The sequence below is a fragment of the Squalius cephalus genome, assembly GCF_949319135.1.
Source record: "Squalius cephalus genome assembly, chromosome: 6".
NCBI classification, from domain to species: Eukaryota; Metazoa; Chordata; class Actinopteri; order Cypriniformes; family Leuciscidae; genus Squalius; species Squalius cephalus.
Window position 1 is genome coordinate 12364272 of NC_137127.1, and position 72089 is coordinate 12436360.

Consider the following 72089-nt stretch of genomic DNA (forward strand, 5'->3'; position numbering starts at 1 on the left):
TGCATTCAGGTGTCCATGTACTTTTGGCCATATAGTATTTAACATCAAATTGTTTTTTATACCATCACATCAACACTTACCCTTCACTTTTTCACTTGCTCATGAATTTGATGAAAATGTATTGGATGGAATTCTTTCATTAATTACTCTCCCTGTTGTTCCAAACCCGTAAGACTTTCGTTCATCTTCAGAACACAAATTAAGATCTTTTTGATGAAATCTGAGAGCTTTCTGTCCTTCAATTGGCAGCTACGTAAATACCACTTTGACTCTACAAAAAGTTCTTAAAGAGTTGAAATCGTACAGTAAAACTAATCCATGAGCGATTTAGTCAGAGAAACAATCACTTTATATGATGAACAGATTGAATTCAGGCTTTTATTCACATATAAACAATGATCTAATCACATCAGTTGTGGTAAACAGAAGCTCAAGAATGTTCTCTTGACGTGCGACAACCAATGAGGTTCATTCTCGTGTGTTACCAAGAGGTTTGTTTTCGCGCGTCAAGCGGGTTCGGTTGAGCTTTTGTTTGTTTGTTGGTCAATGTTTATATGTGAATATAGAGCCCGATCTCACGGGAAAACGTACAAATTCTACGAGGTGGCTTATTCGTACGAATTCATACGACCTGACTCATACGAATTAGTACGATTTTTGCAAAATAGTACATATTTTACGAATTGGCCAATTCGTATGAATTCATACGAATGACCTACCCCTGACCCGCCCCTAAACCTACCCATCACGTGGGTTTAGACAAATCGTACAAATTCGTACGAGTGAGGTCGTACGAATTAGCCAACTTTTTATCATTCGTTCGAATTGGTCATGAGATAGCGTTGGAATATAAGCCTAAATTAAATCTGTTGTTCATATAAAGCAATCATGTCTCTTCAGAAAATTTGGGCTAAACCGCTCATATGGATTAGTTTTACGATCCCTTTATGAACTTTTTGTAGCGTCAAAGTGGTATTTACGTAGCTGTCTATTGAGGGACCGAAACTAAAGGATCAAAAAGATCCTTTCATCAAAAAGATCTTCATTTGTGTTTCAAGATGAACGAAAGTCTTACGGGTTTGGAACAACATGAGGGTGAGTAATTAATGACAGAATTTTCATTTTTGGGTGAACTTTCATGGTTTTGTGCTCTACACATATGGGTCTGTTGATGTGTCCTCATATATTTGGCCTTGGCCATATAGTGTATGTATCACTGAATCTGTATGTATGAATGTACTCATAATGCTGTTTATACAGTATACAGTGGTAAACACCAACTTCCAGATAAACACATATTTATGCACAAAAGAAGAATGGAAATTTACATGATTTTCAAAATGTGAAAAGAGTGACCACAGGTCAGGAAGTACAGATTTTGAGAACCTTAGATGAATAACACAATACACAAACAGACATAGAGTGTAAAAAGCCATGTAATCCTCAGATTAAGCAGATTTTAAACAAATCAAGTAGCAAAGGCCAGGTAAACATTTACAAAGGTATTACAATATCAAAATGTGTCCCTCAATCTTTTCTTGAAGAGCTGATAATGCCTTAAAATAATTTTTACTTCCTGCTTTACTTGACATTTGGCAATGTATACCGTTTACATTTTATACTTTAACAGTCAAATTCTCTCAAAAGTGTGTAAACTCCTTTATTTGGCAGCTTAGTAAAAGTCTTTGGTATTTCTCCTTCATCCACCCATTTTTCCCCCCTGCATTTTCTGTCACAAAGTCACTGAACGTCCCAGATCTCACAGAGGAGGGGGGTGAACTTGTGGTCACTCATGCGCCATGACTCTAGCATTTCGGCGTGGTGGTGGTTGAGGGTGCGAAGCTCAGTTAGACGACCGAGAAGCCTTGCAAAGTGCTGGGGCTCCTGAGGGTGCTGTAGCTTACAGACCTTCCTCAGCACCTCCAACATGGGATCCTGCAGACGCTCCACTGCCTGCTGGTCTTTTACATATGGCCTGTCTGTGGTTAGATAGAACAGTTTCAGTCAAATGGAACACTTTTTTTGTGGCCTTCTAAAGCTTAAAACAATGACAAAAATGTGGTAGCTTCTCTATTGTGAACTTATTAATCATTAACCATTTAACTTATTATTAGAACAGAACAAATTGCATAATTGCTTATTACATAAGAACCAAAAGTGGGTTTTAGATAGTTTAAAGGTACAGTACGCAATTTCTTTGAAACATTGTTGATATTTGAAACACACCCCTCCCGTCATTGCTCCGCCCCCCAAAATGCACGAACATGCAATGCAAGAGTGGATGTCTCTTTATTATAGCTGAAGAGAAGCAAAATAATGCTTTGCGAAAAATAAAGCGAAGATGACGAACGAAAGAACAAAAAATGAACATCCAAAAAGTACACGAGTATATACAAAAAATAATTTGTTGTTATACTATAGCTCACATTACAAAAATAGCATCTTGGTTCAAAATCAACATATCAGAATGATTTCTAAAGGATAATGTGACTGAAGACTGCTGAAAATTCAGCTTTGCCATCACAGGAATCTATTACATTTTTAAAATATATTAAAATAGAAAACTGTTATTTGAAATTGTATTCATATTTCATAATATTACTGTTTTAACTGTATTTTTGATCAAATAAACACAACCTTGGTGAGCATAAGAGACTTTTTTTTTTTATCTTACTGTACCCAAACTTTTGCACGATTGTGTTCTTTTATTTTGCTCAAATAAGAAATAAACCAAACTAAACTAATTAATTAGCATTCTGCAACTTTTTATTTAGAACATTAAGTGACCGATCTGCTCACCTGGTGAGAGGATTGTGATGGCAGTATAAAGCATGTTCCTCTTGCATCATCTGCAGCTCCCCAATGCTTTTATAGAAGTTAAACATGGGTGTCATAAACTCTTCAGATATTCCTGAGGAAATAAAGCGATTCATGAAGATACACCAAGCTTTGCAATTATTTTCTAAATCACTCTATTGAAAGTCCAGTAATGACAACATGAAAACAGCAGTCATTTATTACCTCAGCCACCTGTAACCACTCCAAAACATATTTCTTAGAAGCTATAGTTACATTTAAAAATAACCTGCTGAGCCCAATGCACATTTACATATTACTAAAGTTAAATGAAGCATGCATTCTTTCACGTGGCACTAACCTCCATACATTTTACATTTGTTTGAGCTTCAATAAATAAATCTGAGTCATACTTTTAAGCATTCCGTTGTAAAACTGTCTTTGTTGAATGTATAAAATGTATTTGTTTTAGAAATTACCTGTTTCATTCTGGGGCCTCAGGGTGGCAGTGTTGCCTATATTTAAAAGCAACAGTGAATCACACAATTTCAGAATCCAGAATCCACCCATTCATCATTAAAAAACATTCATGGCTACATTTCATATGCACTATTTAATTACATGTTGTTGTTTTCCCTTTAAAACATGTAATATTCTTTAAACTGTGTAAGGTAATAAGACCTAATTGTTTCCAGATATTACATCTTGAATTTTCAGCATCATAAATTTCACTCATGTTTGGTTTGAATACTTTAAATCAGTGATTCCCAACCCCCGGTCCCCGGACCGGTGCCGGTCCGTGGACCCGTTAGTACCGGGCCTTGAAATATTCCCAGAATAATGTTTCTTTTTTTCTTTTTTTATAATAATACTAATTGTCTTTTTTATATGCTTTTTTAAGTGCTATGACGTCATGTTATTTAATCCAAAACCTAAACAATAAATAGATTAAAATGTGTTTATTTGAGCGCCTTGCGATTGCTTAGCAACGCGTCATATCTGAACGGACTGCAAAAAAGCGCGCTGCGCCTGAAGTGACAGGGAAGTGGAGAGATGAGCGGCCGCGATATTTTTTTCAATGGCTAATTTCATTGCGGACAGTTCTGGTAAAAGGAAAGGCGATGACCAACTCGAAAATAGCGGGAGAGAAAAAGTCACGCTTCATAAATACGATACCTCATACATTAGGTATGGATTTATGACAACAGGCGATTCCGTGGCACCAAATCCGTTGTGTGTTATTTGTGGTGAAAAACTGTAAGCTGGTTTTCGTTCATATTTGTAAAGCAGACCTTTTTAAATTTCGTTTTATTGTATCCTGGAATTTTTGTGCATTGTTTTGGATGCATATGTTTTTTATGGATGCTCAGGAAGAACAGCTGGTCTTGTGCACAGCTACAAATATAGTAATATCAATAAGCAGTTCATGCTCACATTAAAATAGTTTTGTTCTCATTGGTCTGATTTGGTATTTTTTGTTAAAGGTTAAAGTTTAATCTCTAATTTTATACTTTTAAAAATGATTGGCTGAAATCACTAAGTTATGTGTTTGCTATTGTATTCTGAAACTGTCTGATTGTTGAAACTGGCACTTATTTTCATACAATTAGCCTTTGTTGTCACCTGTTGGTGTGTGAAAACACTAAGTTGCTGTTGAAGTGATTGTCTTTAGTGGTTCTGGAGAGATTTGACAGGTGAAATGGACTGGTATTTTCATACAATTTGCCATTACTGCCACCTGCTAGTGAGTGAGTGCTGTGTGAGTTGCTTTTGAAGTAGACCTAATTGTATGGCAGTAAAGGGAAATATTTTGTGAACCGGTCTGAAAGTTTAAAAAGATTGGTATATTCATACAAGTAGCCTTTGTTGCCATCTAGTTCATTATGCAAATAAATGATAGGCTGTTACTGTTTTACACAGTGATATGTTCCAAACGATGCATCTTAAACCCTGTAAGACCCACGGTTGCAAATTTACAACATCACTTTTAACAATTCAGAAAAAATGCCTGCAAATGTTTTTTTCTCTCAAAACCACATTTACATTGTTAATGGGTCCTGTTGTTTGTCCTCACAATGCTATTGGATAGAAGAAGTGTTTATAGGTCCGGTCATCTGGCTATGAACTCACTCTACCTGCAAACTTCCCGCTGAGCTCATCTCCTTTTTTTGCATGACTGGATTTGTCAGGATTAAAGTAAGTAAAATTGCTTAAATATTTTTTGGGGTGTTTATTATAATGTCTAGAACATGTACATATTTAGTTATTTTGGAAAACTTTCATCAAATTTGATTTAGAGCTTGTTATGTCTATGTTGTAATTCGACAACGTTGGGTCAGAGTGGTAGTCAAAATAGCCTGTGCACCTTACACATTACATAAGGACACTGCACTTTTCAAATGATCACAAATTGAAAAAAAAATGTAGTAGAAATGTAGTGATTCATTGTAACTAAGCTCTAAATGTGTTTTTCTGTTAATTGTTTTACTTAGTTTATCTTAGACCATTATTAAACACATGAATAAATTGTATGGGATATTTGAAACTTCAGCATCTATAGCAGTATTTGAAACTCCCTGTATCTTTGTAGTTTTTTGTTTGTTTTTTAACTTCTAAATGATCCTGAGCCATTTTTTCTCAGTGTTGCCCAAGCAGCAGTTAGTAGCATTAGGAGATAGAAAAACAGATTCTGAATGTTCTGGAATTCTTGGGATGCCTGTTGCATTGTCCAGGGACAGGTGCGAATGGTCTTGAATGTGAACCTGTAAGTGCTCTGGGGGGATGCATGTGTTCCTTTAGTATGATAAGTAGAGAGCATAATAGGCTGCAATAGACAGTATTGTTTGAATGTATTGAAATGTTGATTATCACTTCATTGAAATTATAATACTTATGGGCATGCTAATGGAAATACTTAGATTTCTACCACATGGTCTACCACCCTGTCTATTCTTTCAGTTTATCTACTACAATGTAAGACCCATATGTATTATTCACATATTTAATGTTCACATATCTAATGTTAATTGTTCACATTATTTTTTACATTTTTCCATTTCAGAATGCCACCAGCGCAGAAAGGTCTTTTATGATGGATACACAAACACACTGTGTAGCAAGTGCAATGTTCGCCTGTGCTTAACAGATGAAAATAACTGTTTTAGGGACTATCACTGCAAGTGAACACAGACTGCCTTCAAACCACAGTTTTTTTTTTTTTTTTTTTTTTTTTTTTACGAAAAGTTTTGTAAATATTTTTTTCCAATATTTTTTATTAATAAATGCTTATTCATAAAACTATGATTGTTGTATGATTATTACTCATGATATATACTGTTATGGGGCTAAGTAAGCAATCAACCCTGCAAATGAATGCTTAAATGTTCTGTATATCTGTTCAGACAAAGTGAGTACAAACACAGAAGTTCTGCTCCCAACAATGCCCAACGTTGCAAATTTACAACATTTTCCTAAAAACTTACTAAAACGTAAAAAATCTGAAAACTCTTTCATTTCTACATCAGAGGCCTCCTAAAACAATATCTGGGAGGTCAAAAAAAAATTTGCTAATTTTTTTCTATATTTGGGTCTTACAGGGTTAAAATTGACAACTGGTCCCTGGAATTTTTTTTATGAATATGCTGGTCCCTGGCACAAAAAAGGTTGGGAACCCCTGCTTTAAATGATATACTATTTGCCTGTGCGATAAGGCAAAGACAAAAGGCTGAGTAATTAATGACAGAATTTTCATTTTTGGGTGAACTAACCCTTTAAAAGAAATATTCATATCTTGTGATGGTAAGTTAAAATATATATAACTTTATTGCAGACACAGGTCCATATAACACAACATACAGCATAAAAAGGGAGATACAAAAATACATAAAAATTCCATAATAGCCTATAGAATATACAGGCTATTACACCAGTGTCGTCTAAGCCTCGAAGAGTATCTATAACAGCTTTTCAGAGGATTGACAAGGGCTTCAATTATATGGTTCACTGAATTGTCCAATCGACACATAAAACCAAACATCAGTTGCCTTAAGAGTGCCTCACAGGTTGGCACTCTATTGGCCACAAACAAATGACTGGCACTATGCCACCTAGGGACACGGAGCAGCAACCTCATTGCATCATTGTATGCTACCTTTAGCCGCTGCATACTCGTTTTCTTATAGTTAGACCACAATTGAGCAGTATATAGCGGTGTGATATAGGTTCTAAACAGAGAACACTTCACAGAGTCAGAACACATATAAAACTTCCTTATGAGCATATTGGCTTGAGCATAAATTTTACAGCGCTGACGGTATAGGTCTTTGTCATCTGTCCAGTCATTAGATATAACATGACCTAAGTATTTAACTACCTCACACACAGCAAGAGGGCTGTCTGACAAATAAAAAGTCGGAAAAGTTGATTTATTGTCCTCATTGCTTCTAACTACCATTATGTGGCTTTTCTTAGTGTTATATTTAATATCATAATCTAAGCCATATTGCGAGCAGACTTTCAGCATCTGCTGCAGCCCAGCGCTGTATGGACAGAGCAGGACAAGATCGTCTGCATACATTAGATGATTAACAACAGTGTTACCCACAAGACAGCCAGTTTTTAACCTATTTAACTGGTCTGACAGATCATCCATATAGACATTAAATAAAATAGGAGACATAATTCCTCCTTGTCTCACTCCATTACTGACATGAAACGGAGCAGATACAACATTATCCCATTTAACCTGAAACGTTTGATGGGCATACCAAAACACTAAAATTCTCACTAAAAATATAGGAGCACCTCTATCAAGCAATTTTACAAACAGTCGTTCATGATTGATTCTATCAAATGCCTTTGACGCATCAATAAAACATAAAAACATGGACGACTTCAGGCTGTTATACCTGGACACAATCTCTTTAAGAGCATAGATACACAGGTCGGTTCCATGCTTTCTTTTAAACCCAAACTGATTGTCAGTAGTAAGAACATACATTTCTAACTTTGTTAGCAGTATTCTCTCCAGTACTTTAGACAAGATACTGGCTAATGCAATTGGTCGATAATTGTCAATACTGTTAAGCTTACCAGCCTTGTCTTTAAGCACAGGTAGTAACAAAACAGACATAATAGCGTTAGGCAGGACACCATGAACCAAACAACCATTAAAACACATGGAAAGCAAAGGACAGAGCTTATGGCTGGCATATTTTAGATGTTCTGCATTAATACAGTCCATACCGCAGGCTTTGTTGTTCTCCAACATGTTAATGGCATCATAGATATCTGCTACCCTAACCATCATATCTGCTGAGAAATCAGTATGTTCATGATTGATTCTAACTGAGTTACTTTTGACACAATTAAATAGGTCACAGTAATGCTCACGCCAGAGCGCAGCTATTTTTTCTGGGCTACTAATACCTTCAATAACAGCCGGTAAGGAAATTGTACTGTTATTCATAATTTTGACCTCTTGCCAAAAATCAGTAGGGTTGTTTTTCTGTAACTTTCTGGCTAGTGAGTCTGCTCTCATTGTATTTTCATTTTTCTTAATAAAACGTAGTGCATACTTAACTCTAGCATTTGTCATTTTTTTTCTATCTAACAATTCCCCATGTCTAGGTCTTCCTGCCTCTGACCAAAGTCTAAAGGCCTCTCTTGCCTCAGCATACTGCTCAGCCACAAACTCATTCCACCCAGGTCTAATGTTAAACACCTTACATTTTCTTTTACAGAAAGGTTCACTGGAAACATTAAGACATTTCACAATACCATCATACATGGCACAGAGTTTTTCAACATGTAGCACATCCTTACAATTAATGTCTGAGCACATTAGGGCATCATAAGGCAGAGGAATATTATTTAGAAAACTTTCAGTTCGCAATGAGTATTCAGCCACCTCCTCTTTACTCAGCTTTGACCAGTCAAAGATTAAAAGATTATATCTCTAATTTTAAGCTGTTTGGTTACATTTATTATTTAAATGACATTTAAAAAAACTAAAACAATTTGTCAGTGAGGCATAAGAAAAATAAAATTAATTTAAAATCCATTCTTAAAATAATATTTCATATCTTTTGTAAGAAATGTATACAATTTGACAAAAACGAGAAATAATATCATCAGGGGTCGTGACCTTGTTGCTTTGTGTTGTCTGTTAGGTAGGTCCGAGCTGATCTGAATCTGGCCTCGGATCCCCACAGCTGTGCGTTTCCACATTCAGTGGGATTCTCTCTCTCTCTCTTTTTATTTTATTTTATTTTTTATTAAATTTTAGTATAGATTTTCAGTGGGATTCTCGGTAACAGCAGAGATGGAACTGATGACTTAATCTGTTGATCAGCTCAATCCGAACTATGGAAGGTAAAAAAGTCTAGGCCTATAATTTTTTTTTTAAATGACCTATCGTTTCCTAACAACATCTTCTTCAGCTGTGATCGCGTACAGCCCGTTTAAACACTTCAAAGACGTTTGAAACTGCATTGATTTGGACTTAAAGACGATGGTAACCAATGGAATACATTGTTAGACGAAAAATCCAGAAATGTTTCCTCAAAAAACATAATTTCTCTCCCACTGAGTAAAGAAAGTCATGGATATATTGGATGGCATTGGGGTGAGTAAATTATTAGGACATTTTCATTTTGGGGTGAGCTAATCCTTTAAAGTATTATACAGCATTAAAGATTTCAGTTTGTACCTTTGGTGCAAAATACATAATGGCGCACTGATATATTTTTGAATAATTACTTGGAGTTGTTTGAGAATTATTTTTGACGTTTTCAACAGTGCCAAGAAGTGACATTGAAGACTTTTGATAACGATAATGTATTTTTCTACAGCAGCTGGCGTGACGTTATGGAGACCAAGCAGTGGTGTGTCCTGTTTACTTGGGCTGGTCACATGTCTGGGCTGTGTAGCGTCCCTCAACATCCCCCCAATGACTTCAGGCCCACGCTTGGCCTTTTCCGCCACACGTAGCAGCAGCGTGTTGGGTGGCACTCAGCGGGTCGTGACCTTTGACCGCCTTCTCGTCAACATCGGTGATGACTTCAACCCAGATACAGGCGGTTTCAGATGCCGCCTGCCTGGTGCGTACTACTTCTCGTTCACCGTGGGAAAGTTTCCCAAGAAGATGCTGTCTGTCATGCTGGTGAAGAACGGGATGGAGGTGCAGGCCATGGCGTACGACGGATACCAGAACCAGGGTCGCAAGGTGCAGAGCCAGAGCGTGATGGTCAGTCTGAAGCCCTTGGATACGGTCTACCTTCTGCTTCAGGAGAATCCCGACTACGCCATCTACAGCAACGTTGGACCATACATCACATTTAGCGGTTATCTCGTCTACCCAGACTCCACATCATCTGTTGGAGATCTCAGTAACCACCTATCTCCTCCAGGCCTCCATATTCCAGGTTGTCCTCCCCCTATAGATGCCCATTATGACTGAAGAACAACCATTGAGGAACCACGTTCTGCATTTTCAGTGGCAAGAACATCATCAGTGCTGGGTGAAAGCAGAGGCCATCGGGAAAGAGAAGCTCTCACGTTTGACGTGGAATATGTTAACATAGGCGGCCACTTTAACAAAACTTCTGGACGTTTCACCTGCCACTTCCCCGGTGCGTACTTCTTCGCGTTTACTGTGGGGAAACACCCTCGTCGGGCGTTGTCGGTGAAGCTGATGTTGGGCAGAGGGGAGGTGCGGGCCATGGTGTTCGACGAGGACTTGTCGCGGAGGAGAGAGATGCAGAGTCAGAGTCTGCTGTTGTCACTGAAAAGAGGAGACAGTGTCTGGCTGTACAGTCAGCAGGATGACGGATACGCCGTTTACAGCAACCAAGGACGCTACACAACATTCTCTGAATTCCTGGTCTATCCTTTTGCCGATTCCATGAACATAGGCAGAACTTTCCCCTGAGAACCAGTACTGAATAATTCATAGCTCCGCCTTTAACCTTTTGTTTTTGTACTAAATTTGCCAATACATTCGGTCCTCTAACATAGTGCTATTGTTATGTGCTTTTACACATCACAAATTATTATGTAAATATTGTATAATTTTTTCAGGTTAAACTTAAAGAAATGGCAACAACTTTCATTAATGACATTAACAAACATTACATTGCATATGGTTAGCAGATCACTAGTGAATGTACATATATTCATGTTTGAATGTAAATTAACTATTGATCTAAGCTTATCATATTTAGTACCTTATTATTGAAAGCTGTTATAAAGGCTTCCCATTTTTGTATAATTGTTTAGAAAGACATGCTACTATGACTCTCTCATATTGTTAGAGGCAAAATGCTCTACATAGACATAGTTGGTGCTGATTTTTATTGTACCATTGTATTTACTATTTTGGATATAAACTAATCTAAATAAACTTTAACTTACCATGTGTGTGTGTGTTTGACCAACATTGTGAGGATCAATATAATAAGTGTAGGAAACCTAATAACTTATAAATGTATTTATATGTCAAATTGCCATTTAAACATTAACAAGTAAACACTTCCATCGGCCTTTCTACAATTAATTAATACATTAATTTAAATGCACCATTCATATGTCACATCAATGATGGCATAAAACTGTGATCTATTCAATAACATTAAAACGTCTGGAGTAACAATGAGAGACGATTACAAAAGATAATAGATCATTTTTATTTAAATACACTCAACAGTAAATATGTACAAAGAAATCATTTAAAATATTTTTTAGGATTGTTAATTTAACAAGTAACATATTCTCCTTAAAAGGTCATTCTCTAGTAATGTTCATATATCCAAAGCTTTAGTAGGCAGAAATAATGTAATATTTAGCAAAAACTACCCGGTATAGGTGATTGCTTGTGATTAATCTGATTATTAGTTGGCATATCATGTAATTAACTCAATAAAAATCATTAATTGACATATTTTTTACAATTTAAATTCTCCTTAAATAAATAATTCAGAAAATGTTATTAGTGCTACATTAGTATCTATAGGACAATAAATCTTTAGATAAATACAAATCCTTATACAGAAGTCACACCTCTTCTCAAAACAGAGGGGTTCTGAAAACATAAGGCTGTATCTAGCTCATATGTCTCATACTGGGGGTTTGAGTCCTGGATCTGTGCAACCTATTGAAATGTGGACATCGTTAATAATACAAATAAAAAAACATTTAAAATGGCAATGTAGTGTGTATCCATTGGCTCACCTGATGTGACTGCTTTCTACAAGCTTTAATTTCTGTATCAGCATATGCCACAAAATGGATTAATGTGTAGACTCTGAAACAAAAGAACATAATACACCATGACTAAAAATAGGAATAAAACGGAATGATTTATCTTCAGACTTTAGACTGGTTTTATATATAATGTATTGCATGATCTCCACTTTGTGATTTAGTGAAACACTAAAACAAAAAGGTCTGGCAATTTTATATAAAAGAATCAGTGATAGTTATTTTATTCTTTTGTGCATGTTTAGTTACCTTTGGTATAACATTGCAATAAATTGCACTATCAGCAATGATGCGAAGCTCAGTAGGAACATCAGTGCAATTGGATCAAGGGAAAACTCTTCTGTTGGGGATCGAGTCCCATTAGGAAACATTTTTGGGATCTTTATGGAGATTGAGTCACCAATTGTCTCAAGGAAGAAAGTTGCCACTAGCCAAAGTGCATTGCAGAAGAAAAAGGCAAATGTAACCTATATGAAAGAGAACAGCAAAACAGCATGGAGACAAAACTTTACTGTTCCAGAGCATATAGACAAAACCACATACAAAGTCGTTTTTGCATATTGACAAGCTTACGAGGCTTACCTTATTTCGAAGTTCTCTCAGATCATTAGCTATTTTTTCCTGTTGTTCTTTATTCTCTTTAAGAGGTTCTAGATATTTCTTTTGCAGTTCTCTCCAGAAATCGATTTCATCCTGCATGTGGTGAAACAGTACATGTATATTATGTGTATGCACTATGCACTTGACACATCTGCAGCAACCAAGAGCAGGGCCAATTAGCTCAGCCAAAAAAATTAATTTAAATAAAAAACCTGCAAAAAACAAGTTTCTCCATTGACAGCCATTCAAATGTAGCCATGTATTATGTCAGAATAATAATAAACATAATTATTTTGCAAAAAAAAAAAAAAAATACATATATATAAAAAAATTATAAACAAATATAAACAAATATAAACAAATATAATATAATATGTAATATAATATAATATAATATAATATAATATAATTTATTTCTTCCAATTTGTCTTACCATTGGAAGCGCAGATTCATGCAAGGGAAAGTCATAAGATTTCATCTGCAGATGTTCAATCCAAGCTTTTGGAATTAAATACATAACCGTTTTTATCGTAATCTAATTCAATAAGTCAACAGTTAGAATATTAGGATATTAAGTATGGAAGTCATACTTACTTTGATGAGCACTGAGTGGGAACTCCTCTGCCCTACATTGTAGGAATACAGTATTATTAGTGATAGTATTAAAAACATCCACTGTAATATGAAAGTAATTAATTAGTTAATTTAGTTTTTTCAAATCTATATAAAAAATCTACACAGGTGGATAGAAATGGGATGAAACAATGTGAATTTGTGCTATAGTGTAGTTTTTTTTTTTTTTTACCTTTGTGTTTCCAAAGGAACATCCAAAGGCTTTTCAGTTTCTGTTATGGTTTCTGCAGGTAGTATCTCCTTGCTCGAATCTTCTTCAGATTCCAAACATGGACATTTGCAACATGTGGCATTCATGAACTTCTTCTTGAAGGTATCGACTGCTGTAGTCTTAGCCTGGCCGCCGGTTTCACGAGTGCCCCACGTGACATTGTTCATGTTGACTATAGAGTAAATGGCCAAGAGTAAATACCCGCTGGGAATGCAGAGGAAGTATAACAACCCATAGATGACCAGTGAGAACTCCTGAGGGTGTAAAGCTGCCGTAATGATGTACAACAACACCATGCCGATGAGGAACAGACCACTCGGGGTCAGAAAGGTTTGTTGCCTCACTAAATCCCCTACGAGAGTAGAAATTAGGAAATAAAGTATGTCCAGTCTAAAAAAAATTATGTTCTAAATAGTTTTTTAGGCATGAAAAAAGACATAGTCGTTACCTATGATGCAGAGAATTGTTCCCGCCATGAGAAATGCGTAGAGCACACTCATAATTGCTGCAATTTTAATCTGCATGTCAGATGTCAGTTTGAAGCACAAGATGAGATAGACAGTAGGGGGCACTACGGCCAAAGCAAGAGCAATATTTTCACCGATTTCCCAAATGAACACAAAGCTTCCTGCAAGATAAAGAAAGCACTTTAATAGCCCTTTTTTTCTGCCATAAAACAGCACACTGAATCTAATGCAAATAAAATTACTGTCAGTTTTTCTATGCAAGCAAAACCTTACCTGATATCATGAGACAGATAGTGGCAGGGCCCAAGATGGAAGCTGCCATGCTGATAATCTGGTACAAGATGTAAAGTTTTGAGATAGAGCTGTTCCTCTCAGAGGTCAGTCCTCCTGAGCCCAAGAGGTCGATGGTGTTGGCCATGGTAGAAGGTACCCAGCGTCTGCGCTGGTTGTAGAACTCTTTAAAATCCTGAGGTGCATTGGTGTAGGCATCAGATGCTGCATTATACTCAACCCTCCACCCCTGCTGCAGAAGCAGAGTGCATAACCAGCGGTCCTCACCTGACGTTACACCGAAAAGAGGGTGAATTTGTTCAGTCTAGGCTGAATTGATATTATTTGTCATGTGGTTAGCTTCATGTAGACATTACCTTGATCATACTGGATGTAGTGGCTGGCTTCACTTGCTTTAGTTGTATACCTCTTCATGACGTTGTCGTCCATGAGTGCGGCTCCTCTGAAAAGACTGAAACATCCAGGGCTGCACAGTACACAGCCGAACACGTGCTCTGCAGTCTTTTGCAGCCAGTGGCCTACCGCATATTCAAACTTCTGATACCACACCATGGGCCCTTTAAGCATAATATCTTATTAGTCAGTTTATCACCTTTATAATCTATACTATACATAAGTAGTCGCACGTGCAGTTTTCTTTAGAATAGATGAGTGGATCTCAGATTTTACAATGGTCATCAAGCGGCGAAATAGTTAATCATCGTACCATATTTAATGTAGATGTTTCCATAGTTTTCAAAGATGAGTGCATGTTTGCGACTAGTTTCTACCAAATGACAGATGAATTTGGTGGAAAATACTGTACCATCTACTGTATGATTTATAGGTATCATAACTGGCTTTATCCCTACAGACAATACATACAGCTCAGACATATTTGGTTGTTATCTTGATTTTTTTCTTTTTTTTTAAATTGTAATTTATTTATTTTGATTCTCTTTGAATTCTTTTTCTAAATTAATTTATTATTAGTAGTTTTATCTGGTTAATTATTCTTCACACTTACTCTGCCTCATACTTTGAAAACCATTCTAGAAAAGTTTTTTAAAAGTTTGGGTTCCAGGAAGATTTTAAAAATGTTTTTGAAAGAAGTCTCTTATGCTCACCAAGGTTGCATTTATTTGATCAAAAATACAGTAAAAACAGTCATATTAGAGTTTTATGGCTTTTAGTCAATGCCTATTAGCTTCATATAGTCCATAGTAGTGTATTCCTTAAAGTTGATATGAAATAATATTACAATTAATATATTTTGCAATTGTAATTCCTGTGATGGCAAAGCTGAATTTTCAGCATCAATACTCTAGTCTTCAGTGTCACATGATCCTTCAAAAATCATTCTAATACACAGATTTTCAGCTCAAGAAACATTTCCTATTATTATCAGTGCTGAAAACAGTGGTGCTGCTTAACAATTAAATATAACCATGAAACATTTTTTCAGGATTCTTTGATAAATAGTTAAAGGTAACAGCTTTTATTTCAAATATAAATCTTTTGTAACATTATAAATGTCTTTGATTGTGCCCTTGCTGAAAACAATTTTATATAGGCCTAATAATAAAATCTTACTGAACCAAAACTATTCTATTCTAGATGTTTAGAAAATTTTACAGTAATGAATCAAAAACAATAAAATGACCTGATAAAAATGGTTTATACTTAATATATATGTGTATGTATATATATATATATTCAACCTGTGCCTGTTGGATGAATCCTGCCACAGGCAGCCCCAACCTCTGGGTAGAGTTTCAGTCTGTCAATTAACAGCATGACTGCGGACGGCTGGAAATCAGTATCCCCATCCAGGGCCAAGATATATGTGTTCTCCTTCTCTCTCTAATAAGCATTAAAAACATTCAGAGTCTAGCTCAGGGTTCACCAATCTCGGTCCTGGAGGGCCGCTGTCCTGCAGTGTTTAGCTCCAACCAGCTCCAACACACCTGTTTGAAAGTTTCTAGTATGCCTAGTGAGACCTTGATTAGCTGGTTCAGGTGTGTTTAATTGGGGTTGGAGCTAAACTCTGCAGGACAGCGGCCCTCCAGGACCGAGATTGGTGAACCCTGGGGCCCGTTCTTCGTACGTCGCTAACTCACTTAGCTGGATTTGATTGTTGGCGATTTGGCATGATCTTGGATTGTTTGGTTCTTCGACGCTCATCCTGGACTTGCTGTCATAGCAACAGGTGCGCAAGCTTAAACCTGCTCGCGAGCAGGCTTATTTCATGTAAACAGGATTAGACTGCGGCTTCATAAGCGGAGCTGATACGGGAAGTCCAGCGCAGCGCGATAGTGCACTTTCTGAGATATATATTTTTTCTCGTGACTCGTGAGATTGTCGTTTTCGACTTGTCGGAGTCTGGCTTTAAATACAGCACAAACTGTTTGCATTGCCTTAAGATTATTTGCGAGTGGCTCTTTCCTTTACACTATTGAGATGCGGAGAACTTGATGGAAAGTGCTGTCTGTCGTGTCATTCGGAGTTTACCTGGTGCTTTTAGGTTTAAAAAACAGTTTTAGTTTTTTTTGTGGCATTTCCAAGACACTTAAGACCCAATGTTGTAAAGCATTTTTTTTAAAGCAGTTTTTTTTTTTAGGCTATCATAATTTTTTATGAAGATCATGCAATCATGACCATGCCGATTACAGTAGGCCTATATGTCACTCAGGCTTCACTAACGTGATTGGTACCATAGACTACCATAGACTGCCATCAAGGCCTCAATGAAGGGGATTATGTGAACAAAAAGGGGGTTCACAATGTAAGTGTGCAGCCCAGTTACTATTGTGATTCTTAATATTCCAGATTAGTAATATTATATCAAATAAAAAAAAGGCAGTTGACTAAAATCTTCCATATCACAAATGTGAAAGCAAAATGGCCAGGATCTGTGCATGACTGTTCAGAGATTCACATTTATGCACATTATTTGAAAGTGGTAAGGAAAGTTCTACAATTAAATATCTAGCTCACTGTATTACATACACTTATGCTGATCCTAACAGAACTGCATTTTTTCATAGGTGATTATGACATGTTCCTGCCTGCAGACAGGTGTTTTATGACCCCATTCCCTGACCCAAACCAGTTACAATGCAGCTCTAGCCAGGACAAGGGCACACAATGAAATTAACTTTGGCTAACTAAAGGGAAGATTTCAGTGTCTGAAAAGTCTGAGGGTTGCACACCTGAAAGGGCCAGTTGCATGTGCCATATTACACAACTTTGCCAAAAAAACAAAAAAACACTTTTCATTAAATGTTTAATAAAAGACAAATATGCTTAGTTCCTTGAGTTTTATTTCAATTGTCCTTTGTAAAGAAAAGCCAGTGGTCAAGTGCCTGCAACAAGAGATATTAGTATGCCTCATGCAACAACAAAAAAAGGAAAAGTTGGCTATACACTGCCCAGCTGTAGGCCTATGTCTCCTCTGCCTGTGCAGACTCTTCTGTAGGCCTTTCTGTAGATGTGGAATCCTGCAACTTATATTGCAGCCATAAAGCATACAAGGATAAATTAAGTAAAGTTATTTATGCGCTTGCAGGTAGGCTAGTTTCTCCATATGACATTATATTATCTGAGAGGGTTTATTCACTGTCCAGTGCAAGGGAAACAAATGGACATTACAAAGTCGTATACTTTCTTTCCTTTGGAAAGTTAGAAAATGTCCACTTACTGCACATATTTCAGCCACCACTTTCTTGGGAACAGATAAGTGTGTATTATGTAAAAGTGCACAAAAGAGGAAAACACAATGTAATTTCAAGATTTAACAGTTGAAATTACTATATGGCCTTAATTTAATGCAGCAAAAATTATTTTACAGTGTAGGCTACTAAGATCTTTTCTTCTTTTGTTTCTCAGCCTTTTTCTTGGTTGCTTTTATAAACAGACAACCATTTATTTAACAGTGCCTTTTATAAAAGAGACTATAATATAACAAAAAATTACCATTATGTAGAATATTTTTGTACTTCACTTTTATTTGTTCCCATGTTCTAGTGTGGTGACTCTGACATTACAATGAACAAAGTAATTATGCAATTATTAAAATACAAAAATATAGGCTAATGTGATAAAAACATCTAACATGGCCTCTTCTAACGGATTTAAATTGTCTGCTACTTTTTGCCAGCCCTCTCTCCTGGCTTTTGCAGACTTTGAGGTGTTCCCTGGCGTTTTGATTAAACATTAAAATTCCGAATAAACTTCGACTATTAGTTCTTGCTCTGCTGAGGAGAAAAACTGAGCGCGCTCTTTGGCCATGGTGAGCAGCCAATAGCAGCGTTGCTGATCAATGTTTCTACTATCGATACATATCCCCTTTAAACCAGCACATGAACCAGCGGAATTATCTCAGATAACTCAATCCAGCGATACTAATCATATCCGGCAAGTGTGTTCGAAGAACCTAATTAGCCAGATAATGATTAGCACAATGATATCATCTTGGATGTGTAATTTGATCTCGGATGTTTTAAGCAACGTACGAAGAACGGGCCCCTGGTCTAGCTGATATTGTATTATTCTGTAGAAATACTAGTGGTGAATTTTAAAGTTAAGCATCTAACCTTCAGTTTCTCCTTAAGGTCATCCAGTCCTTCTCCTTCCTCAAACTTTTTGAAGTACTGTCTGTTAAGTCTCCAACCAAAAATGTAATACAAGCACATTATCTGCAAACACAGACGATTAGTGAAGTTCTGAGCGCAAATTCGCAAAACATCTGCACCTGTGTTTAGCTGCATGACCCTTACCTGAGACCATCTTTTTTTGTGACGAATAAGTTGCTTATCTTTGAAGTGAACAATTATCACATTGCCATTAGGAAGGGTGTATTCCAGACGACCTCCATAGGGGGTGTTTATGATCTTCTGCCATGGTAGTGGTGGCGTCTGCTTGAATAGACATGGATCCTCCTCACTAAAAATGCTAATGCATGTGAAGTATTACTGGATTAGTTTTTCCCATAAATTCTCAGTAACCATAAACAGATCAAAATAAAGAGGATTCTTACGTGTAAACTTCTTTAATTACATCCACAAGAATTTCAGCGTATTCATTTGCATGGCGCTGCCTTCCATTATCAACATCCATGAAAGCGTCATCAAAATAAATATGGAATTCAAACTGGACATCGCTGTGTTTGTCGGTCTTGGGCCTGTATTTATCGAGCCTGGTAGTAAAAGAAATAGTATTCAATTACAAGTACAATTCAATTGAGACTGAATGAGTAAGTGTATGTTTACCTGAACATAGAGATGATTATCTTCATCATTTCATCGTAGGTCTCATGCCACATCGTTGCACACAGAAACACTCTGATGGTTTCTTCTTTGCTGAGGAACACATATTAAGAAATCCAAAGGAAAATTGTAATTGCTCAGAGGTCGCTCTCAGATACATTTTCTTTTTCATTTTCATTTCATTTAATTACTAACATTTGTAAAATTAGAAGCAAGTGAATCAATTGTTAGTTGACATGCAGTAAAAGTATAAAGCTACAAAATTACAGTGCATGGTATAGCCATGATAATTTGGATTAGGAAAAATGTGATAAAGACGTGTTTGAGTTCATATTAAAATTCTTTTTTATTAGAGTTTACTCAAGCAATTCGAGTTTTATTGCAAACTTTGATATTTTGGCGAGTGTATAGTCTCAGATGCTGAAACTCTTTTAAAATTATAGAGGGGATACATGTAAAATTAAAGTCTTTTTGTTAGACGAAACATTTAAGCCGGAGACTTTAGCAAAACTCCATTTGCTCTCCTTTTAATCTCACTGATGTCTTCACATTAAATTTTAATGGGAGCACATTTACTGTGTAAAATGCTTTGATTAAGATAACTTTGTCTAATTTGTCTCAATATATTAAAAATAAAGCACTAAAAAGTAAAAAAAACAAATTAAGGACACAAGTGACTATGCATCACATTACAGTATGAAAATGGGTATTTAATTACTTTGCATTTAACGGTGTTATTAAAATATTATAAATAAATTAAAATATTTATAGATGGACATGAAGTAAGAGTCAGATAATATAAATGTAAAAAACAATGAGAATGCACCATTAAATATTCAACATCGATACAGATCAATTAAAAATCTCTAATATTGGCTGATATGAACAATATGCAACCATACTTAGAGTTAGAAAGTTGAAACACTTACCACCGTTTCTCCTTGATTTTCTTTCTGATTTCAAAACGGGTGTTCAGCAACATGGACTGTTCCAGAAACGCTCCTTCATACATGCGTCGCACGAACAGATCTTGGGTTCTTTCTATTCGATGGATCTTCAGGAACCAGATGTAAAATGTACTGAGCATGAGTCCCAACCACCAGCTCAGAGCAGAGCAGATCAAACACGCCAGTCCTCCTGGACTCATTTTTTCCACAATGTACCTGGCTTGTAGACTTTTTGTAGCATCAGCCAACATCAACCGCAACAATGTATCACTGGATTTCAACCGAACGTTCTCAAAACAAGTAGAAGTTTGATTAGACTCTGGGAGTTTAAATGCAAGTGGAATCAAAAACACTGCCAAAACTGCAATCGAGGCCATGTACATGGGCAAAGCGAAGCTGCGGTGCAGGGAGTGCATCTTGCAAGCCACAACTACAAACCAGTGGCACAGCGCAGAGGATACAATCTGGAGCGCCACCAATGAAATAATGACTGTTTCGAAGATGGATTTGAACGATTCCCAGTTCTGACCAGACAGAGGAACATAAGCTACAACCACAGCTGAAGTAATCAGGATTCTCATCAAACTGGAGATGATGCACACCACATTACGGGACTGAGCGATGTCTTTGGAAATGTCCTCTAGACATGAGATGGAGAAGAGCGTGCTGTAGTTTTCCCACCAGTTCACAGAAACACAGATGGTCCCCACAATGGCAAGGCCAATTGATATTCTCATCTGAGGGGACTGTTCAATTGCCAGATAACTGATTGCAAAAAGCACATAACCCAGGACGATTAAGAAAATGGAGCTTACGGGGAGCATTATAAGCCGCTTACTCTCTTTGGCGAGGCACTCAGCGACTACCTGGAACACTGCTGACAGGATGCTCACACTGTTTAGGATCATCACATTGGTGACAATGTCAAAGTGTGGCATGGCTACTATTGTTAGAATTGCAGCTCCAAATGCTACCAGGAACTCAACACACAGAACCTAGAGCAAAGATCAAATCAAAGTCAGAAAGGTTACTGCCATAACAATCAGTTTCTCTGCTACTATACATCTGTTTAACAAAAACTCTGTTTGCTTACCCAAAAAACAGTTTTTTTAGAGGGCATGGCTGCACTCTTGAAAATGAACTTCCATGTGCTTTTTAGCAAAAGGAGAACACTCGGCCCAACTAGAACAAAGCCAATGCCAAGTAGGGCGGCCGGCTTCTTTTCTGAACATATAATCTCAGTTTTATTGTTCCCAAATGTTATCAAAAGCAAAAATGATGTCTGAAAAGAAAAAAAAAATAGTTTCAGTCAAACCAAGCCTTTTGTGTAATATTCAATAGACAAGTTAATTGTTATCCTGTCATCCAAAAATGATTAGCCAATGATTATTAAAGCAGCTCACTTTACTGAGCAGCGCAAGGGCAAAGACAAGTAAGCCAACAATGGCACACGAGAACCATTTCAAACACTGCACTCGTTTCTTTGGTTTCTGCTCATCTTGAATGATCGGCACTTCTCTGCACGCATCCCAAGGTCGCCTGTTTGGGAAGAAAAAAAGAGAATAGCTTAATGGAAAATTTAAAGTTCACTTGAACAAGAAATTTAAAAGATGTAGCCTACAATTTTTTTGGGTATTTATCATGCTAGAGAGATTGAAGGAATATATGCCAGGAATAGGTACAAAATTGTTCTTTATAAAAAAATCAATTTGAGAGAAAGTGGAATATTAAAAATGTTAAATTCAAAAATAAGCATTTAGTTGCATAATTAAATGTTTGTGGAGATCTTAATTTTAATTATTTAATGTAAGTTTGATAAATGAAAAACAAAAAATGATTACCTGAATTCATGTCTCTGCTGATTTTCCATAGTGAGATGTTTGCAAGGCAGCAAAAACCTTTGATTTACCATATGTAAAACAGACCAGAGCCTTATAACCAGGTGGGAGGGAGTTTCTATGCTGTGACTTCTATATTTATCTTTACACATAAATCATCTACCTGTCCATGTTCAGTTTAATTTCCCACTCCCTTTGATGATGAAAAGAGTTTCTCAAAAATTTCTCAAATATTTTAAAGGGATAGTTCACCCAAAAATGAAAAATCTGTCATCATTTACTCTCCCTCAAGTTGTTCCAAACCTGTATGATTTCCTTTCTTCTGCTTAACACAAAAGAAGATATTTTAAAGAAGGTTGGTAATTAAACAGTTGCTGGTCCCTATTGACATCCATAGTATTTTTTTTTCCTACTATGGAAGTCAATGGGGTCCATCCGTCGTTTGGTTACCGACTTTCTTCAAAATATCTTCTTTTGTGTTCAGCAGAAGAAAGAAAGTCATACAGGTTTGGAACAACTTGAGGGAGAGTAAATGATGACAGAATTTTCATTTTTGGGTGAACTATTCCTTTAAGCGACTTACCGGATATTCAACTACCGTATTTTCGGTATTTTAAGATACCTTATCGGGTTGACGTCATAATCCAACGTCAGTCTGACGTCAATATCCAACGTAGGAAAGACGTTGCATTTTGGTTGAAAATGAAAATCGGGTTGACGTCATAACCCAACGTCAGTCTGACGTCAATATCTAACGTAGGAAAGACGTTGCATTTTGGTTGAAAATGAAAATCGGGTTGATGTCATAACCCAACGTCAGTCTGACGTCAATATCCAACGTAGGAAAGACGTTGCATTTTGGTTGAAAATGAAAATCGGGTTGACGTCATAACTCAACGTCAGTCTGACGTCAATATCCAACGTTGGAAAGACGTTGCATTTTGATTGAAAATGAAAATCGGGTTGACGTCATAACCCAACGTCAGTCTGACGTCAATATCCAACGGAGGAAAGACGTTGCATTTTGGTTGAAAATGAAAATCGGGTCGACGTCATAATCCAACGTCAGTCTGACGTCAATATCCAACGTTGGAAAGACGTTGCATTTTGGTTGAAAATGAAAATCGGTTTGACGTCATAACCCAACGTCAGAATAACGTCAACTTCCAACGTTGGACAGACGTTGGATATTGACGTCAGACTGACGTTGGGTTATGACGTCAACCTGATTTTCATTTTCAATCAAAATGCAACGTCTTTCCAACGTTTGGGTCCAACGTCAATCTAACGTCATATTGACGTCCGGTGCCTGCTGGGTAGTTTGCATGTTAGAATAATCAATAAAGTCTTGTTTGTATTTTAAAGAGAAGTGTTACTTGTGTTATGTGCTTACAAATTTAATGTCTTAAACTGCTGATCTAAGTTACCTTGCTAACAAATAGTATTTAACTATAGAGTGGATATTTATATTCGCTGCAGAGCTGAGAATTACAGCCAGTTCAAATGAACCGTGAACGAGTCATTTGCTCAATTGTAATAAGTGATTCTTTCGAATTCCCTATAAATTAATTAATAATTCCTTTGAGCTAAATTGACCAGTCAGAATCACACAATTAACGCTACAGGGGCTTATGACCTATACTAGGACCAGTCACCGGGGTGCGATCGAGACGTTTTGACTTCACTTTTCACTTCACTTTTCAGGGCTTGTGCGGCACGCTTTATCTGGACTCAGCTTAGACATAGCTACGCCCATTCTGGCGGGACGTGACGTGCACGTCATGAGCAGTCCCTCGATAGGTTGCAGCAGTTACTGCAGAGCCACCAATAGGCGCACGAGGTGCTTTGCCTAGGTCTGCTTGTGCAGCAATGCGTTTTAAATTAATGCAAAAATTAAGGATAATTTTTTGGCTTCAGTATTCTCGAGAAAAGGGATTTTCCCGTAGCGTAAGCTAGCTTAAGCAACACGAGAGTACTCTCGTAAGAGAACAACGATTGCGAAAGCGTGCACGGATTATGAATTTGTTCACTGTTACCGTTGTACGTTTTTTTTTTTTTTTTTTGCTGTATAGTTCTATTTTGTTAATAAATTTTGCATTCTATTTTGGCTTTCGGGTGTCCCTATTTTTGTTGTGTCTCTTTTGAGCCACGGGGCGAAACGGGTATGGATTGAAAAACCAAAGCAACTAAATCTGAGCACAGCCACCATGCAGCCAAAGGATGACAGAAAAAAATGGATGCTGCGTTAATTGCGTTAAATATTTACTTACCACTGAGTATTTTCCCATTTCTTTTTGCAGGATTTCGTTATTAAGAGAGCAACGTAACGGTATCAACTATGCTGGTTGTCAGGGAGATGTGACAGGTTGTCAAGGAGACGGGTGATTTGTTTACGTTAGGCTTGTTTGAGATGAGCAAAATCTGCGCAGAACCGATCACCGGTGATCAGCGCGAGATGCATGCCGGTTAGAAATGTGTCCGAGTAACTGATCTATATAATGACTGGATAGCTCATGACGTTCTAAACTGCCACTAGGCAGTGAAGCCACCGGAAGTGTTCGAGCGGCCATCTTACGATTCCCTACCAGCAGAGGGCTCCAACGCCCGTTATACAGAGATTGGTAGCTCCAACGGCACTTTTAAGATGACCCGCTGAGCAGCATACAAGCAGAGCCCGTCTACGGAGAGCCTTGGCACTTCCTATCAGCCCCGTTGTATCGATCTTGGTTGCAGTTCCATTAGAATTCCGCTGGAGGTGATCACGGGCGAGTGCAGACTGAATGGGAGTCTATGGGGCTAGACGGCTAAATTTGTCTCTTTCACCCGATTGCCGTTGAGAAATCTCAGATTTGATTGTAGGTTTTGCAAGTTCAACATGGGTTATAGGTCGAAAGTTGAATGAACAAGCACTTATGTCCTTTCGATTTCTTACAGGTTGAGTTGTTGTTGCCCATAACACGCTAGCATTCTGCTAATGAACGCTGATTGGTCAGTGAAGGACTGATTACGACCAGAGATACCGCTTGATGGCATCGTGGCATCCGAAGCGGGACCAGAAACAAACAAAACAAAAACTCTTCTAGCACGTGTATTTACCTGTGTCAGCTGTGTTGTCGATGCCTTGAGAGAAAAGAAAGAGCATAGCGCGAAAGCACCAAAGTGACTGAAGGATTGTCGTAAAGCAGTATCTCTGGTCGTACGATGTGTATGACGTCACTGACATTTTAAAAGACTTTTTAAAGCAAATAAGTGACTCTAAAAAATCTAACACCCAGCAATGTGTAATTTCTTTGCATCTCCTTTCGAATACAACATTCAAATTACTAGACAAAAAATTATATCCTGAGAAAAGTGGATTTTGAGGGGTATTTCACCATAGACCTCCATTCATTCTGCACTCGCCTGCGAGCGCCCCCGCATGGACAGAGACGTGTTACTGCAGCCAGTCCAGAAACCGGAAGTAAGCAGAGAGTGCCAATTCTCTTCCTATTAGACATTCTCTGATACAAGTGTAAAACGACGTTCACAAAAGGATGTAGGAAAAACTGCCCACAGGTTGTAATTCAAGCCCTATTAGTAGTAATTTATATGCAAAATTGTCGCTATGCCCGTTTTGTTTTCTCCAAGGCAAGAGCTGCTGCTTCTTCAAAAAACAACGATAAAACAGTCAACAGTAGCCTATAAGAAACCTCAGAGCAGCAATAATCACAATTAAGTGTCCAATAGCGACACCATTTGACAGCTTCAAAAGAGCTTTGTGCAGAGTCCGTTTACCGTTACATTAACCCATACAATTTGTATTATGCATTTCCTGAACATGTACTTGGTAATCAAACACTTTATATGAACAAACTACTAATCTATAAAACACAATCGGTCTACCGACCTTTTACTATTGTGTCAATTGATGTTGATATGCGCGAGGGAGAGAGAGAGCAATAGCCTACAGTGCTCGTGTTGTTTGAAGGCGGTGAGAGTGCGCGCACGCGGCCGAGGCTCTCTCTCTGCTTGTTCTTATGCGCCCTGTCCACTGATCTAAATAATTCGTTGTTACGACGACTTGAACGACGAACTGATCGCCTGAAATGTATGCGAGAGTAGGCGGCTGCAGTGAGGAGGAGTGAAAAAAGCGCAGGCAAGCCGGACAGATCTCTCCTCTCGTAGTGGATCTGACACCTGCGAGATCAAAGATGGATATCGCGGGATTCACGCTCGTGCACAGTGTTGCTAATAAACTGGATGTAATTCAAGTTCTGTTGCTTTTATATGAAAATAAATAAAATGAACAAGACACCAAAAGTAGGCTACTTGTTATTTAATTCCATTCCAAATACATGTTTATCAATAATTTTTTCTTTAATACAGATATACTTATGTGTTTTTATGAAGTTCCTAAAAGCAAGTTAGGGAGGAGTGAGCCCATCTAATCTTTCAATCAACAGCCTGAGTATATAAGCAGCCGCTTACCTCTCTCTAGCATCAAGCTGTTCCAGTATGCGGTATTGCCGCAGGGAATAATGTCCGACATCCCGGAAATCCAGCTCTTTCCTTCAGACGACGAACTGACAAGTCTTCCTGAGACACCGACAGTCACTCCCCGCGTAAGATCGGATCTTACGGATCCAAATACGGATAATCTTCATGAGCGTTCTGGCCGGGAAATCCAGCGCTCATATAAACCACGTTCCAAAAGGCAACGCTCTCCTCCACCTTCAAGATCGCCAGTTTTAACTGAGCCTCGTCAATCTTCTCAGACTTCATCACTCCATTCTACCGCTGCTATTACACCGATTCCACCCATATCAAAATGTTCAGTCTACAGCCTACGTCAAGTCCTTTCCAGCTCCGGAATCCATTTCTCCCGCAGATCATCAAAAGCTCAACTCTACGATCTTTTCATCAGTTCCGTCAGTTCCAGCATTCCAACAAACACTTCTTCAGCTCATAAAAGCAAGACTCGCCCCTCTTCTACCTCCGTTTCTCTCCCGGTCCGGCGTTCTGAACCCACACAATCCCAACGCGCCGATTCAAAGGCCGCCGGCGCTGCCAGTGCCACGGCTCGCACTTCCTTGTCTTCCCCCTTCTATCCTCCAGTTGCCTCCCAATTTCCTTCCCAGTACACATCCGAGCGTGAGGTTGCCTCCGCAAAGGATTTCTCCACCTTTTTTCCCCACAAACCCTCTACCTCTCATTCCAGCCCATGCCAGCCATCTTGGACACCAGTCAGTAATGGGACCCTCTGATCAACATTCATCAACTTTTCTCAACACTAACACTTGCTCTTCAGATACCATCCGCTTGCCAGCCCATTCTCTCTCCACAGCAGTCCATCTTCCAGCTCCTCCCAACACAGTCGCCATGGAACCACCTCCAGTCTCAGCCCATCTCCGTTCACTAATTCTATCAGGTGCAGATATTGATCTTCCTTCTCTACTGACTTCTGTCCCTCTCAATGAATCCCACCGCTCTTTTGACTGCGGGCCATTAACCATCAATCTAAAAAAATCCATCCAACCTTCAAAACGAGTTCTCACACTCGCAGAATTCTGCATTGCTTTTGCCAGATACACAGAAGTAATTTGCACTTCATTTCCAGCCAGACGCAAGGAATTAAACGACTACCTCTCTATCATAGCAGAGCTCAGTCTCTCTTTCGGAGGTAGTCATTTTTATACATACCATAAGCTTTTTTCAGCTAAATGCACCGCCCGTGTCACCCACTGGAATCAGTGTCCTTACTGGGGAGCCTTGGATCTTGAACTGTATAACAGAGTCTTCTTAGGGGTTCGAAGCCTTTCTTGTGCCATCTGCAGGTCTATCATTCATTCTACTTCAGAATGTCCCCAAACCAGCCCAGATCTTCCAACCCATCCAGCTCCATTCCAAGAAAAATCCACTTCACATGTCCCTCAATCAAGGAATGACCGTAACCAGATTTTTACCTCAGTCTCAGGCAGACAAGTGTGCAACAGCTTCAATTCATCAGGCTGCAACAGACAACGATGCCGCTTCCTCCATGTCTGTAATTTCTGTGGCGGAGCTCACGCCCGTTCCATTTGCCCTGTGCGCCGCTCCTCAGCTAACCTTAATAAAAAAATTCAAAAGTACCTCTCTAGTCCAATCATTATTTCCTCATTAGCTAGAGAACTAGACAACTATCCAGACAAAAACTTCACCCAGTTTCTTCTTTCAGGCCTGAAAGAAGGTTTTGACCCCGGCCTGGAAAGCATACCTGATTCCAGCCTGATCTGCAACAATCTGCAATCCGCGATAGCCGAACCCGATATAGTGGAAGCCCTCATTAAAAAAAGAACTAGATTCAGGATTCATGATCAGTCCTTTTGATTTTCCACCTTTCGAATTATTCCGTATAAGTCCTATCGGAGTAGCCACCAGAAAATTTTCCGGCAAAAAACGAATGATCATCGATCTCTCTGCTCCTCATGGAAGTTCCCAACCCAGCATCAATAGCCTAATTCCGCTAGATGAATTCTCACTGCACTACCACGACATAGACCAAGCAATCACTCTCATTAAAAACGCCAGTTTCGGAGTCTGGCTAGCAAAGTTTGACATTACATCTGCCTTTAAAGTCATGCCAATTCACCCAGATTTCTGGCACCTTTTCGGCATTCGTTGGAACGAAAAATACTACTTCGCAGTACGTCTAACTTTCGGCTGTAAAAGCAGTCCCAAAATATTTGACATGCTTTCAGAAGCACTCTGCTGGATCCTACAAAACAATTATGCAATCCCATATCTCATCCATCTCCTCGACGACTTCCTCGTCATCTCACCAAGTAATTTTCCCCCAGCAAAACACCTAACCGTCATCCAAACAGTGTTTTCCAAACTAGGAGTTCCCCTCTCTCTTGAGAAAACCGAAGGCCCATCTACATCATTGGAATTTCTTGGAATCCTCCTAGACTCTGTCAAATTCCAAGCTTCTCTCCCCAAAGAAAAAATAGATCGCATAATCACAATCGCATCAAATTTGCTGGAAGCTAACCATTGCAGCAAGCGTGATCTGCTTTCTCTCTTAGGCCACCTAAATTATGCAATGCGCATAATTCCCCAAGGCCGGCCTTTCATTTCACACCTGCTAACTCTCGCTACCTCAGCATCAGGTCTAGAAAACATAATTTCACTAAGCCAACCATGTCGGGCAGACTTGAAATTATGGATCACGTTCCTCAAGCAATGGAATGGGATTACCTTTTTCTACAACGACTTTTTGTCCCGACTTTGCGACATCACCCTGTTCACTGACGCCGCCCCCTCCACAGGTTTTGGAGGTTTCTACAGAGGACGTTGGTTTGCTTCAACCTGGCCTCCTGAGCTCTCTAATACACCTCAAACTGCCGAATCAACTGCCCTGTTCGAGCTATATCCCATAGTAGTAGCAGCCTATCTATGGGGATCCGAATGGTCAACAAAAAACATCCTGTTCCACTGTGATAATTCTGCCACCGTTCACTGCATCAACAAGAGCCGTTCTAATGCTCCAAAAATCATGCCCTTTCTAAGACGTCTCATTTGGATCTCTGCCTGTCACCAGTTTGTCATTAAAGCTGAACATATTCCAGGTCACCAAAATCAAATAGCTGATGCTTTATCCCGTTTTCTTTTTCAGAAATTCAGAACATTGGCTCCGGAAGCAGACTCCGATCCAACTCCAGTTCCACCTTATTCAGAACTCATATTCCTCTAGACCATCCCCTCAGATATCTCCATACCCTATCCACGAATACCATCTTACAAGCCGTTTCTCCCAGAACACTCCAAACCTACTGGACAGCTTGGGGTTCCTTCAAAAACTTCCACAGAGCTCACAACATGGTTTTTCCTGAGTTTTCCCTCCTCTCAATATCCTCATTCATCACATACCTCCATCACACCAGTTTAATTCAACCAGGATCAATCAAAGTCTACCTCAGCGGAATTCATTTCTTTTTCAAGCTCCTCCACGGCCAACAGTGCCCCAACATTTCGAATCCTCAGATATCCCTCCTCATCAAAGGTTTACAAAAAACCAATCCCCCTCGTCCAGACTCTAGACAACATTTAACCATCGACATTCTTAGCATCTGCCTAACCACTCTCCGCTCAGGTCTTTTTTCTCCCAACAAAACAAGAACCCTAGACGCCATGTTCAATTTGGCTTTCTTTGGTTTCCTCAGAGTCTCAGAATTCACCACCAACTCAAAATTCAACCCATCCATCCATCCTACATTCTCCGACCTTCAAATAATAAACCATGACACCATACGTTTCAACATCAAACAAAGCAAAACCGATCAATTGAAACATGGTCATTCGATTTTCATTTTCAATTTGCCAACCCCTATCCAACCATACCAGTCCTTAAACCTTTTTCTTCACCAGAGGAAATCCCAAATCACCTCTTCTCTCGACCCCCTTTTCATCGATGATAAAAACCTCCCTGCCTCCAGACATTGGTTTCAAAAGAACCTCAAATCCATCCTCAACAGTTCCGGCATCCCAACCAAACATTTCTCTTCACATTCCTTCCGAATAGGTGCAGCCACTACAGCAGCGCAAAGGGGCCTTTCCGATCACCAAATCAAAATGCTAGTTCGATGGTCGTCCCACGCCTTTGAAACATATGTTCGTTCAGATCTGCATAACATTAGACAAGCACAACAAACACTAGCATCCTTCTGAGTCCGGACCGCTTCTCCCTACTATTTGCATCTTCCCGCTTACCTAGCCCCGCAGGGCGTGCATTCATCTGGATGCAGTGAGAGCTCTCCCTTTTCAGATGCGTGTGACATACCACTCCTGGAGTGGGGTCTCCCATCTGAATCGCCGTGTGGGCTGCCCCATCCAGATGCATCGTAGGCTCTCCCGTTCGACTCGCTGTGTGGGCTCCCCCATTTTGATCACAGAGTTGAACTCCCTATTTATAAACATGGGGGAGGGCTCTCTCCGTCGAAATGCAGCGGGAGCTCTCCCTTTCCGAATCGCTGTGACCCTTCATGTTTTTTTTTAACCATGGAGGCTCTCCCGTTCGGATCGCAGTGTGGGCCCTCCTATCCGAAAAGAGGACTGGAGGTACCAAGGATCGCACGTCCCTCGAGCGCGACTGGCCATTTATGTTTATGTGATCTAAGCCCCCTGCGTCAGTAGGACGGTAGTTCTGCATTTCCTCTGTATACCGTAGGCTCCCTCTTGCTGCGTAGGGAGTTTCGCTTCAGATATTGTTGGCCCGTTTGCCTTTAGGAACGAGGACCCCTTCCCTCGTTCGTGACATCTGGAGGACCTATGTTCTTTAACTCCATGGGGCTCCATGTCATGGATGCGGCAGGGCGTTCTCCAACCTCGTACTCAAACCTCCAGTCCCAAGATACTCCCGCAGGAGTAATTTCTGAAAGTCACTGCCACAGCAGTACAGCGGTGAGATGTACCCCAGTAAAATTTCCACAAGCTCTAAGTTTCTTAATTATTTGATCATGCTATTCTAACTTGCTGTCCCAAATTTATTCGACACTTTTGGGGGGTATATCAGAGCTCGAGTTGAAGCTGCTTCATCGAGCCCCTCTTCAGTGGACAGCAAGCCAAATAAGTTTAACCTAATATCTGAAAGTTCCTAAACGCAAGTTAGGGAGGAGTGAGCCCATCTAATCTTTCAATCAACAGCCTGAGTATATAAGCAGCCGCTTACCTCTCTCTAGCATCAAGCTGTTCCAGTATCCCTCCACCTCCCCAAACTCCACCTTCATCTCCGGTACCTTGCCCTTCAATTATCATATCCTATATTTAGCCACTGGGGGGTATATCAGAGCTCGAGTTGAAGCTGCTTCATCGAGCCCCTCTTCAGTGGACAGCAAGCCAAATAAGTTTAACCTAATATCTGAAAGATTTTATGGGCAAACAAACTCGTTAAATTTATTTAATTTTTTTTTAAAATTAAATTGCATAACCCAAATAGATCGCACTGTCAGAGAGTTTGGGATTATTCACACATAACATATACACATAAAACATGATATTAGAGTTTTAAAATCAAACATTTTAAAAGAGAACAATACATCACAGTTGTTTAAACCAATGAGCATTAAGCTGTGTCGTCAGCAAGTCGTTTCCCATCATGCTTTTGATCAGCGCAAGGCTTGTTTGAGATGAGCAAAATCTGCGCAGAACCGATCACCGGTGATCAGCGCGAGATGCATGCCGGTTAGAAATGTGTCCGAGTGTGGTCCGCCTTGCTCTGATGTCATGCTGACGTATGTCAAAAAACTCTCGCGATCGCAAGGCGGACGTGTCGGATTCTGCAGTCGTGCGCAGTTGCTCTCCACCGACTGCAAAGCACGATGGGAAACGACTTGCTGACGACACAGCTTAATGCTCATTGGTTTAAACAACTGTGATGTATTGTTCTCTTTTAAAATGTTTGATTTTAAAACTCTAATATCATGTTTTGTTAGCCTGGGTGCCAGCCCGAACCCAGCCCACAACATTTTTTGGTCGGGAAGTTCGGTCTGGACTCAATCCGTTGAGGAGTAATTATGCTTGGCTCCCAGAAGGCCGAGCCAATCAAATTGCCAGGGCGGGCTTTAATCGATGATGGACAGATGATCTGTGGTTATGTAATCACCTACGTCACCAAAGAGCGCTTGGGTTGACTGCAGCAGGAGATGTTTAGATTCCGCTATCGCGTCTGTTATAAGAGAAATCGACAGCGGATTATTTTTAAATAATTCCTTCCTACGGGATTCGGCAAAAGTTTAATTGATCAGCTGACTCCGATGGTCGCTAAGAAGATGGGATGCAATGAAAACCCTGTGGTCATTGTGGTTTCTCCTTTGGTCGCACTCATGGAGTGCTTTATTATTACTTTACTCATTACTTTACTACTTCTTCCTGCGTGTGTGCAGTTGAGCTCTGTTGACAGCTATGCGTCGCGTAAGGCATCTGTTGTGATGATATACCATGATGACTTATGTTGCCCGTATATGATATTGTCCGTAATTTTCAAGTATTGTAATATTTTTGATTTGCAATAAATAAAATAAAAAATGCGTCGCTCAACATACATCAATTACTGCGTTGCTCTGATTGGTTGTAGGTCTATCCAATTGAGTGCAGAGTTTTTTCTTTCCTGGTTCGGTTAAGACACGCCTCATAATCAAAGCAGTATCAGACTCACATTCTGACTAGAATATGAGTATGACGAAGTCTGAAGTCAGGCTAATGTTTTGTGTATATGTTATGTGTGAATATTCCCAAACTATCTGACTATCCGATCTCTTTGGGTTATATTATGCAATTTAATTTTTATTAAAAAAATAAAATAAAAACACATATGTCTGTATTAAAGAAAAAATATTGATAAACATGTATTTGGAATGGAATTAAATAACAAGTAGGCCTACTTTGGGTGTCTTGTTCATTTTATTTATTTTCATATAAAAGCAACAGAACTTGAATTACATCCAGTTTATTAGCAACACTGTGCACGAGCGTGAATCCCGCGATATCAATCTTTGATCTCGCAGGTGTCAGTCAGATCCACTACGAGAAGAGAGATCTGTCTGGCTTGCCTGCACTTTTTTCACTCCTCCCATCACTGCAGCCGCCTACTCTCGCATACATTTCAGGCGAGGCAAGGCGCGCGCATCTCAAACAAGCCTATCGCTAAGACATGTGACTAACTGGGTGGCAACGTCATCAGAACGCAAAGAATTATGGGTATGTTTGGCCCGTTTCCATAGGCTGGCATAGTTGGTTTTTTTTTTATTGACTTTTAATAAGAACAAAACACAATTTACAAATAAGAGTACATATAACCATACATGTCAGGGGCAGAGAAGAAAGAATAGAGAAAAAAAAAAAAAAAACAATAAAAGGAAAAGAAAGGCTTTTTACAAAAAAAGCTTGTACTTTTCAAACAGCTGTGTAGTTTTCATAGCTTTCAAGTTTTTACTTTTGGATATAGTTTCTACATATATTTTAGCATCAATTTTAAAATGTTCAAAATTTGGTATCTTTCCATTCCATTTGACCTATGAATATAGTAACCGGAAATTATAACAATTAAATCAAATATAAACAAAAGATTTTTATCACCCTCAAATGAAAAACATTTTAGCATAACATCAATTTCTTCAAAGTTAACAAGAGTCATAACTTTTCTTTGCAAATAATTATGAAGTTCTTTCCAGAACATTTGGGTCTTGGGACACTCCCAAAATAGATGCTTAATAGTTTTAGGGGAAATTTTACTATGTTCACTTTAAAACGCTGCACCACAAGTGACTTAACTGGGTAAATTCGATGGAAAATTTTATATGAAACCTCTTTTACTTTGTTTGTAATGCAATACTTATGAGGTGTCATCCAAACTTTACTCCAAACTTTACATCCAGAACTTGTGAAATCCTTCCCCTGCAACTTAATACAAGAAGTAAATTCTTCTACTGTTGTTTGTATAGAATAATTATTATGACCTTCTAATAATCTCAAAATTTCCTTGAATTGCATGTACAACCAAATGATATTGGACAGGATCAACTGAAAAGTTATAAACATGAACAAACTCATTATAATTGTATAAAACACCACCATTTTTGATCAACTGTTTAACCCAAATGATTCACTTTTTAAACCAATTTTCAAAAAAAATTGATTTGTTTCTAACCCTTATACATCTGTTATTCCAGTTATGCTTGTTTGTGGAATCTTGCAAGTTTAACGGGTATTTTGTTAACATCATAATCACATTTTAGTATAAATTCTATACCACCTACTTTTTGAAAGATAAAATTAGGTACCGTATACCATATACTTTGCTTATATTTTAAATAATTTTGAAGCCATTTTATTTTAAATATCATATTAGAGGTCTTAAAATCAAAAGCATTCAATCCTCCTTTAACTTTTGATCTACAAATATTTTCTTTTTTAATATAATGTGATTTGTTCTTCCAAATAAATTTAAAGAGTTTAGTGTCTATTATTTTAATTAATGAGGGGGGTACCTCTAACACTTGAGCATTATAAAACCAACCTGGATAAACCTTCAGCTTTAACCAATAACACACGACCAGTTAAAGAGATATCTCTCATCAGCCAAGAATTCAGTTTCTTTTCAAATGATTGAATGATAGGAGTAAAGTTTAACTCATTTCTGACTTCCTTATTTTTTTATATCTTAAAGGGCACCTATTATGCAAAATTCACTTCTACATGGTGTTTGAACATAAATGTGTTTTGGCAGTGTGTGTACACAACCACCCTATAATGATAAAAATCCACCCAGTGTTTTTTTTTAAATCCCCATAAATCATAAGCACTGTCTCAGAACGAGCTGCTCTCAGAATCAGTGCAATGTGATGTAGAATTGCACAAGCCCCGCCCACGACTGTTGAGTGACACTGCAGTTTGAGCATATAGATGGTGGGCCGAACGCTGCTATCTGCTTTAGTTTTTGAAATGATAGATCCTCGAGGATAGAGTAGCTGCTTTTTTCACATAAACTAAATCATTTTTTTCTGAACACGTATCCGTTTGTTGGCAGTGTCAAGTCGATCATATTTTTTTGAAAACTAAATTTACGTTTAATAAACGGATTAGGCAAACGCGAGGGAGTACTATACATCTAACCAATGAAAAAACGAATTCTATCGTCACGTGACTGACGTCTGCCAATAATATTCGTTCAAAATATAATGCCATTACCACGACGGTAGCGGTAGCACATGCGTTCTCTAGCCAGCCACATCCATGAGTAACTTACATGCCATAAACTATGGTGTAAAATCTTGGGGAAATCCCCACAAAATCTTCTCTACAGAAAACTACACAATCAAACATTTTCCTGCAGGAATCCTATCCGAAGTCGAGAAACATTAACAGCGGCATCCAAGATTCCAGGTGTAATGGCTCCGGTAAGTACTCCGTGTAACTAATACCTGTCTTATAACGTTAGCTAATGTTAACTTAGTGCATGAACTCTGTAAACCGTTAACATATAACGTTATTCCGTTTTATGTTTGTATTTACAGGTAACCTTACACTTATTTATATATATATGATCTCTGTGATCGAAACTTGCTGGCCTAGAAAATGTATTAAAGAGATCGTTAAAGGACAAGTTCGGTATTTTACACTTAAAGCCCTGTTTACAGATCGTTTCTGATGAAATAGAACGGTTGGACAGATGCTGCTGTCCCGAGAATTTTAGGTTTCTTTCGCTTTCATATCATCCACTGATATGCTCACACAAAAATTGCTGCAAAAGATGCTTTCCAACAGGTTTTATCGTAGTTTTTGTCCAACTCCATTGACTTGTATTGGATGTCCATTGACTTGTATTGGATGTGCAGTGAGGTACGGTATTACTCCGCCGCCAACTGGGCTGAAGTGTCTATTCTTCAAGCTCTCAACGAATGGTAAAACACCTGTTGGAAAGCATCTTTTGCAGTGATTTTTGTGTGAGCTTATCAGTGAACACCCCTGACCACTCGGTGAGTTTCACGTCTTTGTAAACAAAAGTTTAATGCGTTTTAGGAAGGATTGTTCCAGTGCCCATATGCAGCCATTCTGGGGGTGAGGGGGTGCTACCAAAGAAACCTAAAATTCTCGGGACAGCAGCATGTGTCCAAAATTTAATCTTACCCGTTCTATTTCATCAGAAACGATCTATAAACAGGGCTTTAAGTGTAAAATACTGAACTTGTCCTTTAATATAGTCCAAGTGACTACAGTGGCTCAATCTTAAGTTTATCAAGCGACGAGATTACTTTTTGTGCGCAAAAAAAAAAAAACTAAAATAACGACTTTATTCCACTATTAATTTCCCTCTCTCTGGGCCTCGAGTTGGTTAACGTAGTGTTTTTGCGCAGCGTGTCTGTATTGCACGTCACCACGTAGGCTCACTATTGGCCGATGCTGGTCATGTGTGTGATGCGTGTGACGTCCAACACAGAAGCGCTGTGCTATTATACTACGTAAACTCACTCGAGGCCCAGAGAGAAGGAAATGAATAGTGGAATAAAGTCATTATTTTTGGGGGGGTTTTTGCGCACAAAAAGTGTTCTCGTCGCTTTATAAACTTAAGATTGAGTCACTGTAGTCACTTGGACTATATTAACGATCTCTTTAATACATTTTCTGGACCAGCAAGATTCGATCACAGAGAAGATATCGAGGAGTGAGACAGCTCTCAGATTTAATCAAAAATATCTTAATTTGTGTTCCGAAGATGAACAAAGGTCTTACGGGGTTGGAACAACATGAGGGTGAGTAATTACTGACAGAATTTTCATTTTTGGGTGAACTAACCCTTTAATGTAGCCTGACTTCGTCATACTCATATTCTAGTCAGAATGTGAGTCTGATACCATAGACTGTAAAAAAAATATGGACGTAGTGTCCGTGACGTCACCCGTAGGTTTCTGAAGAGCATTTTTGAAACCTAAAGTGGGCGGAGCCGGCCGTCGCCATCTTGGCCTTGCGTCACTCCCGGATAACAGAAAATGGGCAAAGAGGCGGGGCGTGAGTGGAGCTGAGGAGCTCAATTAAAAGTTCCTATTTTTGCCCTTCGAAATATTATAATAGTTAAAAGACATGGCTACAAGTGAGACTGTGTAGGCTATCGTGATTCTGTACTATTCTGCTAGTTGAAAATGCATTATGCAGTAACTTAATATTACTCTGAGAGTGTGTGTGTGAGAGTGATTTATGTGCATACATGTCAGTCACTCTTTTTTATAGTCTATGGTCCGTCAGCGCGGCATCGCTCGTCAAGTTCGTAGAGAGCATATTCAGTCCATTTTAAATTCTGATTTTGGCTGCCTCTCAAATGGGTTAAACCATAGATATATTGCCTATGAAGTTCAAGTAAATGCGCTAGAAAATCCGCGCTCATTCAAGGATGTGCATTTAACGTTATTGCATGGACGGAGAAAGCGCCGACGCCTGCAGGATTTCATCTGACGGTACATAAGCATATTATAATCTATCTGTTCCGGCCGGAACGAACGAGCCTTTATTGACGTTTTTAAAATCTGAAAACTCCAAAAAGCAACGAAATTGTCAAGACATCCATTAGTGCATGTTCATAGAGGAAAACAACTGAAATACAGCGCTGGTTGTTCTCTCGAATGATACTCGACGACAACGACGGAATCCTAAACCGTGGGCGAAGTAATGGGTGTTTTAAATTGTATGAAATAATCCCGAAAAAAAAGCACAAAACACAGCAGAGGTGGCAAGTTCAGCAGCTAACATTTGCTGAGGTGAACTGACGGCTAGTAACAGCAGACAAACGGCTAGCATTGACATCAGCGGCCAGCAGCAACCCACCTGTCACTCAAGTGGCCACACCCTTGCAAAACTTTAAATATTAATCAACTAAACGGAAGAGTTATAAAAAAATTCACCCCCCTCACAGTTGTCATGAAGGGCAAAATTAGCTGTAAGACCAAAGCCACATACAGACACCAGGCTGTAAACATGTTTTTTTCTGCTGTAAAGTTGTTAATTTTAACATGGGGGAGATACAGATTTGACTCACTTTTGACAACAGCCTCAAGCGGCCAGTCAACGAATTGCAGTTTAACTCACTTCCGTGTTGGTTTCAAGAGAGAGACGGGGAGGTTGCCGCTTGTCTGATACTGAGATTTGATTATGGGGCGTGTCTCAACCATAGACTGTAAAAAAAGATGGACGACGCCCCTTCGCTCTCTTCCATTGATGAGAAGTGAAGCCGCCAGTGTCCCGATATGGCGCTGACATATTGGAACTTGAGTCTGCGCAGTAGCGATCTCGGGACCAGACCTGCGCAGTAGTGAGCAGGAAGTAAAGCCGCGAAATCAACGCTCCGCCCTCACTCTCGCAGAATGCACTCGGGGAGAGTGGATTCTGCACACTTAAAATTGATTGCAGAGGTAAGGCGCATATTCAGTTCCTGTGAAAAATTGTGAAATACTGGGAAAACCTGTTCCAGTTAATGGGAGTATAGAGAGGTGATGTGTATAGCCTAAGCCTAGAGCTGCCAACTGTCACCGACTCATTCACCGTGACACACGCAATTTAGGCCGTGGGCCGGACCCCGAAATTGTGAATTTCACTAATCCCTGCCAAGGAACTAAGTAATTTGTTTACAGATGGCATGTAAAAATTCTTATAAGTAGTGTAAGCATTGTTTCCAACGTTGATGTGTGCACATTTGATGAAGATATCGATTTAAACTCTTAAATTTTAAACGGGCAAATTTGTAGGACTACTAAATCGTACCGTCAGAAAACAGGGGCATGTTCAAGTTCAAAACGGTGCGCAACGTTTTGCTACGGTTTCCGAGTTGAACGTCATGTTTCCTGGAAACGGCGTGCACCGGTGTGCAACGGGGTTTGAGATACGTTTTCTCTTGTTTGGTGGGTGTGTCAGAACTGCAGTCCAATCAGCAGCAACATGTATATAAAGCACGTGGTATTAAAGGGCACCTATTATGCCCCTTTTTAGAAGATGTAATATTGGTCTTGGGTGTCCCCAGAATGCATTTGTGAAGTTTCAGCACAAAATACCCCACAGTTAATTTATTATAACCATTTGAAAATGTCATTTTTGGGGCCTGTTTTAAAAAGAGCTGTTTTGTGTGTACCACTTTAAATGTAAATGAGCTGCATATCCCCGCCCTGCTGCTGGACCTAGATGATGACGAGACTCCAGCACAGAATAAACACGAATGAGAATGGACTAAACGTCTCGGAATGGTTATTTGATACATTTATGTACTTACAAAGTTTTAATCGCGTCCCTTTTGCCATTATGGATGTGCAACACACACACACACACACACACACACGCGAACTGTGATAACGTTCGCGCAATTTTTTGAAACTACACACACACACACACACACACACACTACTGTGATAACGTTTGCTAAGTACAAACGAATTTTTGTATTTATTTCTTATGGGGAGGGAGATAGACGTTTAGCCTACTGTCTATGGAGATAGAGCAGACCTTAATTTATTTACATTTGTAAATGCTGCAAAAAAATGCCTACGTGACCTAAAACTGTCTGACGTTGTTTGTTGAGACATCCTATGACGACGACAATAAATAGCTTTAGACGCATTTGTTGTTGAACTGGCTGACATCGATTGAAATGACTATTTGCTCAAAAATCATAAAATACACTTACTTCTTCTGGAGGTGACGTTGGATCGCGAACTGTAGGCAACGAACCACACTCTAGGATTAACTTTGACCCTCTTTCACTAAACAGTCAGTCAGAAAATGAATCTCGTATTTAGGAAGTTTAAGTGGCGCCTTTTCTTCATAAATAAAATCCATCCGCTGTGTTTTCAGTGGCTCTGATGTCAGTGAAGACTAGTATGTCCATTCTTACATCCCACAACACACTTCTTAGGAGACATTACCGGCTGTCGTTGAAACAATGGAGGATGCAGATCACCGAGGGCGGGGTCTATGCCAAAACCAGATGTCAATCAAACCACGTCGGTGGGGCTTAGCTCATTTCTACGTCACAATGAGGGAAATCTAGAACAGGGTGTTCTGAGACAGTGCTTATGATTTATTGAGATAGTAAAAAAACTACTGGGTGGATTTTTATCATTCTAGGGTGGTTTTGCTCACACACTGCCAACACACATTTATGTTCAAACACCATGTAAAAGTGAATTTTGCATAATAGGTGCCCTTTAAAGTGAACTCGCACAATGGGTTCAAGGAAAGTAATTTACAAATGTGTTCAATGCAGCTCGGTATACGCAACAACTGAGGATATTAGAAGACATGTTTGTCGTAAGTTTTATTGTAAAAATATAGGATATCAACATAATGATAGTTGTTTATATTTTTAGCTTCATTGCAAGTGTATGACATTTGGTATAGAAATAGGCTAAACATTGGTAATTAATTGCTTTACCTAAAAATGAGAAAGAAAATACAGGGTATTAAAACAGTATGAACTACAAATAGAGTCAGTATGTGAGGCTAAACAGATGTGTTTTATTTTAAATTAGGTAAGATGTGTGCTTCCATTTCAGTTTCAGCAATCCCTTCACTCGATTGGGATGTTCTCTTTTGTTCTGGGCGGCAAGTGCAGTAACTGTAACATTGGGCATATTTTGTAACTAGTATTAAACACATATTTATACCAACTTCATCAGGCTCCGAAAATTCTTCACAAATAACACAAAGAATGGCCTTCTCAGCTTGCCATAGTTGCAACTCATGCGTCATCAGAACAGTGTGTTCAACCAGAGAATAGGCTTGTTTGAGATTAGCTAAATCTGCGCAGAACCGATCACCGGTGATCAGCGCGAGATGCATGCCGGTTAGAAATGTGTCCGAGTGCGGTCCGCCTTGCTCTGATGTCATGCTGACGTATGTCAAAAAACTCTCGCGACCGCAAGGCACACCTGTCGGATTCTGCAGTCAAGCGCAGTTGCTCTCCACCGACTGCGCTGATCAAAAGCATGATGGGAAACGACTTGCTGACGACACAGCTTAATGTTCATTGGTTTAAACAACCGTGATGTATTGTTCTCTTTTAAAATGTTTGATTTTAAAACTCTGATATCACGTTTTATGTGTATACGAATGTGTAAATATTCCCAAACTATCTGACAGTGCGATCTCTATGGGTTATGCAATGTCATTTTTATAAAAAAAAAAAAAAAAAAAAACAACAAAAAAACACGTCTGTATTAAAGAAAAAAAATTGATAAACATACGTATTTGGAATGGAATTAAATAAGTAGCTACTACTTTGGGTGTCTTGTACATTATATTTATTTTCATATAAAAGCAAGAGAACTTAAATTTCATCCAGTTTATTAGCAACACTGTGCATGAGCGTGAATCCGGTGAATCCCGCGATATCCATCTTTGATCTCACAGGTGTCAGATCCACTGCGAGAAGAGAGAACTGTCCAGCTTGCCTGCGCTTTTTTCACTCCTCCTCTCACTGCAGCGCCTACTCTCGCATACATTTCAGGCGAGGCGAGGCGCATCTCAAACAAGCCTAATGTCTGGTTCAACGCATCACCGTTTCTGTTTAAAAAACGTTGTGCAACGTTTTGTCGGGGCTGAACGCAGCCCAGGCTTGTTTGAGAATGCGCCTTGCCTCGCCTGAAATGTATGCGAGAGTAGGCGGCTGCAGTGAGGAGGAGTGAAAAAAGCGCAGGCAAGCCGGACAGATCTCTCTTCTCGTAGTGGATCTGACACCTACGAAATCAAAGATGGATATCGCAGGATTCACGCTCGTGCACAGTGTTGCTAATAAACTGGATGTCATTCAAGTTCTGTTGCTTTTATATGAAAATAAATAAAATGAACAAGACACCCAAAGTACTTGTTATTTAATTCCATTCCAAATACATGTTTATCAATAATTTTTCTTTAATACAGATATGTGTTTTTATTTATTTTATTGTTTTATAAAAATTAAATTGCATAACCCAAAGAGATCGCACTGTCAGATAGTTTGGGAATATTCACACATAACATAAAACATGATATTAGAGTTTTAAAATCAAACATTTTAAAAGAGAACATACATCACAGTTGTTTAAACCAATGAGCATTAAGCTGTGTCGTCAGCAAGTCGTTTCCCATCGTGCTTTTGATCAGCGCAGTCAGCGGAGAGCAACTGCGCTCGACTGCAGAATCCGACACGTGCGCCTTGCGCTCGCGAGAGATTTTTTACATACGTAAGCATGACATCAGAGCAAGGCCGCACTCGGACCACTGATCATTATCAATAGTGATTCACTATTACTACTAATCGTGATCACTATATAGAATGACTGGATAGCTCATGACGTCATAAACAGTGAAGCCACCGCGCCGCCGTATTCCCTGAGCTTGCGCGTTCTATTGAATCAATAGGAAATTTTATGATTTGACTGAAAAAACATTGCCTAACGAGACACAGTTTTTAAATCTAAAGTCTCCCTGTACATTCTCACAACGCAAACATCCTAAGCATTTAAATGGGTATTTGTTTAAAGTCGGAAATTTTTCCTGCTTATTAAAAAACGTCAATTTCTTTGCAAAAGGAATAAAAAGCTGTACGAGAACACTAGTCGGCCTTCACTGAAAAGCTATCTTCACAGGTAAGAAAAACAGTTAGATACTATTAATTAAATAGTGAATGCTAAAGACATATTTTTGTGAATGGTGAATATTCAGGTGTATATTGTTTCGTAGCCACGAATTAATAATACCTCAGCACGTTATACTAATTTGTTCCCTCGTTTTATTATATTGTAGCCACGTTGTAATTCGTTAAATCAAAATGAGGGAGAGAATTCCCAGCTAGCAAAAAGTTGTCTATTAGACGTTGAATAGACGTAAATCTTCAACGTCTAATGACGGTCCGCTGAAGGTTGAAAATGAAAATTGAAAAGACGTCAAATTTGTCCGACTTTTCAACATTGAAAACAGGTCAATCTTCAACGTCTAATTACGGTCCACTGAAGGTTGAAAATGAAAATTGAAAAGACGTCAAATTTGTCCGACTTTTCAAAATTGAAAACAGGTCAATCTTCAACGTTTACTCGATGCCTATTGAAAATTGTCAATTCTTAAGTCCCAACACATTAACATGCCATGCCAAATAACATTTTAGATTAACATATGAATAAAACAAAGCTTTAAAGAGAGAATAGCTTTATTATACTTAAAACAGCACATTTTAAATAAAATATAGTGCAATAAAACACAGATTTCACATTCCAAAAGCACATTCCAAGAGTCAACACAAAACACAACTCAGAAAATGTACACTACAAATGTTCACACTTTGCGACCTCCCAGCAAACATTGGTCCAATGGCAACGTCGTGTCCCTGGCCAAAAATAGTCGCGGTATGACGGCATAAATCTGTAAAAATATGTAACACAGAACATTTCCTAAAAATGCATTCAGATACATTTGTACATGTCTACAGTTCTCTGGGGTTGCATGTATAATTGTTATTTTGACTTTTAGCTACGTGTAGTTCAATATATAGTGTATCGGGTGAGAGGACGTCACCTGGCGACGTCTTTTACACGTGCATTTATAGTCCATCATGACCCTCCATCATGAAATCCTTGTGAAATATGCAAAAGCTGTGCTTAATCCTTGCATGGTTAATACTGCAAAAATTAATTTAATTGCCCAAGTAGTTTTTAAGAGGTTGTGAAGACGTCCACTGACGTCCTTTGCACGTCAAGGCTGTGAACAGACGTCCACTGATGTCTTTTACACGTCTAGTCAAGCAAGACAGAAAAAAAACAGGAATTATCTTTATGAAATACACGAATTGTATACAAAGTAAGTATATTTACTTAATCTTGTTTAAATAAATTATAATCACACAGTTCCCAGTGTGGTTAAGTGAATGCAAAGCCTCTGCATTTAGTCATTATTTCAACCTGTAGCCTATGTAGCCTATACGTTGTGTTTTTTTATTTTTTTATGGAATGTGCACATGTAAAACAGAAATATATCTGGTCACCATTTATGTCTGAGTTGGATGTAATTGCCAAAACTGTGCTGCCAAGATGTAACAAAAGATCTCCCGACATTACCAAATCCCGCGATTAGATTATCTCACGAGATGTTAACGCGTTTTCCCCATAGACTTCACTCCGGAACACTGAAGTTTGAACAACCACGAAGAGAGGAGGAATTGAGGCCCATATTATTAGAAATCTACTGTTGGGTACGTACATTTTGTATTATTAGATTCACGTGCTAGAGTTTTACTTGTTTGACATGAATGAACCGAAAGAAATGATGCCCACATTGTCAACTGAAATTGGCTAACTGAGTTTGGCTAAAATTAGCTTGTAGGCTAAAAGTTAATTTGAACTTATACAACGGTATACCATAGTATAAAGTATGTTTAATGATACAGTCAAAGTTATTACTGTAAATTATTAATGTAGCCTTTTGAGAGTTTCTTTCAGAAAGTAATCTGAAGTAGAATGAAATGTTTAGCTGGATTTGAACATGTATGTTTTCAGTAACTGCTTTAAAAATATTTTGTTATTTTAGAATTGCTAAACATGTCTATTCAGGGGACATCACAGCCCACCTGTCTTTATCAGAAATGTCCTGTTCACTTTCTCACTGTTACACACCTAGTTAAGGGTCTTTCTCAAGGGCACCACAGTGGTATTGAAGAGGCAGGGGACAAATGCTGTTCCCCCCGCCCCCCCAACTGATCTAACACCAATTTAAAGCAGAACATCTTTTATACAATAAAATACAATGTAATGCATGTTGATTACTTTTTTCTAATGTTTCATTCATGATTCATTCATCTTGTTCCATGTTTTTTTAAAATTTAGCTGAAGACCATAAAAATATTTTGAAAATAAGTGCATGTCATTTACCTCAAATTTTTAATTTTCATTTATTTTAAAAAGAAATATATTCTCTTCCCTTAGATGCTGTGAAGAGGTGGAGCCCACATGCTACAGACTCTGAAACTGATGCAGCAATGGCAGAACACCTGAAACACGCTCCAGGAAGAGCTGGGGGTGGTGGATACAAAAAATGAGCCAAACAATGTGTTTAAGGGATAGTTCACCCAAAAATGAAAATTGTCATAATTTACTCAACCTCATGTTTCAAACCTGTATACCTATCTATGTTATGCTAAACACAAAGATGTTTGGAAGAATGTTTGTAACCAAGCAGATGTCGCTTCCCATTAACTACCATAATCATTTTTTCTCCAATAATGGTAGTCAGTGGATGCTCTATTTGCTTGGTTACAAACATTCTTCAAAATATCTTCTTTTGTGTTCAGCAGAAGAAAGAAACTCATATAGGTTTGGAATTTGGTGAGTAAATTACATAATTTTCATTTTTGGGTGAACTATCTTTATATAATAATTCAGTATTTTGCAATTGGTATTTTAGTTTGGTTAACAAATCGAGAGCTTAGAATTATAAGGTTCTATCTCCGTTTATTGAGGATCAAAGTTTTTAAACTCGGTTTATGTTTTGTGAGATGTAACCTTTTTATTTTATTAATAACTACTAACAAAATATTTTTTTTACAAAAATAACACCACACAGGCATTAATAAACACCTAATGAATCAGATTGTCAAAAACTCAATTTCGACCAAAAGTGGAGATAGAACCTTATAATTCTAAGCTCACGAAATGTTAAACATTGAAAAAAATAAAGAGAAATTTTGGCTGTTCAAGATCAATAAAATGTTGTGCTTAATCAGAACATGCTTCTTTTTTGCTTATGTCCACAAATAATGTGTTATTGTTTTTGATGTACACGTGATTAAAACGTTTTATTGACGTTCAGGTCTGACTGGACCAATTTTGGACCTTTTTAGAACCTTTGTCAAGATGTGTAAACCTTGATTGCCTTTCACGATGTTACACAATAGTGTGATTATTTTATATGCAGGCTTATATATACACTTAAATTATGCAGCAACACATTAAAACACATATGACGACGCTTTTACACGTCCAGGGACGCGCAGAAGAGACGTGGAATTCACGGCCAGAAAAGACGTCAAAGACGTCGGTTCAACTTTCATTTTGGAACTATTTTTCAACCATGACGGGACGTCTCTGTCGGACGTCTTTTCAACGGTCATTAAACGTCCAAATGTTTGCTGGGAAAGTATGTTTAATGATACAGTCAAAGTTATTACTGTAAATTATTAATGTAGCCTTTTGAGAGTTTCTTTCAGAAAGTAAATTATCTGAAGTAGAATGAAATTAGCTGGATTTGAACATGTATGTTTTCAGTAACTGCTTTAAAAATATTTTGTAATTTTAGAATTGCTAAACGTCTATTCAGGGGACATCACAGCCCACCTGTCTTTATCAGAAATGTCCTGTTCACTTTCTCACTGTTACACACCTAGTTAAGGGTCTTTCTCAAGGGCACCACAGTGGTATTGAAGAGGCAGGGGACAAATGCTGTTTTGAATTTAGCTGAAGACCATAAAAATATTTTGAAAATAAGTGCATGTCATTTACCTCAAATTTTTAATTTTCATTTATTTTAAAAAGAAATATATTCTCTTCCCTTAGATGCTGTGAAGAGGTGGAGCCCACATGCTACAGACACTGAAATTGATGCAGCAATGGCAGAACACCTGAAACACGCTCCAGGAAGAGCTGGGGGTGGTGGATACAAAAAATGAGCCAAACAATGTGTTTAAGGGATAGTTCACCCAAAAATGAAAATTGTCATCATTTACTCAACCTCATGTTTCAAACCTGTATACCTTTCTATGCTAAACACAAAGATATTTAGAAGAATGTTTGTAACCAAGCAGATGTCGCTTCCCATTAATAATCATTTTTTCTCCAATAATGGTAGTCAGTGGATGCTCTATTTGCTTGGTTACAAACATTCTTCAAAATATCTTCTTTTGTGTTCAGCAGAAGAAAGAAACTCATACAGGTTTGGAATTTGGTGAGTAAATTACATAATTTTCATTTTTGGGTGAACTATCTTTATATAATAATTCAGTATTTTGCTATTGGTATTTAGTTTGGTTAACAAATCGAGAGCTTAGAATTATAAGGTTCTATCTCCGTTTATTGTAGTTTATTGAGGATCAAAGTTTTTAAACTCGGTTTATGTTTTGTGAGATGGAACCTTTTATTTTATTAATAACTACTAACAAAATATTTTTTTTACAAAAATAACACCACACAGGCATTAATAAACACCTAATGAATCAGATTGTCAAAAACTCAATTTCGACCAAAAGTGGAGATAGAACCTTATAATTCTAAGCTCACGAAATGTTAAACATTGAAAAAAATAAAGAGAAATTTTGGCTGTTCAAGATCAATAAAATGTTGTGCTTAATCAGAACATGCTTCTTTTTTGCTTATGTCCACAAATAATGTGTTATTGTTTTTGATGTACACGTGATTAAAACGTTTTATTGACGTTCAGGTCTGACTGGACCAATTTTGGACCTTTTTAGAACCTTTGTCAAGATGTGTAGGCTAAACCTCAAGACTTGATTGTCTTTCACGATGTTACACAATAGGTGTGTGATTATTTTATATGCAGGCTTATACACTTAAATTATGCAGCAACACATTTAAACACATATGACGACGCATTTAGACGTCCAGGGACGCGCAGAAGAGACGTGGAATTCACGGCCAGAAAAGACGTCGGTTCAACTTCCATTTTGGAACTATTTTTCAACCATGACGGGACGTCTCGGACGGACGTCTTTTCAACGGTCATTAAACGTCCAAATGTTTGCTGGGAGCAAACATTGGTCCGACGGCAACGTCGTGTCCCTGGCCAAAAATAGTCGCGGTAGGACGGCATAAATCGGTAAAAATATGTAACACAGAACATTTCCTAAAAATGCATTCAGATACATTTGTACATGTCTACAGTTCTCTGGGGTTGCATGTATAATTGTTATTTTGACTTTTAGCTACGTGTAGTTCAATATATAGTGTATCGGGTGAGAGGACGTCACATAGTGACGTCTTTTACACGTGCATTCATGACCCTCTATGAAATCCTTGTGAAATATGCAAAAGCTGTGCTTAATCCTTGCATGGTTAATACTGCAATAATTAATTTAATTACCCAAGTAGTTTTTAAGAGTTTGTGAAGACGTCCACTGACGTCCTTTACACGTCGACAAGCAAGACAGAAAAAAACAGGAATTATCTTTATATGAAATACACGATTTGTATACAAAGTAAATATATTTACTTTATCTTGTTTAAATAAATTATAATCACAAAGTGCCCAGTGTGGTTAAGTGATTGCAAAGCCACTGCATTTTAGTCGTTTTAAGTGGACGTCCAGTAGGTGACGTCCTTTACACGTGCATTTAAAGTCCATCATGACCCTCTATGAAATCCTTATGAAATATGCAAAAGCAATTATGCTTACACCTTGGTTGATACTGCAATCATTAATTTAAGTGTCCCAAGTAGTTTTTAAGAGGTTCTGAAAAGACGTACACTGCTCTACACGTCAAAACTGTGCCACCGAGATGTTGTAGCAAATCTCGCGATATTGCAAAATCCCACGATATATATTATCTCGTGATAAAGCAGCCATTTTCCCGTTTCTCTACAATCACGAGGCGAGCAGGATTTGAGGGTGCATTGTTGTGTTGCCGAATTGCAAAAAGTTGACGAATTACTAAAAATCTGCTGTTGGGTAAGTACATTTTGTATTATGTAACATTAGACATTCTCTGCTTCAACAGAGTACAATGAACTTAACGTTTGTCAATGGAGAGGGCCCAGACTCTTTGTACAGATTAAATATACGAGAGTCTAGTAGAACCAGGCTAATTTTTTTCTACCGGTGAGACCAAATTTTGTTATAGTTCGCGCTGGCGCGACCGCAACATTTGCCCAGCAGCGAATGGTAAAAAAAAAAAATGAAAGCGGAACGAAACTGCGCTACTCGTTTGTGCTTACGGACCTTTTATTAGTTCGGACCATTTCGGATATTTCAGTCAGGAGGTGTTTTTCATAAATGTTAACATAATATCCCAAAACGTTTATGTGATTTACTGTGTTTACACTACCATAAAATCAACTATTTGTGCAGGTGAGGTTAATGCACAATGAAAATAGGCAAGTATCAAGGTGACTAACTTTACCTGATTCCTATGGCCTCAGCTTTAAATTAAGCTTTATGGCCGTGCCTTTTTGCATAATGAATATAAATCCTGTCTGTATGCAAAGAACGAATCTTCAGTTTTTGATCATATTTGGAATGTATTGTGAGTGTATTATTGTCACTTGGAGGGCAGTTTATGTGCTCTCTATATTAAGGCAGTTAATGGCTCAGGTTTGCTCTGTTACAAAGTTGCTCTCTAACCATACTCTAAGATTACCAATTTTGTAATCACTTCAGTGAAATTTTTAAAACGTGATTTAGTTTGTTGTACTTGACGAAATTACATGAAGTTGCAATTTTTCTTTCAGGGTCACATAACGAACAGCCATCCGTCAGACGTAGAATTCAGGAATCTTCCTAATGATGTCTTGCCTCTTGACCGCTGCATTCGGGAGAGAGCACAGAAGTGAGGGTATGTGTGTTAATGGTCTTTTCCAGCCATGGGGTTGTCCTATCCAAAATTGAATTTACATTTTACAAATCTTTACATTTTGAAATAGCTGGAACCAGACCCTCAAGGAGCGCTTACCTCATGTCAACTGAAAGTAAGAAATATTATATATTTCTAATTATTGTGAACAGCGTGATTTTTTTGTTTTGTTTTGTAAGGTAAAATCAGAGATTGATTTGGTAAATATGGATGATGCTCAAAGACTGAGCTGGCTGTTCACATGTGAAACATATAAATTAGCCAATTATCTTGAGAAAGCTCTTTATCGAGATGATCTGTAGATGAGGATTTGTTAGTATATGCTGTGTGTGTGTATATGTGTATGTATATATTTGTATTCATGTATTTCTCCGAATGACTTGTATATGCGACCGGAAGATGTTTGCTAAATAAGTTTGTGGTGTCTTTGGCATGACACAGAAATAAAATTTAACTAACTATATATGGTGTGTTTAAAACACTGGCTTATTTGGAGTCTGTTGTCAACCTTTGTTAGAAGTACAAGTATTTAACCAAGTATTGAATGATTATTGATACCACTGTTTTCGCTCGTTGTCAATTCAGTCTCCCCTAAATTTTGACCTTTACTTGGATTTTTGTTTTGTTTTTGAGGTTAAGTAATCCTGTGTAATTTCTTTCACAGAATCATGTCAAATGCTTTAAATGGCGATTTTCAATATGAGGAGTGGTGGCCAAATTCAAAAAGTCATTCAACGCTACACGGACGCTTTGTACGAGGTAATTTTGGCCTTATGACATTTAAAAAAATCTCTTGTTCCTTGTCTAATATTAATGTAATTTTTATTGTTAACTTTTATCTATTCAGGGGACATTCTTTAAAAGACCACCTGTCTTTATCAGAAATGTCCTTTTCACTTTTACAGTTACACACCTAGTGAATGGGTTAAGGGCTTAAGGGCTCAGTATTGAAGAGGGCAAATGCTGTTTTTTTTTTTTTTCTTCACTATTCAAACACATTTAATGCAGAACATATTTTATTGGCATAAGATTATTATGCAGTAAAATAACATGGTTATTTTCCAACATTTTCACAAAAAAAAGTACATAATTTACCTAGAAATTAGCCTTTCTTTTTTTTTTTAAACCATATTCTCTTTCCTCAGATGCTGTGATGAGGTGGAGCCCAAATGCTCCAGACTCAGACATTGATGCAGGAGTGGAGGAACACCTGAAGAACGCTCCCGGAACAGCTGAGGGTGGTGGATTTAAAAAAATGAGCCATAAGCAAAACAAAAACCATAAAGCCATAAACTTCATAGACTCTAAAAACTTTTATTTATGGCTGTTTAACAGTAATGCAAGACTGTTAGTAACTGAAACTTAGTACTGCCACAGCTCTGACTTATATTCTTCAATGATGGCATATTATAGAAAGACTCTAAAAATGGAATGTGTTGACTGTTCCTGTACTTTTGTTATATTCTGGTTTGATTAATGTCTGCTTAACTTTAATGTGAAACTGTTAGAGAAAATGCCATTACCACAGAATTTACCACATTGTACTATTTCTAACAACTGGAAGACATTTCAAATGTAATATTCACAATAAAATGTTGTGCTTAATTATAGCACTATTTTTTGCTTCAGTCCACAAATAATGTTTTGATGTACACGTGATTAAACGGTTTTATAGACGTTCAGGTCTGACCGGACCGATTTTGGACCTTTTTAGAACCTTTGTCAAGTTCAGATGTGTAAAATAGCCTTAACGATTGCCTTTCATGATGTTACACAATATGGGTGTGATTATTTTATATGCAGGATTTTGTATTTATATATATATATATATATATATATATATATATATATAAACATCCAGAAGAACTAAAAAAAAAAAAAAAATTTAGACGTCTATGGACGCGCAGAAAAGACGTGGAATTCACGACCAGAAAAGACGTGGAATTCACGGCCAGACGACGTCAAAGACGTCGGTTCAACTTTCATTTTGGAACTATTTTTCAACCATGACGGGACGTCTCGGACGGACGTCTTTTCAACGGTCATTAAACGTCCAAATGTTTGCTGGGATGGGTTAGTTCGTCGTTCAAGTCGTCGTAACAACGAATTATTTAGATCAGTGGACAGGGCGCATAAGAACAAGCAGAGAGAGAGCCCCGGCCGCGCGCGCGCACTCTCACCGCCTTCAAACAACACGAGCACTGTAGGCTATTGCTCTCTCTCTCCCTCGCGCATATCAACATCAGTTGACACAATAGTAAAAGGTCGGTAGACCGATTGTGTTTTATAAATTAGTAGTTTGTTCATATAAAGTGTTTGATTAAGTACATGTTCAGGAAATGCATAATACAAATTGTATGGGTTAGTGTAACGGTAAACGGACTCTGCACGAAGCTGTCAAATGGTGTCGCTATTGGACACTTAATTGTGATTATTGCTGCTCTGAGGTTTCTTATAGGCTACTGTTGACTGTTTTATCGTTGTTTTTTGAAGAAGCAGCAGCTCTTGCCTCGGAGAAAACACGGGCATAGCGACAATTTTGCATATAAATTACTACTAATAGAGCTTGAATTACAACCTGTGGGCAGTTTTTCCTACATCCTTTTGTGAACGTCGTTTTACACTTGTATCAGAGAATGTCTAATAGGAAGAGAATTGGCACTCTCTGCTTACTTCCGGTTTCTGGACTGGCTGCAGTAACACGTCTCTGTCCATGCGGGGGCGCTCGCAGGCGAGTGCAGAATGAATGGAGGTCTATGGTGAAATACCCCTCAAAATCCACTTTTCTCAGGATATAATTTTTTGTCTAGTAATTTGAATGTTGTATTCGAAAGGAGATGCAAAGAAATTACACATTGCTGGGTGTTAGATTTTTTAGAGTCACTTATTTGCTTTAAAAAGTCTTTTAAAATGTCAGTGACGTCATACACATCGTACGACCAGAGATACTGCTTTACGACAATCCTTCAGTCACTTTGGTGCTTTCGCGCTATGCTCTTTCTTTTCTCTCAAGGCATCGACAACACAGCTGACACAGGTAAATACACGTGCTAGAAGAGTTTTTGTTTTGTTTGTTTCTGGTCCCGCTTCGGATGCCACGATGCCATCAAGCGGTATCTCTGGTCGTAATCAGTCCTTCACTGACCAATCAGCGTTCATTAGCAGAATGCTAGCGTGTTATGGGCAACAACAACTCAACCTGTAAGAAATCGAAAGGACATAAGTGCTTGTTCATTCAACTTTCGACCTATAACCCATGTTGAACTTGCAAAACCTACAATCAAATCTGAGATTTCTCAACGGCAATCGGGTGAAAGAGACAAATTTAGCCGTCTAGCCCCATAGACTCCCATTCAGTCTGCACTCGCCCGTGATCACCTCCAGCGGAATTCTAATGGAACTGCAACCAAGATCGATACAACGGGGCGGATAGGAAGTGCCAAGGCTCTCCGTAGACGGCCTCTGCTTGTATGCTGCTCAGCGGGTCATCTTAAAAGTGCCGTTGGAGCTACCAATCTCTGTATAACGGGCGTTGGAGCCCTCTGCTGGTAGGGAATCGTAAGGTGGCCGCTCGAACACTTCCGGTGGCTTCACTGCCTAGTGGCAGTTTAGAACGTCATGAGCTATCCAGTCATTATATAGATCAGTGACTCGGACACATTTCTAACCGGCATGCATCTCGCGCTGATCACCGGTGATCGGTTCTGCGCAGATTTTGCTCATCTCAAACAAGCCTAACGTAAACAAATCACCCGTCTCCTTGACAACCTGTCACATCTCCCTGACAACCAGCATAGTTGATACCGTTACGTTGCTCTCTTAATAACGAAATCCTGCAAAAAGAAATGGGAAAATACTCAGTGGTAAGTAAATATTTAACGCAATTAACGCAGCATCCATTTTTTTCTGTCATCCTTTGGCTGCATGGTGGCTGTGCTCAGATTTAGTTGCTTTGGTTACCCGTTTCGCCCCGTGGCCCAAAAGAGACACAACAAAAATAGGGACACCCGAAAGCCAAAATAGAATGCAAAATTTATTAACAAAATAGAACTATACAGCAAAAAAAAAAAAAAAAAAGTACAACGGTAACAGTGAACAAATTCATAATCCGTGCACGCTTTCGCAATCGTTGTTCTCTTACGAGAGTACTCTCGTTTGCTTAAGCTAGCTTACGCTATGCGAAAATCCCTTTTCTCGAGAATACTGAAGCCAAAAAATGATCCTTAATTTTTGCATTAATTTAAAACGCATTGCTGCACAAGCAGACCTAGGCAAAGCACCTCGTGCGCCTATTGGTGGCTCTGCAGTAACTGCTGCAACCTATCGAGGGACTGCTCATGACGTGCACGTCACGTCCCGCCAGAATGGGCGTAGCTATGTCTAAGCTGAGTCCAGATAAAGCGTGCCGCACAAGCCCTGAAAAGTGAAGTGAAAAGTGAAGTCAAAACGTCTCGATCGCACCCCGGTGACTGGTCGTAGTATAGGTCATAAGCCCCTGTAGCGTTAATTGTGTGATTCTGACTGGTCAATTTAGCGCAAAGGAATTATTAATTAATTTATAGGGAATTCAAAAGAATCACTTATTACAATTGAGCAAATGACTCGTTTGCGGTTCATTTGAACTGGCTGTAATTCTCAGCTCTGCAGCGAATATAAATATCCACTCTATAGTTAAATACTATTTGTTAGCAAGGTAACTTAGATCAGCAGTTTAAGACATTAAATTTGTAAGCACATAACACAAGTAACACTTCTCTTTAAAATACAAACAAGACTTTATTGATTATTCTAACACGCAAATATCTAACACAAACACACACACAAACATTCATCCAAGTTGCAGAAAGAAAGAGAGTGAGGAAAGAAATGAGTTTCAAGAGTGAGATGATGAAATCTCAAGATTCTATATGCACTTATAAGACATGACCTGAACGAACCATCAAACATTAATTTAACCCTTCTATCGTTTCGTAGGTTATTAAATCTATATCAAATACACCAGTTCAGCTTAAGAGTCTGGAGGTTACTTGCTCGTTTTGCGTTCCTTTTTGGAATTCCTTTGGTCGGCGTCAAAGGGGGTTTCCAGAGTTCGTTCGTTGGCTGGTGTCACCGTGCTTGGATAGATGTCGGTGGATGGATGGATGGATGAAAGTCTTTGTTGAAGCTGGCTTTGCAGAAGAAACGTGGACCGAAATCTTGCCGCAAAACTTAACTTAGAACCGAGACTCACAACGGAAAATAAGAGAACTGAGAAAAGAAAGAAAATTGAGACGAGAGAAGTAAGATGGCTTGAATGAAGCTGTTAACCCATGTTCTTCTGATCTTAATTTGGGTTCTTTGTCTCTGCGCGTCTACATGGTTACCAGTCTGTCTGGTCTCTTCTCCCTTCGCGCACTTTTTCAACCTTGTTGAAAATCCTTTCACCGAGAGAGCGCAAACGTTGTTCGGGTCTAAGATTTTTAAACTCACATGTTTGTCCAGCCTCCTAAGAGAGAACTGACCAATTAGACACTGGATTTATTTAGGAGGTGGCGTTCTCTTCACTTCTTATCATAAATCAAGCTTATCTGTGCTCTCCTTACTCTCTAAGCTCTAGCAGAGAGGAAAGAGGCCACAGTTTAGACATTATTACTATTATAAGAATACGGAACATTTCACACAGATTTCACTCAAGCCATCTTTTGAATTAAGAACATATGATCGTGAGTTTAGGAAGCACGACACACTTTCATTCAAGCATCTAATAGTTATAACAATTACATGAATTATATGGGATCTAAGCATATTAGACATGCACACATATTGTAAAAACAACATAGAATTATGTAGTTGCATGATGTTTGATTATAAGTCCATCGAAAATTGTTCTGGGATAATTTTATGTATTGTTATGGGTAAAATCTCAGTTCTTGTGGTTTGAAAAGATTTTACACCCTGGGTCATTCAGAGGTCCTTGAGAAGAAGATGGTCTGTTTTGTATCTCTGTCATGGGGGTCCAGCAACTTCTGCTGTTATCTTGATCGAGCACCAAGCAGTGCCATCTCTGAACCAATCAGCCTTCTAAAAACCATCTAATATTGACAAGTTCTTCCTTTAGTTGGCCATAAAAGTTGGCTGGAGCCTTCTTTTATGGTTCTGGAATGTTGAGTTCTGTGTGGAGTTATGTTTGAACAAAACACCTGGAAGCTTCATTTGTGTTTGATTCGCACTCAGTCGTTACACCCCGCCTCCCCGTGTTATTCAACATGGTGAGACCAACTAAACAATTAAATTACACTTCAAATATCTTTTTTCCAAAGGTGGTTTCTTTCATTTGCTGTCGTTTTTATCACGCTGATGTAAGTTCAAGTGTCTGTTTTTAAAATAAGTTGGTTTTTAGTTAGTTACATGATGCGGTGGTGTAACGTCATGATTGACAGCTGTGATTGACAGCTGTGATTGACAGGTTCTCTGAGCGAAGTAGTCACTGAAGCACCAACGGACATTTTTTTCGGGATCTTCAGAGGACTGAGGAGATTGTATTTACTTTATTTTAACAAGCCTCTTGTCGTACTGCAATCAATTTTTAAAAAAGTGTGCAGAATCCACTCTCCCTGAGTACATTCTGCGAGAGTGAGGGCGGAGCGTTGATTTCGCGGCTTTACTTCCTGCTCACTAATGCGCAGGTCTGGTCCCGAGATCGCTACTGCGCAGACTCAAGTTCCAATATGTCAGCGCCATATCGGGACACTGGCGGCTTCAGTTCTCATCAATGGAAGAGAGCGATGGGGCGTCGTCCATCTTTTTTTACAGTCTATGGTCCAGATAGGTTGTTCTTTGATTTTTCATCTCTTCAGCGAAGTGTACACATCACATCGCTGCTCTCTGGAAGAAGCCTGCGCCGTCGACGAGCCTTTCAGCGGGACGAGCCATCTGCTTCACAGACCAGAAGCCGGCCATCTTCTCACCGCTTCAGTCGCCGTTCCTGCTGCGCTATCCGGCGCCTATATCCTTTCCTACTATTGTACTGCATTGAGTGTGTTCGCCCCGCGACACACGTCTTCCTAAAAGAGCTGAGGCGTTGTTGCAAATGCCTCGTTTTTCCAAGTGCGGCTCTTGCTGAGCCACCCTTAGCGACGGGGACCGCCACATCCTGTGCGTTTCCTGCCTGGGACGGAACCATGCGGACCACACGCTTTCCAAGGGCGGATGCCCGGAATGCGAGGACATGGCTATGTTGACCCTGCGGGCTCGACTAGCCTCCTTCTAAGTGGGCCCGGTGTGCGGGCTAGCTTCGACGCTGAACTTCTCCGCCTCCTCATCAAGGCCATGGAGGACCTCGGCCTCAATTGGTCTCTGCCTGAGGAACCCGCGCCCAGCAGGCTTGATGGCTGTTTTCTGCCCGGGCGAGGCCCGCTCCCTTCCTGCCGGAACTCCACGAGGAACTAACTAAAAGCTGGAGGGCGCCATTTTCTGCCAGGCTGCGGCCTTCTGTCTCTTCGACGCTCTCTAACGTTGATAGCACGAAAGACAAGGGCTACCTCACCATTCCTCTGGTCGAGGAATCGGTAGCCACACACCTGTGCCCGCCTTCCACTGGATGGCAGTCCAAACCCTCGCTACCCTCGAAAGCCTGCAGGACTACGTCGGCTCTGATCGGTCGCGCCTATGCCGCCGCCGGTCAAGCCACTTCAGTGCTTCACTCCATGGCTGTGCTTCAAATTAATCAGGCCAACCTTCTCCGATCATCTCTCACCATCACCGAGAGACAATTGTGGTTAACCTTGTCCGACATGAAAGAGTCCGACAGAGCCACGTTCCTCGACGCGCCAAAGGCTTCAAGTCAAAGGCTTCGTGGAGTGGTATTCAGAAGTGCTGAAAACATCACAAGCTAGGGCTGAACGATATTCTGTTTTAACATCGACATCGCGATGTGCGAATGAGCGATAGTCACATCGCCGGAACATGCGATGTGAAGGGTAACGTTAGTAGTACCCATAAGAGAACGGTAGCACACAGTAAACACGAGTTTGTTGTATGGCTTTTTGCTGGGGTGACATACGCATTCTGCGTGCCTGCACAGTGATTGGTTCGCTGTGCCGCAGCTCACCGCGCTCACAGCCAACATTCAAAAATGCGCGACGAAGAGGATCCGCCGCAAAAAAAAGTCAAAATCAGCTATTTGGGACTAGCCTATTTCGTCTACAAAAAGGAGGATGTTGACCAAAAAGAGGTAGGCTACTTTGCTGGAGTGTTAAAAAGTTGTGGATGGTTGTCTTTTTTAAACATTCGTTTATTTTTCGTGTTCGCATTTATGAGGAAAAAACAATGTTACGTGTCGTGATATTACGGACGCGACCGTTATGAAAGCGGCACTAAAAGACTGCTTTAAAACTTTCACACACCTAAAAAAAAAAAAAAAAAAAAGAAAGAAAGAAATATATCTATTATCTACAGAAATCTCTACTTTTAAACAGAACCATTAAAAAAATATAGCTATGTTTAATCTGTATGAAAAGTGCATTTCTCCCGATCACTGCTGCGAAGATCGCGAGTCAGTATATTGTCAACTTCATCTTTACAGAAAACACTTGTTTATTAATAAACAATTAAAATGTCTCATTGTAATATTTTACATATTATTAATCATTACTTTTGCTGGGTCTAGGCGGTTTACATGAACACGTCACTGAATCAGCACAGAAAACATAATTTTTCAGGTCCTAGAACCCGAAGAACGTTAGGTCCTGCGTAGAACGTTCACCGAATTCTGAGAGAAATATGTTTCTGGAATAAAATATTAAGTGGCCTTTTTGTTACTTGTAATGAAGCTTGCTTATTAGTGAAATTATTAATAACATGGAATGGTAATTATTGACTTTAGCCTGGATTGATGGCTCGCAATATCGCGATATATATCGTTGGGAAAAAAATATCGCAATGTAATTTTTTTTCCAATATCGTGCAGCCCTATCACAAGCCATGCAACATTTCATTCCAAGATGGTCTAGTTCCGCGACAGGTCGCTCAAAGCAGCCGCCTAACCGGAACACAGCTCCACCGCCGCCTCCGCCGCCAGCTTCACAGCGCCGTCAGCCGAGAGAGTCTCAGCAGAGCTCGCGCTCTTTAAGCCGCCACAGGCCGCCTCCCCCCCGGGGACCCAGGCCCAAGATAGCGCTGAAACCTGAGACCTCAAAGTCTTCCTGACCACACTGAGAAGACGAAGATGGACGAGTCCTGCCGCGGTCGGACCGCCATCAAAGACAGCACGTTTCGCTCTCTCAGTTCCCTCAACAGAGGTGACTGGAGAAGTGTATTTTCAACGAGCCCGTTACACAACCCGCTCGCCTCTACCCAAAGATAAATCTCAAAAAGAGCATTATATCTGTCTGTCCGGCTCACGCCGAAAGTGTTATAAATGTAGGAAATGTGCCCACTTCCCAGTGCTCACCCCTACACATAAGCACGGCCCATTCAGTGTTACACACTCATTCACGGCCCACATCAATAAAACCGGCTCACGCCGCGTGTGTTTTAAATGTAGGAAATGTGCCCACTGTACAATGCTCACCCCTACTCACAAACACTGGTCGCTCTGTGACACACACTCACTCAGAGCCCCCATCAATAAACACAAAATGTGTTCTGTGTGTAGAGAGCGCGCGCCCACTAGCAAACACTGCATGCTATGCGCTGCACACACACAGCGACCAGAGCCCAGATACCATTCTCCCTCTAGCTTTAAGTATGAAAGCATGGGAAATGATCCCGGGCATGTCAGAATGGGTGCTGAACACTATTAAAGCGAGGCTATTCGCTGCAGTTCGCTTGCAGACCCCCACGCTTTCGAGCCAGGGTCGAAACTACGGTGAAAGACGAAGTAGCACATCTACTTCGTGCTGAGATAGTGAAACTGCTGAAAAAAAGGGGCTATCAGCCAGTCAGGTTTCTACAGCAGGTATTTCCTCGTCCCCAAAAAGGATGGCGGTCTCAGACCCATCCTAGATCTCAGGTGTTTGAACAAAGCCCTCATGCAGAGATCGTTAAAAATGCTCACGACCAGACAAATCCTCGCGCAAATTCGCCTGAGGGACTGGTTTATCTCAGTGGATCTGAAGGATGCCTATTTTCAGATTCAAATAACGCCCCATCACAGGCTTTCTTGCGATTCACCTTTGAGGGCCAGAGCTAACAGTACACCGTCCTGCCGTTCAGTCTACCTTTAGCATCTCGTACATTCACGAAGCAGGGGATGCGAATACTGAATTATTTGGACGACTGCCTTATTCTAGCGCAGTCATAGGCAGAGCTGATAGCCCACAGAGCTTTATTACTCAGCCATTTACAAGATTTGGGTCTCCAAATCAACTGGACCAAGAGCTCACTGTCTCCCAGCCAGGAAATTTCCTTTCTGGAGACAGAATTAGACTCTGTGTCAATGACAGCGTGGCTGACGTCACAGCGCGCGCTGCGAATACAACGCTCAGCAGCGTCTTTCAAGGTCGACAGCATCTTTCTTGTCAATAGTTTTCAGAGGATGCTGGGTCTTATGGCCTCGGCCTCGGCAGTGCTTCGATTGGGCTTGCTTTACATGCGCCCTCTCCAGCACTGGCCGAAAACTCGGGTCCCGCTTCGAGCTTGGACCTCCGGCCGTATTCGCGTCAGAGTGACTCAGAACTGTGTTACAGCACTGGAGCCCTGGAAGGTGGCAGACTGGTATCAGTCAGGCGTGGATCTGGGAACGGTCTCGAAATGAAAAGTAGTCTCGACAGACGCCTCCAACTCAGGTTGGGGCGCCCTCCACGAGGGCAGGCCGGTCTTTGGCCTGTGGGCAGCCCAGGGAGGGTGCTTACACATATACTGTCTGGAGATGAAAGCGGTCGAGAACGCGCTGGGGCATTTTCTCCCCTTCTTAAAGGGCCACAATGTCCTAGTCCGCACAGACAACATGGCGGTGGTATCTTACATAAACCTCCAGGGAGGTCTCAGATCACGGAGCCTCCACACACTGGCAGAACGCCTCCTTGTGTGGTCTCAGCACAACCTGCGCTCGCTAATAGCAGCGTACGTGCCAGGCTGTCGGAACGTGGGTCCGGACATGCTGTCCAGAGACAATATTCCTCCGGGGGAATGGTCCCTGCACTCTCAGGTAGTCCAGTTACTATGGGACACCTTCGGCAGAGCGGAAATCGACCTCTTCACGTCGTCAGAGAACGCGCACTGCCCAACATTTTTCACGAAAGACAGGGACGCGCTGGCCCACAACTGGCCAAGCCGTCTGCTCTATGCGTTTCCCCCGATCGTGCTGTTACCACAGGTGATCAAGCGAATAAGGGAGAACAAATGCTCTGTGCTCCTCGTGGCGCCGCTCTGGAGGAACCAGGTTTGATTCCCAGAGCTGGTGCAGCTAGTGAGCACGACTCCATGGCCGATCCCGGTGAGGAAGGATCTCCTCTCCCAGGCCAGGGGTGTGATTTGGCACCCACGCCATGACTTATGGGCCCTGCACGTATGGGCCATCAACGGGTACCCGCTGATCTCCCAGCAGGAGTGCTAAACACAATTACACAGGCTAGAGCGCCCTCTACTAGACGGCTCTACGCTTCCAAGTGGTCAGTGTTTTCCGGCTTGTGCTTGGTTCAAAACATAGATCCACAACGCTATAGCGTTACGGAGATTCTCTCCTTCCTACAGGTGCTTTTGGATGAGGGCAGGTCCCCCTCCACGCTCAAAGTGTATGTGGCAGCCATAGCAGAGTTTACAAAACCTATGCATGGCCAGTCACTGGGAAGGAACGATCTCATCATCCGCTTCCTGAGAGGAGCTAGGAGATTAAACCCTCCCCAGCCCCCTCTGGTTCCAGTCTGGGACCTCTCCACGGTCCTAGACGCTATGAAGGGTGACCCCTTCGAATTTCTACAGTCCGTGGATCTGCGGTATCTCTCGTTTAAGACCGCTTTCCTCGTGGCTCTCACCTCAGTCAAGCGAGTGAGTGACCTGCTCTCTGTGAGCTCTCTATGTGCATTGAGTTTGGGCCTAACAACTCTAGAGTCATTCTCAAACCAAGACATGGTTATGTCCCCAAAGTGCTTTCCACTCCATTCAGAGCACAAGTCATTTCACTGTCAGCTCTTCCAGGATCTGATAGTGAGGGCGATGTGAACCTTCTCTGCCCGGTCAGGGTGCTAAGAATATATGTTGAACAGTCTGCTGCTTTCAGGCAGTCAGAACAGCTCTTTGTTTCTTTTGGTGGCCGCACTAAAGGGCTAGCCACATCGGAAACAGAGCCTCTCCAGGTGGATAGTTGACGCTATCGCTCTGGCTTATAAGTCTAAGGGCCTTCGCTGTCCTCTGGGCATCAGAGCCCATTCCACCAGAGGCATGTGTAGCACTTGTTTGGATTATCAGCAGTAATTAAGTAGCTTTTTACTTTATCATTATAATACAGATAATATTTGAATTCTGTCAGAAGAACTAGGGATCGCTATGGAGACGGCGGGTTAGCATAAGAAGTAACAGACAGACACAAGATTAATTAAGAAATATAATTGGTTTCAATTTGATTTGGAAGAAAAGTAGAAAGTCAATAAAATAAAAGAAATTACAGGATCACAATAAACAATAAAACTGACTGTGCAAATTTACACCTCGAGTGCACTCTTGTCGGTGTTTTCAAATATGTACCCACATAGTCAGTTCAACACTCAGGAAAATAAATAAATAAATAGACAGAATATCACAAAAGAGTATAATCTCTCTCTCTCAAAGGGACTTCAAGTGTCTCTCATGAAAAGTTAAATGTCTCTCAATTCTGGGTGGTAGTTGACCATACACCCTCAAGAAGAAAAGAAAAAGAAACAGTTCTTTAAATCGAATTTGTCGTGCTTCGATGAGTTTCAGTGGAAACTCAAGGAAAGGATATCGAGCCTCCTCTCCACCACGTGATGTCTTCTTTTCTACAAACTGGATTGGCTCGCCATCAAACTCGCAGTCTACAGGATGTTACAGAAGGTTGTGCAGGTCTTCACGAATCAAGAAGGAAAAGAAAACAAAAAACAAAAAACAAAGGAGAGAAAAAAAACCTGGGGCCTCATGTATAAAACTTTGCGTAGATTTCATCCTTAAAGTGTGCGTACGCACATAAGGCAGAATTTGCGTACGCACAAAAGTTTTTAGATTTATACGCCAGAACCTGCGCAGAATTCACTTTATAAATCCCAGTCAGCGGAAGATTGTGCGCACATGCTCTCCACCCTGAAATAACCATATATGGAGCTTACAACGCCTAGTTTTACTATGCAGATCCTCATCTGCATATCATTTGCATATGATTATTCATCCACGTGATAACGTTTAACGGTACAAGACACATTACATTAATAAAAATCATGTAGTTGCCTATCCTTGCCTTGTTTTTGAATACATAAATCAAATAGTGTAAAATACATTTAATCTTTTCCACTGGCCGAATAGTATTTTTAATTGATTTATATTTTTAATGGAAGCAGATAGGCCTTGGGCATTATTTGCACGAAACTATTTTCTCAGACAATCTGGTATTATCATGATAAGCAATTATCTCTGTGGTTAAAACATTTAAACACAGCACGCTACAGGAAACGTGTTCAAAAACATCGCATCCACAACAAATATTTCTATTGATTGAATTTGAATATAAAAAATGTTGTAACTTCTCAGTAATGATTTCATGTTTAAGTGTTCTCCATTAATTTGAATGGCATATTTAATCTAAATGTTATATCATAAGTAAAACATAGTTTATATCAGAAGTATTTTATTTATTTTAACTGTTATTTGCGTCAGTTTCACTAAACGGCCCAACGCGCTCGCTGGCGCGGACATTTAAGAAGGGATGGATATTTGTTTCAAGTGACAGGTTGGTGAGCGAAATTATATTTGTATTATCTTGTATTTCTTTAGATTTTCTGTCTAAAAGTGATCTTCTGCAAGACACCAGTGCAGAGCTATAATGAAATAGAGTCCAAATTTTATTAAAATCAATGAATCCATCAAACTCCATCATAATCATATCATAATGATAATTCAGGTTGATGCAATTTGATTTATTGGGTGATGTAATAGGATAATTTAGAAGTTTTTAATTTTAAATAGTTATTGCTATTTGGGCCAGTTGGTGTCGCCAAAACACATACTCTTCTAAAAGAGTGCGTACGCACGGTCAAGAGCATCCTTGCGGTGCGCACTTATTTACGCCAAGTTTATTTTTTATAAATCCCGATATGTGCGTGGAAAAATGCGTACGCATATTTCTATGCCCATTTTGTGTGTACGCAACGTTTATACATTAGGCCCCTGGCCTCTGAATCACTAGCTCTCTTTCATACATGTGACCAACAATGGTGACGCTGAACTCTTTATGATCTCTTTTTTTTTTGTTCTCACTCAGGCGCACCTCGTGCGTGATCGTAAAATGGCGTCGGTGAACTGCAATGTACAATGACCATGCGCGCTCTCACTCAGGCGCACCTCGTGCGTGATTGTAAAATGGTGTCGGTGAACAAGTAGGCTATAATTTATTCCTCTATTCAGTCGGCTTCTTGTTCAGAATGCATCAAATTAACTACATCTCAACTTCTCAATACTTTTTTCAAAGATTTTTAACCTCAGATATATAAAATGAATCACAACGATGGGATTGCGTCTGCTCCTCTCAATCAAGCTCGTCTCTTCTGTCATCGCGCATGCTCGTCGACACTCATGACGTTAATGACAAGAGAGCTCTCATTGGTTGATCGCTGAGAATTTATTCTAGAATATATTCACATATTTTTCTTAATATTGTTAATCTTAATAATCTCTTATCAACTTTTATTAAGGTAAAATCATATAACTAAATTGTGTAAATTAAATAATTAACTTTATTTAACCTGTGTTACATTCTCCCCTCCTAAATTCATGCAAGTCCCTTTGCATGTTCTGCTTGGCTGACTGGTGAACACACCGTGTAAACCATTAAGCAGCAAGGGAAGGACATTCAGATTTTCATCTCCACCAAGAGATTTAACAAAAGCCAAATTCAGAACTTGGAACAAATATTGGACCACATATATTAATGGGTTTCCTGGCTGAAAATAAGTAAGTCTCTCTGGTTCTCCTCTCTGTCTAACAGAACACCTCGGTAAGGTGTCTATCTCATCTTCTGATTGTTGTTTGGCTTTTTCAGGAACATCTGAACTTTCAACAACACTGGTTACTTCAACTTCATCAACAGAACTACCCATTACGGCTTCGACTTGGCCCTTACCAGGTAAATTACTTTGTCCAAGGGTGCCGGAAACATTAAGAGGTAAGTGCTCATCGAGTGTGTCGACAGGTAAGTATTCACCAGGTTTATCAACTGGTAAGGCTTCAATAAGTAAATTATTACTCTGGTCACCCTGCAAGGTTTCGCCGAGTTATCAGCAGAATCAGCGTTCACTGTCTCTCTTTCCGTACAGATATCATGAACTGTAGAAAAATATGCTGTCTCTATACTTGTAGTATGGCTGTACTCGCAATACGAATTTCCTTCATCGGAATCAGAGAGAGAAGTGTCATCAATTAACGTAACCTTAGGATTCTGTCGTGTTCGAGGTCTTGAGATGGATTCGTTTAGAGTGGGTGGTTCAACTTCGGGAGACGGTAAAAACCCACACAGGAGCAACAGATCTCTGTGAAGAGTACGCAGAGGACCGTCCTTTCTCTCTGGACGAACAGTATAGACTGGCAATTCAACTGCCTGACTCACCACAACATACACCTCAGACTCCCACTTGTCTGCTAACTTATGCTTCCCGCGTAGCCTAACGTTCTTCACCAACACTCGATCACCAATCTCCAAAGAGCAATGAGTTACAGATTTGTCAAACCTAGCTTTGTTTTTTTCTGCACTTTTTGACATACCACGTGACGCAAGCGAATAACTTTCTTTCAGATTGGTTTTTAGATGATTGACATACTCCGAATGAGACTGTCGCGCACCATCTTGATACGGCAACCCAAAAGCAAGGCCAACGGGTAACCTGGGTTGGCGTCCAAACATCAATTCGTAGGGAGTGAACCCAGTGACCTCATGTTTCGTGCAATTGTACGCATGAGCTAAGGGTTTTACGAAATCTCTCCAATGAACCTTGTCTTTTTCTTCTAAGGTACCCAACATACTGAGCAGTGTCCTATTGAAACGTTCGACAGGATTTCCCCTGGGATGATAAGGGGTTGTTCGGTTTTCTTAATACCTGCCATTTCACAGAGCTCTTTGATGGTGCGTGATTCAAAATCTGGGCCCTGGTCGCTATGCAGAAGCTCGGGGAACCCATAGTGCACAACAAAATTTTCCCAAAGACATTTTGCTACCGTTCTTGCCTTTTGGTTGGGTGTGGGGACTGCCACAGCATATTTGGTAAAGAAGTCAGTGATTACCAAGATGTCTCTCGTGTTACTTTTGTCTGGCTCTAATGAGAGAAAATCCATACAGACCAACTTTAAAGGTCTTGTGGCTTGGATATTAACCAACGGTGCAGCTTTTTGAGGCAATGATTTCCTCCTCACACAACGACCGCATGTCCTGATCTTTTGTTATTCTTCCGCAGCCATCTTCGGCCAATAGAAACGAGACCTTACCAAATCTAGAGTTCTCTCTATCCCCATATGACCCATACTGTCATGCAAACTGCTCAATACAGGGGGCCTCAGTTTCTCAGGTAACACAAGTTGGTAAGTAACTAATTCCTCTACCTGCCGTTTCCGATAAAGCACCCCGTCTTTTAACTCAAGACGGTTCCACTCTCTTAGAAAGAAAGGAAGACCTGGGAGTTCCTTCCTGACTGTTGGTGGAGGCTTTTCTCCCGACTCTAAGCAAGATACTGCTTCCCGCTTGACTGGATCTGCCCTTTCCTCATCACAGAGGTTCCCTGACAGGTAAGATACAACAGGTGATCCCTCAAAATCACCCTCCTGCTCGCAGCTATCAGGTATAGCATCAGGGTAAAGTGCAAGAGATTCGACGAAAGCATTACCAGATCCAGTATCCATCGGCTGTCTGACCAAGTGCTTCTCGCAGATAGCCTGGACTACATCGCTGGCGGCATCACAAGAATCTGCTGCTCCCGTAAGATGATATTGCATAAACTGTTGAATTCGCTCGTACTCTTTCTGAGATATGGGGTTTTCGGCCACTTGTTCTTGAGGTCATCTTGATAGCCCATCGGCATCAGCATTTAGTTTGCCTGCTCTGTACTGTAACTTAAATGAGAAAGTGGACAGAGCAGCCAGCCATCGATAGCTAGTTGCGTCTAATCTCGCCGTGGTAAGTACGTAAGTCAGAGGGTTGCTGTCTGTAATGACTGTGAATTGGCTACCATACAGATAGTCCCTAAACTTTTCAGTTACTGCCCATTTAAGAGCAAGAAACTCAAGCTTGTGCGCCGGGTAATTGGACTCACTGTGGGACAAACCTCTACTTGCATATGCAGTGACTTGCATCTGCCCTTCCTGTTCCTGATACAGGGCTGCTCCTAAACCCTTGGTGCTGGCATCTGTATGTAGGAAGTAAGTAAGTTTAGGATTTGCAAAGCCCAACACAGGCGCAGTAGTTAGTTTGTCGATAACAGACCGAAACGCTTCCTCACAAAGTGGCGTCCAACGATCTCCGAACGACTCTTTAGGGTGATAGTATGGACCCTTACTCTCACTCCGTTTACCACTTTTTCTAGTCGGTGGATACTGTTGGAAAGTTTTTCTTTCATCGAAGCAAGAACCAGGAGAAATTGGGATCACGTTCAAAGCAGTCTTTGTCAGATCTTCGTTGAGCTTGAAGTTTCAAGATTCAGATCTTTGAACTTGAAGTTCTTTTGTTGAGTTTCCTTTTTCTCCATCCGGGTCACGGCCCCATCTGTTGGAAAGTTTTTCTTTCATCGAAGCAAGAACCAGGAGAAATTGGGATCACGTTCAAGAAGTTATTCTTTATTGAGGACTTTGCGTTGACGTGGCTGCAGTTCTTCCCAAATCTAACTCAAGACAGTTGCCTTGCAAATTTATAGACATTTAGGGGGAGGGATTTACATTGAGGTTGAACAAAGCATGCAAATTAAGTATACAGGTTAAGGAACCTGCCTGACTCCAGCGTGTTACCAGTCTCAATCCAATCAGCATAACCATTCAAACGCATATGTGCTAATCCAATCAGCCCAACGATTCAATGTCTGGGCTGTGGCTCTGAGTGAAACCAGAGCCATTAAAGACAATAAGGAGAAAACAGGAAATGCAACTTTGCTGAGCAGAATCATTATCTCAACCTTAAACGCTAAATACAATATTCTTCACCGTGATGTTATGTAAGGAAGCATATCTGAAATAGATTCTTAAATTTGTAACCCTTCAATACCCTACGGTCAAGTCGGTGAGTGGTTTCACGACCCTAGAGTAATCCTTAATAAATCGGCGATAATACCCCGAAAAGCCCAAAAACGACCTTAACACTTTAAGGTTTGTGGGACTTGGCCAGGTTTTTAAGGTTTGCACTTTCTTTAGATCGGTCTCTACTCCACGCTCTGACACTATGTGCCCTAAATAACGAACGGACGTCTGAAAAAAATTGCACTTTTCAAGGGCAAGTTTTAGCCCATACTCTCTGAGTTGTGAAAGAACTTTTAGCAGCCGTCTTTCATGCTCTTGCAAAGTTTCAGAAAATATGATCAGATCGTCCAGGAAGACAAGTACTTCTCTGAGATTGATATCCTCCATACACTGCTCCATCAATCTCTGAAAAGTACTTGGGGCGTTAGTGACCCCCTGGGGCATTTGGTTAAACTCCCAAAACCCCAGGGGACAGAAAAAGGCGGTTTTAGGTTTGTCTGCTTCTTCCACCTCTATCTGGTAATACCCAGATTTCAAGTCGAGTACAGAAAACCATTTTGATCCAATTAAGGCGGAAAACGTCTCCTCGACTTCACGGTCTGGAGATTTAACTTCCTGTAGTCTATGCACAACCGTACATCTCCATTTTTCGTTCGCACCACTACGATAGGCGAAGAAAAAGGGTATTCAGACTCGCGAATAACGTTGCTTGCGAGAAGATCGCGCAGATGTCTGCGGATGGCTTCCAGATCTTGCGGATAGATCGGTCGCGTCCTATGTTCAAAGGGAGTTTCATTGTGCAGATGTATACGATGTTTCACCTTTTGCGTATGCCCAAAATCTAAATCGTGTTGACTGAAAACATCAGGCATTTCTCTGAGTTTTGCTGAAATGCGGTCCCGACATTCTTGTGGCAATGGGGACTCACCGAAATTCAAGGCAAAATTGGACTCCTGAGTAGGTAAGTGCTCACTAACAGGCGAAACACTCGGCTGGGGAAGCACGGATTCAACCGCATGCAGCTCTGCTATTATGCATTTTGAGGGAATGGCTATATCGTGCTCCGTTTCGTTTTTTAGTACCACAGGTAACCAGACAGACTGACTACTAGAAGGGGTAAGTAAGCAGCGCTTCACAAACACACCAGCAGGTAAGGAGGAATCAGACGGGTGTTCTACCACTACACACTTATCTATCCCACTGGGTACCGCAACAGAGCCTTTCACCACAACAGTTTGACCAGCGGACATGACCTCCGGTACGTTGCCTCTTAATTTCACATGACCCAGAACGCCACTCGTGTTCTGCTTTTGCCTTGTTTCAGGGGTTTTCAAAACCACTCTATACCCAAATAGAGATGGCTGGTGCTTTGGGGATTCTGCAAATAACTGCTGCTCATAAAGGATATCGAGAGTGTTTGTACCTATTAAGACCAAAGGCTGAGTGTGAGACTTTACATCTGGAACTACTAAAGCTACTGTGGCCACTTCAATAGTCGCACCCAAAAACTCTTCAGGGAAAGTTATGTCTACCTTTATGTAACCGTCGTACGGAACGGAAAAACCATTTGCGCCTTCTACCTCCAATATATCGCCAAGAGGGTTAATCGGGTGCTCTGAGAGGTGTTGTTCATAAAAATACTTAGGCACAGTTGTAACCTGTGATCCAGTGTCTAGTAGACAATGACATTTCTTACCAGCTATGCTGACTACGGCAACACATCTAGCACCAACTAAGCCCTTAGGTAGGTTTGCACTCTGCTTCCTAGGAGTTCGGCATTTCTTGAAGACACGATTTACAATGGGACCACTCGATTAAACTCAGTTCCTGTATGTCCCACGACAGGAACTGCCTCTAGTTTAAATCTGAGCTAGTAGAGGGATTCTGTGACTCCCACTGTAACTGTTTCTCCCTTAACAGCCTACGTTTAGTAGCGACAAGCTCGGGATTTGGCTCAGAACTACAGGACGATGCAATGTGGCCATCCTCACCACATGTGAAACAGTACCACGGCCTAGGTCTATCAGTTGGCTTATTATTGACCGGAACTACACTCGCAGCAGCCCCTGACTTCCTTTGGTCAGGTGGTGCAGGCTTTTTGACTACCTCTCGCGACGGATGTTTTGGTCGGACTGCAAGATTAGCTAACTGACTCTGCAGCTTGACAATCTGCTTCTTTAACTCGCGCGTTTCAGTTTCAAGAGGGCTCACTCTAGGAGCTTCGTCTTGTTCTAACTCAGCAGAAACCACGCTTTCTGAGAGTGCATAAACGCTCTCTGCTTAGAAGTCAAGTCAAGTCAAGTCAACTTTATTTATTTAGCGCTTTTCACAATACAGATTGTATCAAAGCAGCTTCACAGTATTAAATAAAATAGTACATCAGTGTTTGTTTCTAGTGTAAAACGTCCACGTTTGGTAATGCTGATCAATAGTATTGTTGATTGATTAATTAAATGAAGTATCCCCAACTGAGCAAGCCAAAGGCAACAGTGGCAAGGAACCGAAAAACTCCATCAGGTGACCTAATGGAGAAAAAAAAAACCTTGGGAGAACCCAGGCTCAGTCGGGGGCCAGTTCTCCTCTGGCGTTTATGAACTAGAGACCGGATTTAACTGTAAGATTAAAAATATTAGATAAATGCCTGGCTGAAGAGATGCGTCTTTAATTTAGTTTTAAACTGGGAGAGCGAGTCTGAGCAACGAACAGTATCAGGAAGGCTATTCCAGAGTTTTGGAGCTAAATGTGAAAATGATCTCCCTCCTTTGGTTGATCTGGATATCCTAGGTATGACCAAAAGCCTCGAATTTAGTGATCTTAAAGAGCGCGATGGATTATAGGGCGATAGAAGATCCGTTAAATAAACTGGAGCTAAGCCGTTTAGGGCTTTATAAGTCAGTAGCAATACCTTGTAATTAATAAGGAACTTTATAGGTAACCAATGTAGTGATGATAAAATTGGTGTTATATGGTCAAATTTTCTTGATCTAGTAAGAACTCTAGCGGCGGCATTTTGGACTAAATGTAGCTTGTTTATTGAGGATGCAGGACAACCAGCTAATAAAGCATTACAGTAATATAGTCTCGAGGTCATGAACGCATGAACAAACTTTTCTGCATCAGAAACAGATAGCATATTACATAGCTTAGCAATGTTTCTAAGGTGGAAAAAGGCTGTTTTTGTAACATATGAAATATGATTTTCAAAAGACAGGTTGCAGTCAAGTATAACACCCAGGTCTTTTACTGTAGAGGATAAAGTAACAGGACATCCTACTATGTTAAAGTTGTATTGTGAGAGGTTTTGTGGGCGGTTTTTTGAACCGATAAGTATTACCTCTGTCTTGTCTGGATTTAA

The 72089-nt window shown here is 39.9% G+C and overlaps 1 protein-coding gene and 1 pseudogene across 2 annotated transcripts; one reads left to right on the plus strand and one right to left on the minus strand.

Moving 5' to 3' along the window:
- The first annotated feature begins 9655 nt into the window (after positions 1-9655).
- Positions 9656-10726, plus strand: LOC307160603 (complement C1q tumor necrosis factor-related protein 4-like; annotated as a pseudogene). The gene has a single exon. The product of its transcript is annotated as a complement C1q tumor necrosis factor-related protein 4-like (transcript).
- Positions 10727-11836: 1110 nt separating this feature from the next.
- chs2 (chitin synthase 2) lies at positions 11837-27048 on the minus strand (the record flags this gene model as incomplete). Its single annotated transcript, XM_079874723.1, has 15 exons — positions 11837-11944; positions 12025-12097; positions 13460-13850; positions 13947-14126; positions 14239-14523; positions 14613-14813; positions 15957-16098; positions 18831-18932; positions 19014-19188; positions 19274-19432; positions 19506-19595; positions 20435-21444; positions 21543-21731; positions 21853-21988; positions 26906-27048. 15 exons carry the CDS (start codon positions 27046-27048, stop codon positions 11837-11839), a joined length of 3384 nt encoding a protein of 1127 aa, XP_079730849.1.
- Between the last annotated feature and the right edge of the window lie 45041 nt (positions 27049-72089).